Below are 72089 nucleotides of genomic sequence, written 5' to 3'. Positions count from 1 at the left end.
AACCACGTAAATCTTGTGTCTTATTTTCTATTTTCATTATTTTTATCTTTATTTTCATATCAAATAAGTTTAGATCTAGAAATTATAGTCATGATAATACAAGGGGTGTGTTGTGGGATTTCCTGCAACGACAGTGTGATTCTGCAGTTTTTGACCTCCTCGTATTGGCCCTCAAAGGTTAAACTTATAAGGGTTTGTCTCGATTCTCTTCCCTTTCCTATCAAGTTCACGTTCTTTGATTTTATTTTATTTTTGTGCTTCTTTTCTCTGGATCCAATTCAGTCTCTTGAGTATCCAACATCTAGAAAAGTTAGGAAATAAAATATACACTTTTCCAAAAAAAATAAAAAATAAAATCCTAAATCAGTAAGCTTTGCCAAATCAAGTAAACCCTACTTATAGGTATTTATTTTCAATTCATTACTACTTAAAGCATATTATGACGTCTTAAATATCACCTTTTTTACTTTGAAATTAACCCATGTTAAGTATTACCTACTTTATTCCCCGAAGAGATTTAGTTAAAGTGGTAAGCCTCCAATTTAAACCTTACTTAGCATGTGCCAACTACTATTTATAGTCTTTGGGTTACTGTTTCTTTTTTTTTTTTTTTTTAAAGCTTCTTAATACACTATTGTTCTTATCTAACTCTTCCTTGGAGAAATCGTCTGACATAACCTGGACACTATGGAAATGGGGAGCACATTAACTTAAGCTAAATTATTAGTGGGAACGACTAGCCCATTGCACAACTATCTAGTTTACAACAACTGCATGGAAGCATTTAACGATTAAGGTCGCGATATTAAGACAAAACTCTAAAAAAAATTACAAAATTGTACTTTTATAATTCTTATTCATAATGAGTTTTTATAATTCTGGTAATTATGCTTATTGTTTATTCTGCAAAGTGGCAGAACGATCAAATAACAAAAGAAGATTACTTGATTTTGAACAAACATCAGCATACAAAATTAAGATATATCTCTGTTTAAACAACAAATAAATTAATGGATTCTTATATGCTTAAATATGTAAAATCATATTTAAATAACAACCGAGACAAAATTTGTAACATGCTGCCTTATAATATTTGTGTTACATTGCGGATGAATGTGCGTCACAAAAGCTAGATACGAAACTTTTTTAAATGTAGAAAGGAAGACACACCAAAACAAAAGGTTACAAAAAAGTATTATTCCATATGGATTTAATTGCTATCATTCTTCACTTTAAATTAAACACAGAGATTGGTCACCAAATTTTTCCAAGCAAGTTCTAAAGCAGCTTAAACACCGAAATTACAAATTTTATTTCTTCGAACAATATAGACATCTTGGAATAACATGGTAGATAACTCCAGTGTTGAAAGCTTAATTGCAGAGTTTTCTGCCAACGTCTGGCGTCAGTTATGCTGAACAAGGCCTCGATGCTAGGAAAGGACGAACCATTACTTATATTCTATCCGTCCAACCACTACCGAATATCTAGGTATTATAGAAATTACCATTAATGTATGTTATAAAAATACGCGTTTGAAGGATATACAAAGGATGAAGAAAAAGCATTCCGACAATATGTATCTAATTACAATAAGACACTTAAGAAATTGGATACAAATTCAGAGATAGAGAAGATTTGTCAAACAAATAGAATGTACCAATTTGTTAAGGAAGATAATCAGTGTGACAAACACTGCTGAAATCAACCATACGAAAGGCCATTTAACTTGGATAAAATACGTCATCCAGTACATCTCCCATTAGAAATTCCCAGGAACTACACAACTTTACGAATCTTGTACATTCGAGTAATCCATGACCCTGGAAAGAATAACTTCAACGTAAGACAGAAAGATCCACGCCACAAATATCAAATAAGATGGGACTGGAATGTCCATCTGATTGGTGAAAGGAAAGCTAGCAGGAGACGTCAGAGGAACTTCAACATAAGACAGAAAGATCCACACTTCAAATATTCAAATAAGATGGGACTGGAATTCCAATAAATGAGAATTCAAAGAGAATAGATACTAAAGAATCGATTATCACCTTTACATCTTCGTGATGTATAGTATTTCAAAGAGAATCATCCAGCAAGGCACGGTCCATGCCAATCATTTGACTCCATCGTTGTGCACTGGTATCCATGACCTACTCTCTAAGAAGATTAGGATTGATACGAAGGTAAGCATAAAAAAAAATCTGGCGCACAAACATTCCATTAGTAAGCTCGGAGACTCACCATTCGGCTGGCATGAGAAACCAAAAAACGATGTAATACTGGAAACTCTAATGCATCAACAATCACGCGCATGAAATATGCACAACTAAAATCTGTGCAGGAAATATTCACAATTGTTTCAGGGTCATGAGAATAGTTTGCATAATTATTTATATGACCCTAGGGCCAAGAGAGTAAAACCCATGTTTTCTAGGGTCATAAGAATAATAACCCTATATAAAATATCATGTGTATGTGTCTTGCATAAAATAGGGTAGCCACAATAGTATTGTATCACAAAAAATTCAGTAGACAAATTCCTATCAAGAACATGAAAGAGTGGCTTAAAGCCGAACATGGTAATTGTTAGAACGATTATATTTTCTGTTTTTTTTTTCTTCTTCTTCATAAATTGCATTCTAATCAGCATATTCATCTTTTCTCTTGAACTTCCCATTCACTTTATCATTATTACTCGCTCCCTGTTTTTAGAGTTTAGTTGTAAACGATAGTGTATAGCATAAAAAAAGTTATATAATAACTTTCTAGCATCACCACTAAAGTTGTACCAACTGCAGAAAACCTCCACCCTCCTCATTGCTATCTCTAACCATGCTATTAAAATTTGCTACCGTTGGAAAAGAAACCATCAAGGTAGTTGATCCCGTCTACCGAGAAAGGCTAAGATTAACATAATTTCACACAGAGAACTAAAGAATACGTAAAGATACTATAAGATGGGACGAAACAACTAATATGCCTGAACAGTCTAATTTCCCATCTTTTAGAAGTACAGAAAATGCCAAACACTATAAAACTTTCCAACTTTTCGAAACAACATAATTGTTAGTTGTGATAACAATTCAAGACTTGCCAAAAATTGGGACAAAGTAGTTTAATACCTAGTAGAGCTAATTTAGTAATTTTAAAAGAGTTGACTGATGAGAAAATGTACTGTTTCCTCTTCCAGTTACATTTAAGCTTTATTGTATATTTGGAGAATATTAATTATAACTCAATATAACCAAATTGTTCAAATCTGTCCCAACTCCAGACTCCAACATCTAATTTCAGTTAAAGCCCAACAGTGAACCTGACGTGATTCGAACACCAACTCAGTTAAAGCCAGACAGTGAACCTGACGTGATTCGAACACGCAACGTTCTGACATAGAGTCAGACGCGCTACCATTGCGCCACAGATTCATACTCGTGCACATTGGAGTTTCCAAAATCACATGGTTTCATAGTCCCATACCAAAAATCAACTTGAACAAAACTCCCCATCGTATAAAGTCTCAACAATCCAAAGTCAGGAAAAAGATTTCAAGTTCAAGTGATCGTCTAAAACAAATTCCTTTAGTATTGTGAACATCCATCGGACACATGAATGCACATCTAACTCTGTCAACAACATCTTCAACAGAATCATAGAGATTATCAATCATGTAAGCATTAAACCCAGTATTCAATAGTTGAATAATAGACAACCATTTCAACCGATTAAATCCAGAAAAAAAAAAGAAAAAAAAATCGAATCAATGCAATACAACTCCTCGGATTAAACCTTAAGAAAATCATGAAAAGATGGAGCTACAATCTCAAATTAAACCCTAAACGAATTATAACTAACCTAACTAATGAGTGGGGGTACCATTAACATTTTCTGGGGGTATATAAAGGAACACCCATAAAATTTATACTTGGTTAATAATTCTTGTTTGTATATTTATTAACAAATTAATAAAACAATGAGTCAAGATCACAAAATACATGATGAGAAAGAAAGTACCGGAAATGTTTTGGCAGTTACGAATAGTAAGTGATCGTCATAAAATACCGGAAAGACTATTATTGTCCATACAAGTCTTGAATTTGATTTGATATTATGCACAATTCAAATTTGATTTGAAGCATTAATGATGGAGAATATTATGCACAATTCCAAAAAAAAAAAAAGAACTTCAGTTTCAACTTCAAACTACACACCTTAATGCTTCGACCAACTTAGTCTAAAGTTGGTTATGTAAATGAAATCTGAGAGTTGATCATGGTAATGCTATACCATCTGTGTTCTTTTTGGTCTTCTATTTCTCTCAGGTGATTTGAGTTGTTCTGCATCTGGTGCAACAATCGGTTTCTTGATCGCACGCATTCCTACCAAGATGAGATTAATCATGTCTCAACTCTCGATTAAGCAAATCCAACTGCTCCCCATAATATAGTTATGATTGCCCAGAATGTGAAGTACCCAAAACCTGCATTGGGTGAGTTCGTAGAATGTAATTCAAGGCGTTGAAAATCAAAAAGTCATTCTGGAAATTTAACACTCGATATATATAATCACCAAGAAAGTGAGTGACTAAAAAGTGGATTAATGGCGGGTTAATTTACCTTCGTTGTTTTTCACGTGAACTGTTCGTTGATGCAATAAACAACTCATGACTCATGAGAATAAATAGGAAAATTGAAAAAACAGAAGGAAAGAGGCAAAAGGATTAGGGGTTAGGTTTTCTTCGCAACTTATCCACTAATACACCGTCTAAATAAATCATCATGCTTCAACTTCTTCTTCCTCCGGTAATTAAACCTAAACCCAAAAATACACACAATCAATATAAAATCAAATTTACAAATAGTGGACATGAATGTTGTAACCAATTAATATAGTTCTCACCGAATCTACTAACCTGATTCAAATATCAATTAACAATAGAGATGCAAAATCTAGGTTTTTACGTGGACTATTGAAAGATTTGTACTCTTTAAGGTTCGAAACTAACTTTTGTAGTTCTTCTTTAGGTTTAGGATCGATAACTCAAAAAATCTGGTCGTGAGGAAAAAGGGAAGAGAGAGATAGTTTAGCCACCCCTATATTCGTTCCCCGCGAAATTTTGTTTATTTGCAATAAAACAACTAACCTCTTATTTCAATCGAAGATACCATACCTATTTCAATCTCTTACAGATTGCTTATCTTTTAGTACACAGGAACAACAAAATCCTAATCGAAACCCCTAAACCCTTGTAAAAAATCTAATAATTTATGCAAACATGAGTAATAAAGATTATACCTTACTCAATTCTGATTTCGCATCAATACGGTGAGTAATGATAGTCTTCCACTGATAAAGGGAAGAGGTAGATTGTTTAAAATTAGTTTTTTTCTCCAAACTGGGGAGATTATATTGTAAAATTAATGAAACTAAGTTAATTGACATTGTGTAGCAAATTTTTGTGGCAGAAAAAAAAAATCATACAAAAGACGTAATTATTAAAACCTTAGAATTTGTTAAAAGTATAAAACCCCCAAAACACTAAGACTTCCATAGAAATACTGACCTGGTTTAATTGATCTGGTTTAATAAGTGAGGCGAAAACAATCAACAATCCTATCATTAGGTTGACACAGTATAAAATATCCATACAACCTAAACATTGTAGCATGATGCTTCTTTGAAGCGGAATCAAGAGCCCTATTTATGTTGATTTCTGGGTAACTCATTTGATTGTTGTTACTAAAAACATCAACCTAAACCATCAATCAACATAAAAGAAAAAAGAAAAAAAAACAACTGAATTTTTTTTTTGGGTTTACGTATATTTACCTTGTTCTTCAATTCATCTCAATCGTCTTTCTGATTCAACAACAACATATAAATATCATTGTTATGAAAGAACGAAGAATAGCAAAATTAAAACAGAGAAACAAAACTCCTAAGTTTCCGCGTGAGAGAAGGAAAGGGATCACAGTGGAAGAAACATAAAACTAGATGATTGCTGCAGCAGTGGAGACCGACGAAAAACGAACAAAAATACCCCAAATTTTGTTATTCCACACCCAGATTTCTTTTTCTCTGAATAATTGAAGAATTTTACCTTTTCCAATGCAAAACATATTATCTCGTATTTTGTTATTTTTATCTCTCATTTTTAATGCTAATAATTAACTTTTATCTGCAAAGCAAAAAAGACACGACGGTATTGGTCACATAATGTTGTAATATAATTGCTTGAACGGTGTGAAGCCGTCTGTGCCAGGGTGAAAAGCAGATCGACAAACATTGCCTTAAACACATTTTTTCTAGAGTTAAAAATTGATCCATGGAGTATAAGAAAAAAAAAAAAAAAAACTCAAGTTCTTCCTTGGAGCATTTATTGTGGATGGCATGAATGTTTTTTTTCACATAGAGATCGAATTGGACACCAATGTCATATGTACATGTACTAGTACTTCTCTATCCAGTTCACGTATGTTTGATCAAATTTGAAGACCCTACTAATTCCCTATTCGCTACTCCCACCTGTTGCTGCATGTAGGACAAGTGACAACCAAGCGTTATCTTCTAAAGGATAAGGGTATTATAGTAATCCAGTTCCTTATAAACCTAAAAAAAAAAAAAAAGTAAGATAGAAAACTTTTTTTTCATTCCATTTTCTCTGCCCCTCTCTCTTTGTTTCTGCTTTCTTCTCTCTCAAAAACATATAATTTCTGGTTATGATTTGAAACAATAAGTAATTTATGTTTTCGTGTTTTTGTTTGTAGATATTAAACATATATTCGTTTTCTAGCTAAAATCAAAGACATGGAGCGATGGATGAATTTCAAGTTTTGAAAGAGAGGAAGTAGGAGTACTCTGCGTCTGTTTCTTTTGCTAACAATGAACTTGGAGGTTCAGAGGTACTTTTAGCCTAATAATCTTCTGTGGATTGATCAAATGGGTGTTGTTTCTTTTCCATTTTATTTAATAATCATTTTTTTTACTTTCAAATAATAATTTGTAATCTTATGTTATCAGTTGAAATTCGTTATTCTTCATTTCACTCTTTGTAACAAAAACTGAAATTCGTTGAATGGGTTGTTAATATAGATTTTCCTTTTCAATTTCACCAAATTTCCAATTTTCTGCGCATGCGGTTTTGGGTTTTTAAATATGGGCTATTGGGTCGGATCCAGTGAAGTCCGTATTCGAACAGTTCATCTTCTTTACCCGTTTCACTGCTACTGCAATCCGTTTACAAACCGCATCATCTGATCGATTTAGTGGATCATTAGGTGAATTTTCAACCTTCAACTTCTGGAACACAGCCAACTCCAGTAATGACATAAAAGGAAGCTCCAGCTAAGGTAAAATCTCAGCAAGTAAACAACAAATATAATCTTAGAAAGAATCTAAGGAAAAGGGGTACTAGGGACCTCCAACCTTTACAATGAGAGTTTTCTTTTGGAATCTCAGGGGCTGAGAAGACCTAGGGCTCAAGAGAAATTAAGGTCTTTAATAAATCAATTTCAACCTTCAGCATGTTTATAGCAGAGCCTAAAATAAGTTGCAATGCAACATTTTGAATAAGTTGAATTTACCTGGGATGCAAAACATGGTAATTCATAATTCACTGTTAAATAAGAAAGGGAACATTTGGTTATTTTGGAATAACAATCTTCCTACGCCAACCGTGGTTTCAATGTCATCTCAAATGATCACAGTCAATATTGGAGGTAATTTAATATCTGGAGTACATGCTCATGTTGGTGCAGTGCAAAGAAGAAATTTATGGTCTGAGATGGAGGTAATAAGTGATTTAAAACTTCTTTGGTTGGCTATTGGTGATTTTAATACATTCCTAACATCAGAAGAAAAATCTGGTGGAAGAGCTCTTAATACAAGAAATATGCTTGAGTTCAATAATTGTCTTGACAAATGTGAAATTCAGCAAGCTTCGAAATCTGGTTGCGAGTATAGTTGGTCTAACTGTCAACATGGTGCTAAAAGAATCTTATGCAATCTTGACAGGGAAGTAATAAACAATTTGTGGGTTCAAAAGTATACAAGTTGGAGTTATAAAGTTGGTTTGAGGATAGCTTCTGATCACTCCCCTCTTTTAGGTGGTTGTGTAAGCTGTCCGAAACCAAAAAATGTCCCACAAAAGTTCCAAAAAATTTGGATTGAGCATCCAAACTTTATGGAAGTTGTTAGTAAGTGTTGGTCTGAAAAGGTAGAAGGGGATCCAGCTTTTGTGTTCTAGAGTAAGCTAAAAAAGTTTAAAAAAGGTGTTAGTAGAATGGAACTGGAAAGTGTTTGGAAATGTAAATGAACAAATTAAGGAAGCTACAAAAGAAGTTCAAGACGCAATGAAGTTATCTGATGACAATCCATTTAATGAGGAGTTATTGGAAAACTTAGTAACAGCTGGAAATAAGTTAAATTCAAAAGAAGTGCAGTTGAGTACAATGCTCAAGTTTAAAGCTAGAACCAAATGGGTTAAAGAAGGATCAGCTAACACTAATTTCTTTCATACCAAGCTCAAGGTAAGACAAGCAAGAAACTCAATCTGTGAATTGGAAAATAGTAACAATGAAATTATTACAGACCAAGGTAAAATTGCAGAAGTGCTTATTAATTTTTTTTGAAGAAAAATTCAAATTCAAGGAAGTGAATATTTCAGAAGCATTGCTTGATGTAATTCCAAGTTTAATAACAGCTGAAGATCAAGAAATGTTGGATGCAATTCCATCCATGGAAAAAATTAAACAAATTGTATTTAAAATGGATCCAGACAGCTCTCCAGGTCCAGATGGCTTTTCAGGCAGCTTTTACAGGGCTTGTTGGATGATAATTCAAGATGATGTGGTCAATGCTGTCCAATTTTGTTGGAAAAGAAAATTTATTCCAAAGGGTTTAAACTTTAATTTCCTGGTGTTGCTTCCAAAAGTTGAAGGTGCAAGATCTCCTCAGCAATATAGGTCAATTGGTCTAAGCAATGTCAGCTTCAAAAATTTTACTAAAATTATTGCATCAAGAATGTCAGGTCTCATGCATAAGCTAGTTTCTCCTCAGCAAGCTCCATATATCAAAGGAAGAAATATACAAGATCAAATTATCTTAGCCTCTGAAATGGTTAATGAAATGAAAAAGAAAAGAAGAAATGGAAATATTGGTCTCAAACTGGACATATCTCAAGCTTATGATTCTGTGAGCTGGAGATTTCTTTTTCAAGTTCTAAAGAAATATGGATTCTCAGATACTTGGTGTAAATGGCTTGGCATTCTTTTTCAGTCTGCAAGAATCTCTGTCATGATAAATTGAGGGCCAAATGGTTTCTTTCCGGTGGGTAGAGGGTTAAGGCAACGAGACCTCTATCTCCATTACTTTTTGTTTTGATGGAGGATGTACTTAGTAGGAATATCACAAAGTTGGTAATGGAGGGTAAGATTAATCCAATGGTGATAAGAAATGGAATACATTCTTCTCATATGTTTTTTTGCAGATGATGTTTTTATTTTCTGCAATGGAGCTAAAAAGAGTATTCAAAATTTGATGAAGCTATTAGAAGATTATCAAGACAGTTCAAGTCAAGTGATAAACAAAAACAAAAGTAAAGTGTTTGTGGATGGAACAATAGCAGCAAGAGTAATACAAATTAAGGAAATGATGCAAATGGAAGTAAGTAAGTTACCTGACAAATACTTGGGAGTCATCTTACATGCTGGCAGAGTTAAAATTGCTACAGTCTGGCCTATGGTGGAGATGATGCAAAATAAGTTAGCTAGATGGAAAGGCAAATTGCTTTATTTTAATGATAGACTGGTCCTGATTAAATCAGTTCTTTGCAGTGTTCCAATTTATAGCATGTCAATTTATCAATGGCCAAAATCTGTTATAAAAATTTGTGAAAAAATTATCAGAAATTTTCTTTAGTCTGGAGATGGTGATATCAGAAAATTTAAGACCCTCTCATGGAAGAAGGTGTGTTCTCCTTATAGTGAAGGTGGCCTTGGTCTACAAAGATTGAAAATTCTCAATAAAGCTCTGCTCATGAAGATTTTATGGAGAATCATTAATTCAGAAGCTGAATGGGCATTATTTATTAAGGCTAAATTTCAAGACAAAAAGCAACAATGGAAGTGCAATTGGAAACTGTCATCTATTTGTCCAGGACTGAAAGGGGCTTGGAATCATCTGAAAGAAAACATAAAATGGTGCCTTGGAAATGGACAGAAAATGTCTTTCTGGTATGATTCATGGCTTGGTAATACTCCTATAATTGAAGAGGTTGGACTTACAGAATATGTCAAGAACCATATCAACTTAAAGGTATCAGATTTAATTCTAGAAGGAAAATGGAATGTACCTGAGGAGCTAAAACCAATAATTGCACATTACACTCTGCCTGAAATTGGTGTTGGTGAGGATATCTTGGTATGGAAAGAAGACATCAAAGGTAATTTCACTACTTCTTCTGCAATCAATTCAATAAGAAACAAAGAACAGCCTTTGCAATGCTATAAAAAGATTTGGAATTCATTTTTGCATCCTTCAATAGCAAGCAACATATGGAAAATCTTACAAGGGGTGTATGTGGATGATTCTGTAATGATTGAGAGGGGTTTTGAATTAGCTTCCAGGTGTTGTATTTGTGAAGAAGAGCAAGACAATATGCAACATTTTTTATTGGAATGTAAATTCAGTAAGCAGATTTGGCATTGGATATGTCCCGTGTTCAATTTTCAAATTCCAAAATCCTTGGAGGAAGTGTGGAGAAGTTCAAAAAGTAAAAGTCCTTTCATCAAAGAGTGTTGGATTATTGCAGCTTGTGCAATTTTAAAAGAGATTTGGTTCCAGAAGAATAAGATGTGGTTTGAGCAGATAAAACCAAATTTGCAAAGTTTCAAGGCAAGAATCAAAAAAAACAATCTATCAAGGAAGCCTCAGAATGAAAAGCAACAAGTGGAACTCTGACATTGATAATCAGGTAATCCTTTTCTTCAAACTTGAGCCAAGAAAAATCAAATTTCAATGCATAAAAAGTTGCTACTGGAATCCTCCTTGTCCAGACTTTATTATGTTTTGCTGTGATGGTGCATCAATTGGAAACCCAGGATTTGCTGGTTTTGGTGTTGTAATTAGAGATCATATGAGTCAAGTGTTGGGAGTTATAGCTGGAGGAATTGGCATTGCTACAAATTACATAGCAGAAGTGTATGCAGTTATAAGTGCAGTGGAACTGGCTGTTAAATGGGGGATGCAGAAGGTAATTCTGGTTTCAGATTCCAAAACAGTCATAACTGAATTTGAAAATAATAAGATGCCCTGGTTTGTGAGAATGAGATGGCAGAAGGCAATAAAATAGATTCAGAATATCCAATACTTACACAACTACAGAGAAACAAACTTTGCCGCAGACACTGCAGCAAAAAAAGGGGCCAAATTGGCTCCAGGGCAAAGGCAAGTATATGTTGGAAGACCTAGATTTCTGGCTAGAGTAGAACAACCAAATGTGGAGTATTATAGAATATGTTAATCTTGTTTAACAAAAAGCCTATGTAGTTGGCTGTTTTGAGTTTTCTTTTTGATTGTAATTTTTCAATAACTCTTTTTACAAATAATATAATGTGATTCAGAGAGAAAAAAAAATAAAAAAAAAATAATTAGGTGAATTTTGAACTGATAATATGTTGATTTGATTGTAGTTGGAAGAATTTCGTGATAGTTTGATTGATTATTTGAAGATGAATCCCAATTTCATGAAATTAAAATCAATTTTATTTTCTCTGCACAAACTTTGTGACGGACAGATGCATATTTCTCATCCTATAGAAGGCCTCCCTTTGGTCGGCCGATAAGGCTTTTGTATGACGCGGATAAACACACCAACCAAATATTCGTTCACCCGCGTAGACCCCGAAGCTTCCTGGCCGTCAACTGAAAATCTCAATCTGGAAATTCCCCACCGCCGGATGATGGCTCCCGATCAACGTTGTCCGTCTGATAGCCCTATCTATCATGGAGACAAACCTCATACCTTTTTATAACAATGATTTCTTTGTGTTCAACTGTAATTTTATGCCTCATCGGCATCTTGTTATCGATATTAACTCCCTTAAAAAAATCAGTCCCAATTGATTTCTAATTTTAGGCGTTCCCGTTGATGTTGGTGCTTGCAGCATGAGGATTTACTGAATTTATTTGCTTCTTTTCAGATGTTCAATCAGATTGATGGTTTTCCGCAGGCAGGTTTAATGATATCCACAGATATATATAGTATCTCCACATGGGGCTCAGTTAAGAAACATGTTCTTCGTGGACAAGAATAGCAGTGTAATGGATGTGCCAGTGGTTAAATCCTATTAAGAATATTGTTCCACAGTTGCATAGTTCTTCGTAAGTTAATATCAATGTAGGGAAAATGAGAAAAAAAAATGAACCATGACTTACTATTGCACGCTAATCAACGTCCAGTGGATTGTAAAGAAACGAAATCTCTGGCAGTTTCAGTCTAACAGTTTAATTTTAAATACTCGTAGAAGCGTGTGCATTCTGGTTTTGAGGTCATCCGGTATCGAAGTAAGTGGTATGGCTCCGTAATTCCTTCCCCCTAAATCACGATTCTAATTCATAGCTTGCCCACCCAATTCTCAAAACTTGGCTCCGCCCCTGCGGACGAGTTTAGGCTATTATTTAGTTCTTCTGTCAGTTCCACAACCACAAGCCGACAATCTCAGAACGACCAGTTCACTTACTTCTCCGATGAGCTCCTTAAAACCGATCATTTTATCCCCTTCGCCCATTTATTAAGAGATGCCAAGGAGAGTAGTAGCTAGAGAGAAACTATCGAGTCCCATGGACATTGTTTCACCTGAGAAGCTACAAGTGGTTCCATCACACAGATCCGTTGCGAGCTACTTTCGAGATCAGAAACTAAAGCAAAAACAAACAAATCGTGCGCTATACAAGACTAGAAATTAGAACGTCTCAGCAGCTGAGAGTAACAAAAAGATTTTGTAGTCTGTCAGACAACTGCACGGTCATCACAGCAGGCCAAAGCCAAGCTGAGAACGATCATCTACAGCCACAAGGCCTACAATCATAGGCCTGTGACCATTAATCACGCTCTGACCGCGCAGTCATGTTTCATCAACCAGACTGTGGTTCCTGTCTCCTTAGAACTCAAGGATACAGAGGTACGAGCCTATAGAACAGATCCTGTTCAAGTAAGGTCGTGTCCAGTTTCCCGATTCCACTCACTATAAACCATACTCCATTTCTCAGTGTTATCGGTGTGGGACTAACAAATGAAATGAGTGTCATACTTCTGAATCCCCTTGGGAGAAAGAACCATATATACAAGTTTAGAAGGTCGCAGATTCGAGACTCGCATCAGCAAGTTTAGAAGTTGGCAGAGAAAACCATATACACGCCTGTGAAATCTGAATGAACAATACACATATTGGATAATTCACAGAACATCAAATCGAACCTGATGGAGAATTGGAAGCAACTGTAGTTTATTGGGGCTGTAATCGTTCCTCCGTTTGCAGCAAACAAGCAACTTGTAGGGTAAGCCAGCTTCATGAAAATGTTTAATGATAACTTCATGTAATTTTAGCACAAGATTTCAATTTTCCACAGATATAGCAAGACATCCTAAAACATGTAGTATGGGGCAGTTCCGACATCAGAAACTAAGAACTAAGAGGTACATAAGCGCATTATAGAAGACCCGACTACATCCCGCAGACGAATAATACTCTTTGTGTAGGCTACGGCGTCTAAATTATTATCGGCTACTCTACTGAATACCGGGGCCATCAATTCTCGACTCTGTGTATCGTAACAAGCCAATCCTTTCCTGTATTTCAAATAAATCTTCTTACTTCTTATGCACAAGGATTTGATATCAATATCTTCAAGATTAATACATTTCGTATCAAAACTATAGGTTTTGATCCACGTAGCTTTTTTGTCGTCCTTTTGCATCTTCCATATGCCTACCACTCCACAAGAGATATCGTGCGTCATAAGACAAAGACTCCTGTCTAGTTCTACCAAGAACGCTGTGTAAGCGCCTCCACGTTGTGTCTTTTTACTATCAGGTGCATGAATCAATTTGAACATCTCTGATGCAACATCGAAACACAAGATGTTTTGATTTTTGATAGCGTGCCAATATATTGATCCTTCGACAAACACTGGTTCCGGACGCATCTCGGGATCCCCTAAATCTGGGTGAGGAAAGCTGGGTTGGTGTTGGATTTTTCTCCATGACATGGTGGTACCTAACTCTAAGACCTCGCACTCCAATGAAGAAGAGTTAGAAAAACATCGTTTCAGTTGAACCACTTTGTATACATCCTTTTTTGCGTCAAAGCCAAATCCACATGCGCTTGCCTCCTCTTTTTCTTCTTCAATCCGAGGTTTTGGAATCTCTAGCATTTCCTTGGTAATTGGGTTCAACATCAGCAGAGGGAACTCCGTATGGAAACATAGCAAACCACTGCAGGAAGTGATTTTCAATATCCGATCAGTGGACACCGATATCCCGAACTTGTCAGTTTTTGTGACCTTATTACATGGGACATCTTCGTATTCCCACAATGAGTTTAAAATCGTTAGATAGTATCGTTCAATATGATCCGAGTCATGGATGAAAACAATACCAATGGATTGATTATTTGCTTTGTGATGATCGTGATGTTGTTTCACGAAACTAGGATCTTTGATTAACGAACACCAATCCCTGCATACACCCTTGAATCTTAATAAAGACTCTGCAGGACTTCTTAAAAGTATTTCATGGATGAGGTGCGGAGGAAGATCTTTCGCAATACTATCTCTGAAGAAATCCCTGGTTATAGGTTGATTATGACTATTGTTTTTTTTTAATTTTTTAATGGGATGAGAATTCATCTCTGGTGAATAGTTACAAAAAGAGTTTGACAGCCAACTAGCGAGGGGATATATCTCTCGTTCTGGACGGCGTATATATAGGCTGAAATTCTATAATTCAAGTTCCGAAAGGAACACAATTTTCTCTAGGGTTGTTCATGGTCGGTTTTGGTTCGGTTTCCAGCCAAACCAAAACCGAAACCAATATTATTGGTTTCGAAAAATCTAAACCAAACCAATCCATTAACCATTGATTCGGTTTCTAAATGGTTTTAGCCGGTTTCGGTTTGTTCCATTGGGTTAATGGAAAACCGACTGTATTTCACTTTTCTGAAACTGACAGTTCAAATCTTTAAAAAGAAATAACAGTGGAATCTTTTTAACCTACCTGCAGAATGTAATTAACACACAAGCGTAGTTCATAACTCAAGTTTATAAGCATAGTTCCAAACATAAAGATTTCAGATTAAAAATACATAAACTCCAAGTTATGCATGCTCCAAATTCATACCTCAGCTGAAGATTCTGGCGAATCCCGACTGGAGACGAAGAAAAGAAGAATGAGAAAAAATGAACTCGTCTGGGGTAAGGGTAGAACTTAGGTTTACAAAGAATGAGATTGACGGGGTATATTAAATCTATCTGATTTTAATCAACGGCCTATACTTATCGGTTTTTCATTGGTTTTTTGTTCGGTTTTCAGGTGAAACCAAAACCGAACCAGTAATGCCGGTTTCCAATTTTTTTTTTACCATAACCAGTCCATTAGTAAATTGTTTGGTTCGGTTTCTTCCTAATCGGTTTGGTTCGGTCTGGTTCCGGCGGAAAACCGAAACCATGTTCAGCCTAATTTTCTCAAAGTCCCGTTTCCTTCTAGGAGTACAGGACTATCCTTATATAAGCCCAACTTTAGAAGGAACGTCACACTCAAAAGTTTCTTTTTAGAAGCCCACATCTTGAACTTCCGAATGAACTTTATTCAATAATATTTTGAAGAGAATTGAAGAATTCCATGAGGGCACCAGCAATCCCCGGGAATCCCAAAAATCGAAAATGGAGAAACCTAACATTTTGATTCAACTACATCAAAATAGATGTGCGAGAGTCTCGCAAAATTAGGAGAATGGTTACCAATCATCATCCCAAAGCTTCTGATAGGGAGAAAGTGAGTAATTTAGCATATTTATCCCTTTCTCATCGGTTGATGTCTCAATTGTAGATCTAGTTTGTTTAATTATAGGTCGAACAATTTTGTAGCCTATGGTGAGTATGTAATGGTGAACGAAGGTTCATGCACGCGAGGGAATATAGCGATTTGAAAAAGCATGCTCGGAGGTCCATCAACGATGTACTAATGTGCGAGATTCAAGAATACACACACTGAACTATGTAATGCGCTAATTCCCTAAACTATGTAATGCGCTAATCAAACCCTACGAATGAAATTTTTATTTATGAAAGTGTTGCATAATCGGTGAATGTGAACATCTATAATAATCTACTATTATGTAAGTAAGAAAATTTTAGGTTTCATGTTGGTTTTTTTTGTCTAAAATCGGTCTACGTTGACATTTATATCGACCGATTCTAAGCAGCCAATTTTTTCAAAATTTTCTCAAGGCATAATTGGTCATTATGGACATTAACAAGGGCCAACTGTTCCTGATCAATTTATCTATCTTTCTATTTTTACTTTTGAAAAAACTAGTTATTAGGTCATCCTCTATATAAGAAGGACATCTTTTCCATACTCAATTTGCCACAAACTTGCATCTTTTATTCACTCCTAGTTCATCCGATACTCAAACAATACATACCTAGTTTCATGTACTTTACAAATTTTATTTCATCATATACTCTGTTCTAGTTCACTTCATATCTCTACAAGCATGGCAACATTTGGCTGGGGTGAAGATTTGGCCATAATCAAAAGATGGTGTAATGAAACCCAACGTGAAGGTGTCCAAGCTGAAAGGGTTGCACCCGAAGCTTTTTGGAGAAGGGTGTATATCCAATACATTCAAGATTATGGAAATACAAAGTGAAGATTTATGCGAAAAATTCATGATAGGATATCCAAAAAAGAGATAGTTGATTATGTATCCATACAACAACGGAGTTTTTGTCGTAGCCATTTAGGCTTGTCGATCCAATAATTTATAAGTATTTTCGAGTTTAAAGTAAGTTTGGTTGTTTATGTGTGTGTGTGTTTTCTTTTTCTTTTCTTTTTTTATATGAGGGGATCGCAAAAATACACTACTTTGAGAAGAAGAAAAAAGTTGGAATTCATATTTGATGAAAGTTATGAATTTAAAGTCCAAAATTCCAAAGTATGCTCCGGACTATATGTCGTTCAATGATTTAGACAACGATAGAGAATTGTAATAGTTTTTGAGTAGACTTTTTGGATTGATCTCTATGTAAACCCTCACGAGACGTAAACCGTCTACTGGTGTCGCCTAAGGATTAAAAGACTTGTTGCATGTGTCATGTGTAACAGTGGTGCCTACAGAGGTGAGTTAGATTTATTTGAAATGATTAAAATTCCCTACGAGTATGAATGAAGTTTTTCTCTACGAAAGTGTATCACTATCGGTTTATATGAGATCCCACATCCACTGATTATCTTGTTCTAATATGCCTTTATGTCTATGGATACCGCCGATGAATTTCTTTTTTAGGAAAGTGTATCATAATCGGTTTACATGAGATCCCACATCGACTGATTATTCTTTTCATAATTGGCCTTTATTTCAACCTATATTCGTCGATTATTAGTGTTCTTGATGCATGAAGAACACCAACCCATAATCGGCATATGTATGCCATCTTATCCACCAATTCAAGGTCGATTTTCTTGAAAATAATTAAATTTTAAATTTTTCATATTTTGATTATTTATTAACACCAGTTAATTTCACATCTAACACAGTTTGAAAAGACGACGGTACCCAAATATACCTCAATCTAAAACTTTTCCACCTATAAGTCCTTTATCCGAAAGTGATTGTCTATGGACTGAGTCGAGACAATACAACTAATCGGTTCACACTTCGTGTGATCGTATATGGATACGAGATCGAGACAATACGACAACAAGATAACTTGTGTGATTGACTAAGGATACAAGATCGAGACTATACAACAACGAAATATGATTACTTGATAATAGGTTCGGACTTAACCAAACAAAATACGCTTGCTATCAAGTAAATAGGAATTAACGTTTGTGTATTTTACTTCTAATTATAATAAACAATTATAATTGCGGAAATAGAAAAATAAAAGACACAACAAGATTTTTTTAACGAGGAAACCGCAAATGCAGAAGAACCCCGGGACATTGTCCATAATTGAATACTCTCAGAATTAAGCCGTTATACAAAATCTAAACCAACTTCGTAGAGTTGAGACCAAGCAACTAAACCTATAGTTCACCTAGTTCCCACAATATCCTTGCGCCACCAACTTGTAGTAAGTCACGCACTTGGAACAATTCCTTTGGTTCGTATTCCAAACAATAAAGGAACAACAAATCTGTTCGGTAACAACTCTTTTCAAACAACGTGATATGATTTTGACAAAAGGCTCTTCCGTTTATCCAATAAACTCCTTTGTCAGGTTCTTAGATCTATCTATTTAACAACTACCAAAGTAATTGTATAGACTATGCAATCAATACTTTGAATCACAAAGAATTGTATTGATGCCGATCTACTCAACTAATCAATCAAGGTTATCACAAAGATAAACCGATTATAGTTGGATCCCCAGCCGTTCAAGTTTTGTGCACACCAAAGATCATGAACTCAAATAAGAAATCTTCTTTGTCTTCAAATCTTCTTAGATCTTCAATAAACACCTGCACACACAAACAACTTGAATCTCTTGTGATCAATCACACACAGAACGGAGTTTGTTAACGATGGATTATCACAAGACGTCTTTAGAACTACAAACAGTTCTAAAGATCCTTGTCGATATTTCGATCTAGTTTAAGTGAATCTTATATCAGAAGAGAAGATTCTCAAGCATAAACAAACTAGGTTCAATCAAAATTCAACAACCGTTAGTCAATCAAATCAATCGAAAACTAATAATAAACTTCAATTATCTAGTTTTCCACCAACAGTACTCCTAGAGCTTCTCAATCCCAAAGAAGTCTTTAAAACGAGCGGTCGTAAGAGATTTCGCCTAATTAGGGTACTTTCCTCTCCAAATAGAGGGATCCACCAGTAAAAACACAACTAGGTAGTTTTGATGGCTCTGAAAATTATTTTGCTTGAAATTCAAACTTCAATATTTATAGACCAAGGAAATTTGGACACCAAGGAATTTCCAAAACCGAATATTCTCAAAAATATGCAATAAAGCCAAAATCGGTTTTCATAATTCCTGGAAATGCTTTGTCCAAATATTGACCGAAATCTCAGTAGAAAATCTTCAATTAGTGAGTGTACATTACTAATTTTTATTTTCTAAAGATATGCATTTAATTGCTGGAAATTAAAAGCATATAAAACTAAAAACCTTAATTAAAAGATTCTCAATTTATTTCGATCCGGGATTCTCCTTTAGTTATTAAGGAATATATTTGAACAATAAAAGATAAGAATTATTGCACATGTTCAAAGTATGTCGACATCTTTACTTTGTAAATCCTTTTTCATATTTACAATCTTGGAACCGATTTGCCACACTTCCAAACGAGTTTAGAATTGGTTCATCTGACTTCCAAGAACTATGTGATTGATTATCCTATCAAATCACCAATAATGGGTTCCACGGTTCTACCAAAACACAAAGCTTCTGTTCTACCTCCATGTGGGTACTAGGATCGGTCACACTATCTTTCTAAAAATTGGTTGACTAGGTACTAGGATCGGTTACCACATAATTATGGTATTTTACTTGTGATCGGTTGCACAAGTCATAGGATCGGTTACCAATTACTAAGACTTGTTGCACCTCTTACAAGGATCGATTCCACATACTTGTGATAGGTTGCACCTCTTACTAGGATCGGTTCCCCAATGTCTAGAGTTGTTCACACGAATTACAAACTATCGATCATACCATCTCAGGTGATTACTTAAGATCGGTTTCACTAATAAAAGTCATACCAATAAAAAAGTTAGGCATTGTGAATAGTTTTACCAAGATACATAAACAAGTTATGAGTGGTTATACTAAACACACATACCCATACATAATAGTAATCCAAATATTTGCAATGAATAACAATACCAATAAGCCTAGCAATTTCCCTTTCGATTCATAAAACAAGTTTATGAATTGTACTTCCTTTAAAAAAATGTAAAACATTGTTTCCTAGGACGAAATCTTCACCCATACCCATACATAATCACAATTGCATTCATACGATTACGTCGATGTCTTATATACAAAGTTCAAAAGATAGATGTTATACTTCGTATTGTAATTCCTTAATACTATGTCTAACTAGAGTATAATCATTAACAGCTTCGCAGTTATGTTTTCAATATGCACGACTTGAAAGATACGTTAAGAATGAAACAGTTCAAGTCAAATATTACTAACTTCAAGAGGAAGGATGATGCCGTCGATGTAACTCTTTACTTCTTCACATTCTTCAAGCCTTCACGTAATACTTGTAAGTCTCATATCCTAGTAACTTTCTAGCTAACCTATACGAAGTTGACTCTAATAAATAATCAAGCGACTCTTTAAATGAGTTTTGATCCACCAAAATATGACAACCAAACTTGACATACCAATGCTTGGTGGGTTCAACCGAGCTATGCTCTAACACGATTATAACAACTAAAACGATTAATCAATACTAATTAATGAGAAGCACATTAGTCATTAACAAAAATTGGTAGATTAGAAGTTTTAGGCTTTCAAATAGTCCTACTTTAACTTTTAGTGGTTAGCCAGGATTTCATTCCTTTAGGGATAATGTACCTGATTAGTTAAAAACAAATACTAATATGGAAGAAAAGCTATACATAGTAATTTATAGAAAAATTAGTAAATACTGGCAGATGAAATTGACACTTAAAATTTACCTTCCTAATATGAGGCCTAGGCATTTTATTTGAGGCCACTACGAGACAAAAACAGACATTTACAAGTATAATGGAATCCTTTTATCCAACTATTTTACTTAATGGCTAATTTAATCTGATTAATTAGTGTTAATTTGGGTGATTAATTAATGTTTAATCATGTTAACCTACAAACCAATTAATCTTAAATCATCATCAAAACATGAATAAAAATTTGATTTTTTCTTAAAAAATCTCATCCGAGAATCGGTATACGTTCGTGCACTTGTAAACTGATTCTAGTAATCGGTTTGTAAGATTTAGAACATAGACCGATTGCAAGATTCAAGAGTTTTTCTGTGATTTTTTTCCCGATATAATCAGTTTACATAAATTCCCACGTAAACCGATTACAAATCTGGGTGTTTCTTCGACTATTTTGCTCATAACTTCATCGTCCGATGTCAGAATGACCTCATTTTTTTTGCGTTGAATTCATATTTTCATGCTCTATAATATAAAGAAAAAAATTTCAGGGTTTGGACAAAAATTAAAAAATGGTTAATGAATCGGTTGATATATGTATTAACATATACTAATTGTGGTTGATGTTCATCACGTCAACCCAGAATCGGTTTATGCAGGTGTACCATATCTACCGATTTTGGGGAACATCAACAACAATCGGTTTATGTTGATGTCAATATCAACCGATTCTGGTTGAGTTTAAGAAAATTCTGATGAGGAATTTCAAAGATTCTGGTCGATGTCTAAATCATTGTTACGCATTTATAAGAACCCACAATTTGGGATACTCTCACAAATTGAGGAATATTAACAGTTATATGGGATTGGATTCTGGCCATGGGAATATTTTTTTTTAGTATCCCCTTCTCTTGTTATTTTTTTCTTCCCATTATCATAATGAAAAAAAAAAATCCTTAAAACCTAAATTGATATCATCCCCCTTCTTTTCTTCTTCCTTTTTTCGTTTCGTTATAATTGATCGACGATTCCAAAAATTTCTTCGTTAATTAATACTTTCTATAAAAATAAAACTGAAATCGAAATCGAAATAATGATTTAGCCATTGCCTTGATCCTGGAGTCGGAATCGCAGATCAACAAAGAGCAAAACAAAAATCTCAAAAGTAAATTGCATTCAATTGATAAAGAACGCGCAATTGGGGAATAATTTTATTAATTGGGGGATATAGGAAAAAAACAAAAACGAGATTTAAATAGTAAATCAAGGTCACCCCCTATCCGGATAATTTATAAAATTCCTAATCTACTCCTTACTAATCATGTTTAGTGGTTAAATATAATTAGTTAAGTTAATAGATTAGTTTGATAATCATTAGAATAAATCATTATTATTGAATTTGTTGATGCAACGACATCAAATCAAGATATTCATGATCACGAAGGTTTAGGTGAAGAACCAATCCAGGAAAGTAAACAAGTTGAACATATAAGTGCTCCAATTACTCATATATAGGTATTAATGTATTGAAATTTGATTTTTTTCATTGAATTCGCCATTGTTGCGCCTGAAAAACTCAGTGTCGGCATGGTAAAAGTATGAATACCATGCCGGCAGTGACCAAATCGGCATGGTAAACTTTCACCATGCCGGTACACAATATCCCCCAATTTTGAAATTGTAAGTACACTGCTGGCAAAGAAAGTTCATTATCGAGCATGCCGGTAGTAGTGCCGGCATGGTCGATTCCCAAGTATATCGTGCCGGTTTGAGGACAAAAACATACAGAAAATTTGTCTGAAATAGCAAGTATCGGCATGGTATTCATCCTAAAAACCATGTTGGCACTAGTATCGTCATGGTATTCTTCTTGCTCAACAACAATTCAATTTAACCTATCTTTAATAATATGTTAGGGTTTGATTTTGATTTTTAGTTTTAAATTTTAATTTTGATGGAAGGGTATTTTAGTATTCCCCCCCCCCCCCCACCCCAAAAAAAAGAAACACCCCTTAGCAGACATTATTAGATGGGATTAGTGATTCATATCCCCCAATTAAAAAAAGTATCCCCCAATTGCGCGTTCTTGATAAATTGAAAAATTCAGATTTAATTTCCAGTTACATATATAGTAACTTTCAGCATTGATCAATGGATGAATGCAATGCCGATTGCAGTAGTCGGTGTTATTTTTAGGATGAGCGCAGTGCCGACAGTTATAGTCGGTATTGTTTTGTGGTTGAATGCAATGCCGACTCCAATGTAAAGTTTTCTGGATTTTTTTACATGTTTGGAGTCAGTATTATATGTATTAATTACATCTACGCCGACAGAGGTACAATCTCTCTGTCGGCATGCTTGAAAAAGATTTTTTCAATGCGATTGTTTATAATTCAATGCGGACTGCAGGGATGCAACGCCGCCTGCTAAGATGTTTTAATACCGATTTTAGTGAGGATTCCCCGATGTGAAATTCTTCACTAGAATCTCTTATATCACTCAAATCTCCCAAAATCCTTCTTATTCTTCTATAACTAAAACTTAAATAGATAAAATCAAAATGTAAGTTTAATCTTCATACATGTAGGGGATACTCGAGAGTAATTTAGTTATTACCAAGATTATTTGCATAAGGGATACTTCAACTACTTTATAGTAAATTTTTTTTCCTTTTTTTGAGTATCCCCCAATTTGTGAGAGTATCTCAACTATAGATCATGTGTGTACAATTTCATCTATTTGTAATATCCTTGACCATTATACGTAAAACCTTGGTCAATATACGTATAATGGTCAAGGATAGTACAAATGGATACAAATCCGCTTCTGGTATTCTGTTTCTCCAGAAGTTGAAGTCAGAAGTAAAAATATTTTGCTTCACAAAGAGTTAACTTTTCTGTTTCTGGAAATCATTCTGAAATTGATTACCCAAATCAATTTCTGACTTTTTTACTTTTAATAGTAAAAAAACAACTTCGGGATGTGTACCAAACGCGCTATAACTCTCCGTCACGGGAGAGCAATGGAATGGCTATATTATTAGGACGCGACACGCTAAAGAAAGGCGCTTTTTTGTGCCACCACTTGTGACAGCCACATGCCGGGTCTTTTCACTTCTCACCAAAGTTTTCATCCACCTAAAATTTGTTTTTTTTTCATTTTTCCTTCTTCTTACTTTAGATCGACGAGATTGAAAGAGTTGGGGCTTAATTAGGGATCTAGATGGCCTGTGAATTCCCTTGATTAGCTTGATTCAAAATATCTTTAATCTCCAATCATCACTGGCAACACCTTAGGTTTTTCTTTTTTTAATCTTCTTCCACTTTCATTAAAATTGGGGCATGATTTGATGATGAAGATGAGGAAGGTCTTCTGCCAACGGCAATGCTTAAAGGAAGGTAGCAGATTTGGCTAATTATAAATTTGTGGTGCTGCAGGAAGGTGATTTGTTGATTTTCCTTACTAAAATGCATTCATTTTCTCAATTGGTACTAAAATTGCTGTTGTTGTTGCAGAAATCATGCTGCTCATCCTAAATAAATACCATATTTTGGTTTGCTATACATGTTCCTAAGGTTTGTTTCTTCATCCATGATCTGATTCTAATGACTAATTTGGGTTGTTTGATATACATGTTCCTAAAGCTACTGAATGAAAAGTTTGAGTTTAAGCTATCCACAATATGACCAACCATTCCATCTTAAATGTGGTAAGTACTGGAGATTTGATATTCATATTGTTAGATTATAACATGTAGGTGGGACTAATTTGTGTGATTAACACCATATGCAGATTCAAATTGTGTACTACAAAGTCTCAATCAAATATTATGTCAGAACGCAGAAATAGACAACAATGACATATCATTATCTACTATTTATCAAGCTATTAAACTACACTGAACAGTTAAATAAACAACTAATAACCAAAATTATCTGGTTAACATCTCCTACGCAGAAGTTGAATATAGAAAAGCTCGGATATTCAGATTGAATAATAATGCTGAACTATATTTTTGTTCAGGGCAGAGGGATAAGAGATAATGCTGCTATTCTTCCTACTTATTTGGAAATTTGGAAAGTGCAGATACAAGGATCCGTTCTCCCATCCTAGAGGCTCAATTTAGTATTGGGTTCTGGACTTCCAATTAGCATTTGTTCTCTAGCTTCGACATTCCCACGAACTTCCACTTCAGTAATGCAGTTATCCCCAGACTTGGACATCGATTTTTGTTGCTGTTGCTATCCTGGATGACTAGGAACTGCCTGGGTAGCACTAACAGACATCGTGGCACTGCTGGTACTGGCTGTTGTGGTAACACTGGAGGACGTTGAGGCAGTAGTTCCCAGTGTTAGATCGGTGTTGATACTACCATCAGTGTCGTTGTCCCCACTATTGGACGCTGATACTAGTTGCTGTTGATGTCCTTGATGAGGAACTGCTGGGTTGATGATACTAAAGAACATCGTGGCAGTGCTTGTACCAGCTGTTGTGGTGACATTGGAGGACGTTGAGGCAGTGGTTCCTAATATCAGTTTGGTGTTAGCATTATGAGCAGTATCATTACGAAACAGAGGTTGTGGTCTACTGTCACTCTGATTACCAAGATATCTAAGACTTTTTTCTCCTTCAACAGTTGATTGTGTATTGAGGCCTTCAGTAATGACTTCTTCTCTTAACAGAACGTCATCTCCTCCAACACTTGCAGCTGCGTCTTTGTAAAATTTGCTGTCATAGAGATGACAGAGAACCCAGTCGTCGTCTTTATTCATCATACTGGTCTCATCATTACCTTGATTTAGCACGAATTCTTTCATGAGCCATTCGGTTTTATCTCCGGTCTTCTTACTCTTACCGTTGTAGAATGTAAAACTGTTCTTGTAGGCGATTACCGTACCGGGGAGTCCCTCTATGGGCTTAGTTCCAGAGTTCTGCCACACTCCGCTGTTTCCTCCAACAGTACGTTTTGTTCGAGTGCCTTTTTCACTCACTTTCTGGGTTGGGGTAAAATAAAAAGCGTGTCTCTCTGGGTTCCTTTCTGCAGGAAATATTCATCCACATGCATTTAGTGATTCAGGCAGGTACCATATCTCAGAATAAGGTCCAGAATAAACAAAGACTGGGAAAAAAAAAAAAAAGGTAGACAGGATGTGGTTACCTAAGAGTTCTTGAGGGTGAAATGCATAAATGTCAGCCTCGGTGATTTCAGGAGCCCTAAAGTGTGGGTTAGCAACCTTTGGTATTAAGTACTTCAGCACCAATTCTAGTCCGTTGGCTGAAACCTGTAGCCGTATGGAAGTCCAGTACGGTGATTTATCTGAGGCCTACGGTGACATAGGATTGAATTTCAAGAAACAGAAAATAGAAGCAAGAACAACATCAGAAAGATTTGAACGAAGGAGAGAAAGAAAATGATACTAACTACTAAGACAGAGACATAAGACATTGTACCTAATCATTGAAGTTTGTTGTTCAGTTCTTGGCGATGGATCAATGGAAGGAGTGATTCTTGATGGGTATCTGATAAGGAGAAAACCCTTTCGTCAGACATGAATGTACAGAGAGAGAAATAAATAGAGAAGGAGAAAATAAGAAACAAGTAATGAACAATGAAGTTATGATCAGCAACTTACAGTGTTGTTTCAGGTTGAGAATTCTCCTCATCTGATATCTTTCGTTTTCCCGTAATTCTCCGTAAATCTGAATCCTCGTTGTTGTCTTTCATATTTTAGACTTTGAGGTGATCTTGCTAAACAGTAATAGCAGTCTTTGTTTTGTTTTAATTTCTCTGGTTTGAATCTTCTAGTTCCTGGAACAGTAATGGTGGTGCTTCTTTTTTAGTTTTTTGATCTCTTCCAATTGTTTTGCGGTATTTTATATACGGGTCTGATGTTATTGCTTTTGATTGTTTGACTAAGTCGTCTCACTTTGACCATTCCGTTATTGTTTAGCCAAAACTGAGACGGAGCTGCATGTAAGGTATGAGTCGTACCGTATGAACTTCGTATGATCAGCAATACCAAAAATGATGAGAATTAACTTTTAATCTAACAAGGTTCTACAGGTTAAATCAGTTCAACACAAAATTGGTTTCGCATTCTATTCAAATTTTCGCCTGTTGCTTACATTAATACACCAAAATTTTACAAAATGTTGATGGAATAAAATATTTGGTGGTTACAAACATCAGAAGAGTGTAACTATGATTCAATTCATTCTATATGTTGAACAATGTCAAGACCTGGCTTGGGTAAAGATCGACAATCATGTCTCAAAAGCTGCACGCACACTATGCTCAACAGAAAATTGAATCTGGTTCTCTGGAAAATCTTCTGGTGCTAGGTGAAATCTGTCACAGTGTGACAATTAGAGTCTTACTGCTCTGACAGCTAAGTAGTTACTGTAGGTCTGTTGTTAGTAATTCTGTTGTGTGCTTAAATACTTGTTAAGGGAAGGTATCGGATGTCGACACGTGTGTTGCATCCATTGAGTATTGGTTAGGGTCACTGATTAGTATTTAGCCGTCCTGTAAGAATACCTTCCTGATCATCTGAATTTTAATGAAGTTTACTTCTTTGGCTGCGCCGTTTGAGCACAAAATTGGCCTGAGTTTCGATTCAGGAGGTGATTTCATCACCGATCTATCCTAATTTCAGAATCTGTTTGACAAATTGTTGTATCAATACAACATTTGGCATCAGAGCCGTTCCATTTCACTCAAATCACCCACAAATTTTTTTCATCATGACCTTGAAGGATGTTGAATCAGAGGTTCGGAAACTCAAAGGATCTTATGATAAACTTACTACAGACGTGACTGATATTCGTGGTGCAGTTGATAAGCTGTCAAAACAATTCGAAACCCTTCTCAAGTTCTTGGATAAGCCACCACTCACTCCTGAGAAAGAATCTGGATCTCATTCAGCGGCTAATGAGACTCACTCCTTTCCTCCTCCGTTTTACACTACTCCTCAATATCGAGTTCCTAAACTAGATTTTCCACAATTCGATGGTGATAATCCGAGGGGTTGGATACAAAAAAGCGAAACATACTTCAAACTTAATGGAATTGAAGATCACATGAAGGTAAATATTGCTGCAATTTACTTAGAGGGTAAAGCTGAAAAATGGTTTTTAAATTTTCAGGTCAATCGACCTCGTATTACATGGCCAGATTTAGCTACTCATTTAATTGCTAGATTTGAAAATCCAATTGAAGAAAATTTTATGGGTAGTTTCAATAAATTAGTTCAACTCTCTATTGTGGATGATTATTATGAAGCATTTGAGTCCTTAAAAGCATTAATGTTGAACATGAATCCTACTCTTATTGAGGATTACTTCGTTATGAGTTTTTTGAGTGGTCTCAAGGAGGAGATTGGAAAGTCTGTATCCATGTTTCAACCTGCAACACTTACCGAGGCTTTCTCACTAGCTAGACTTCAGGAACAGAAAGTCAATCTAGCTGCTTCAACCAACAAAAAAATTACTAGATCTTTTAACACCTCATATTCTTCTAACAGACAATACCCTTCACCCTCCTTTCCACCTAAACCCATTTTAACTTCACCTAAATCTATACCCCCAACACCAAAATCTTTTTTCACACCTCAGTACAAGCCTTCCACTACAAGACCCACAATTAAAAGACTCACTCCAGAGGAGATGCAAAAGAGAAGGGATCAAGGACTGTGTTATAATTGTGATGCTGTTTACAAACAAGGCCACCTCTGCAAAGGGAAACAAAAGATATTCATGTTACAGATGGAACCCTCTGACTCACAAGAAACTGAGTAAGAGGATGAGGTTTTTGAGGAAGCTGTAGAATCACTAGTGCAATCTGACATGGAGATATCATTACATGCTCTTACAGGCACTGTCACAGGAGACACCATCAGAATCCCTGGCATTCTTCATAAGCACAAGGTGTCCATATTAATTGATTCAGGTAGTACCACTATCTTTATAGATAGTACTTTAGCTTCTAAAATCCATTGCCCTGTCACTCAAACTGCTCCTATGATGGTGATTGTAGCCAATGGTGACAAAACTGTGAGTACTGGTCTATGTCCTAAACTGCAATGGAGTATGCAGGGCCATCATTTTACTGAAGATTTGAAAATTTTACCTTTAGGGGGCTCTGATATTGTGCTTGGAGCTGACTGGCTCAGAAAATTAGGTGAGGTGATATTTAACTTTTCTAAGTTAAGTATTTCTTTCAAGCATCATAACAAGAAAATTACTTTACAAGGTTCTCCTCCATCTACTTCCTTACTCATGGTTAGTGGCTTAGCTGTCAAAAGGTTTATTTCAAAAACTACTCATGGAGTTATTGGTCATTTATTCTCTATATCTACCACTCCTCCTCCTTCACCTCCTACAGCTATCTCCCCATTGTTACAAGAGTTCAATGACATATTTCAGGAACCTACTCAACTTCCACCTAAAAGAAGTTTGGATCACAAAATTCCATTGCAACCATTTTCAATACCAGTAAACCAAAGAGCTTATAAATGCCCATATATCCAAAAATCTACAGTTGAACAACTTGTGAAAGACATGCTTAACTCTGGTGTAATTCAACCTAGCCACAGTCCATTTGCTTCTCCAATTTTGTTGGTCAAAAAGAAAGATAACTTTTGGAGATTCTGTGTTGATTACAAGAAACTCAACAACATCACCATTAAAGATAAATTCCCCATTCCAATTGTGGATGAATTATTAGATGAGTTGAAGGGTGTCATTATTTTAACCAAGATTGACCTTAGAGCTGGTTATCATCAGATTAGAGTTCATGATTTGGACATCTTCAAAACAACTTTTAGGACTCATCAAGGGAATTATGAGTTAAAAGGTCATGCCATTTGGCCTGACAAATGCACCAGCTACATTCCAGGCTTTAATGAATGAGATTTTTCATCCTTACTTGAGGAAATTTGTTCTTGTTTTCTTTGATGACATCCTTGTTTACAGCCCCAGTATGGAGGACCATTTAGAACATTTGAAGATTGTTTTTTCTCTCCTTAGACAGCACCAACTCTTTGCTAAGATGTTTAAATGTTTCTTTGGCCAACCTTCTTTGGAGTACCTTGGCCACATAATTACAGCTAATGGTGTTTGTGATGATCCATCTAAGATTGCCTGTATGCAAAACTGGCCACTGCCCAAGACCATCAAGGAGTTAAGAGGTTTTTTGGGGCTTACTGGTTACTACGGGAAATTTGTCCAGGGGTATGGCTTGATCAGTAAAACTTTAACATCTCTTCTCAAGAATAATTCCTTCATATGGAGCCTAGCTGCAAACACTGCATTTAAACAGCTCAAGAAAGCAATGACAACTACTCCAATTTTGGCTTTACCTGACTTCACTAAACCTTTTATTGTGGAAAGTGATGCAAGTGACACATGTTTAGGTGTAGTACTCATCCAAGAAGGCAGACCCATTGCTTTTTCAGCAAGCCCTTGGGTCCAAGATCTCAAGCACTTTCTACTTATGAGAAAGAATTTCTTGCCATTGTCATGGCTGTGCAAAGATGGAGACAATACTTACAGGGCTCCAAGTTCATCATCAGAACAGATCATCAAAGTCTGAAATATTTTCTTGAGCAAAAGATCACTACTCCATTGCAGCAAAGATGGCTAATCAAACTCTTAGGTTTTGATTACAGTATTGAATACAAAAAAGGGTCTGACAATGTGGTAGCTGATGCTCTTTCCAGAAGGCCCATGGACTATGCTACTTGCCATTCAGTAATTCTCTCTACACCAACTTGGGTTCAAGAAGTAACCACCAGCTATACTACTGATGATAAGGCACAACACCTTATTTCTCAACTTCTTCTCAACCCTAATAGTGTTCCACACTTCACTTACAAGGATGGTGTTTTGAGGTACAAGAATAATATCTACATTGGAGAAGGAAGCAATATCAGACACAACCTTCTTACTTCACTACATGCATCTGCCATTGGTGGTCATTCAGGTAACCAAGCAACTTCTGTTAGAGCTAGAAGTCATTTTTATTAGAGGGGCATGCATAGAGACATTGTGCTCTTTGTTTCTCAATGTGAGGTTTGTCAAAGGAACAAAAGTGACATGACAAATTCTGCTGGATTGCTTCAACCTCTTCCTATTCCTGAGCAGACATGGCAGCATATCACTATGGACTTCATAGAGGGCCTCCCTATCAGCAACAAGAAAAGTGTCATCCTGGTGATTGTTGATAGGTTGACTAAATATGCACATTTTGTTGCTCTTGAACATCCATACACAGCTGACACTGTAGCCAAGGCTTTTCTAACTCGGGTTTTTAAGTTGCATGGGATGCCTTCATCCATTGTGTCTGACAGGGATAAGGTCTTCACTAGCCATTTTTGGAAAGACTTATTCAAGGCACTAGGGAAAAGCCTTAACCTTAGCACAGCTTATCACCCTCAGATAGATGGCCAAACTGAGAGGGTGAATGCTTGCTTAGAAAATTACTTAAGATGCCTCACAGGGAACAAGCCTAGCAAATTGAGTGAGGGGCTAGCTCTAGCTGAATGGTGGTACAATACCAGCTTTCATACCAGCTTGAAGATTTCTCCATTCCAAGCACTTTATGGGTATGTACCTCCTCACTTAGCTTTTCCTTCTCAAATCACTACTTCAGTAGAAGCAGTTAAAGTTTACCTTAAAGAGAGAGCAGCTTGTCTTGATGTTCTCAAAGAATCCCTCCATAAGGCTCAAGAGAGAATGAAACTGTATGCTGACCAGTCCAGAAAAGATAGATCCTTTGCAGTGGGGGATATGGTGTATTTGAAACTCCAGCCTTACATACAAGCCTCCCTAGCCTTGCGCAAGAACTTTAAACTCTCCTCCAAGTTTTATGGACCATTTCAGGTGTTGCAAAGAATTGGACCAGTGGCTTACAAATTGGAGCTTCCTTCTCATGCGCGCATTCACCCTGTCTTCCATGTATCTCAGCTTAAGCAACATATTGGCCTCAAGCATACCCCATCCTCCACTCTGCCAATTGTGGATCATGAAGGAGCAATTATAATGGTTCCTCAGCAAGTCTTGCGCAGCCGCACAATGTTACGGGGCAAACAATTGATTCGACAAGTTTTGATTCAATGGACTAATTCATCACCTGAAGATGCTACATGGGAGGATGTTTCTAATGTCAGATCCCACTACCCAAAGTTTATCCTTGAGGACAAGGATCATTTTCAGGGGAAGGCAATGTCACAGTGTGACAGTTAGAGTCTTACTGCTCTGACAGTTAAGTAGTTACTGTAGGTTTGCTGTTAGTAATTCTGTTGTGTGCTTAAATACTTGTTAAGGGAAGGTATCGGATGTTGACACGTGTGTTGCATCCATTGAGTATTGGTTAGGGTCACTGATTAGTATTTAGCCGTCCTGTAAGAATACCTTCCTGATCATCTGAACTTTCATGAAGTTTACTTCTTTGGATGCGCCGTTTGAGCACAGATTTGGCATGAGTTTCGATTCAGGAGGTGATTTCATCACCGATCTATCCTAATTTCAGAATCTGTTTGACAAATTGTTGTATCAATACAACAAAATCTTGTTTATCGGTGAAACAAAAAAGCAGATCAGCACTGGCAGTTCTGCATCCAACAAACTAAATATGGTTAGCAAACGCTGAAATCTAATTCAAAAATAGTTAAGAAGTGAAACTACTATGAGAAGAGTACATCTAGTTTTACTTCCTTATCTAAATTGCTGAGCAGGAAAACACTGAAATCGAATTCAAAAATAAATCCGCCCTATAACCTTTCACCTTCTGGAAATTTCAGCCTATTATTGTTCTTACCCTATTAAATCCACTTCAAAGGGAATCATGGTATCGCCCATCTTCCTTGGCCTTAGCCTTGACCTTGGCCATGCTGTGCCTCCAAAACATTTGATAAAAGAATACCAATTTCGAGCTCCAACGCTGGTCAGAAAAAACCACAGCATATGATTCTAGGCAAGACTTTGAAGTGTTAACTACCATAATATTACTACATTGCAGAGTCATATCCAGTGTACTATTTGTTATATTAACCAGTTTTCCATTTCATATGTGTACAAAATTAAGGAAGGTTAAAAGGGATGCAAGATTGCAATGCCTAGTCAAAAAAGTGAAGGCCACTTACACAACAATCTATCACTTAGCTGTTTGATCTCCATGGCTGGAAGGAAAAAGGATCTTTTCAGTTTTTGTAGATACCGAATAAATAGACCACGTATCTTTAAGTCAGCTTCTTGCAGTCGTCAGCCGATCTAGGGTCTAATGTCTCCAACTCTTTCACAGACTTTAGGTCACCTTTGCAGTCCTCATCCATTAGAAACTTGGCCAAAGTAGTACACCTGTTAAGATAAAATATCAATCTTTGCCAAACTGGACGAAAACCGAAAACCAAGAAAATATACTACTGTTGAATGTTCTCATTTGAGTCATTTCCATTTTGTACTTGGAAATAACTATGAACAGTTTGCTGGCTAGCTTTCCTGCCCAGTGCACGTGCAGCCGCAAGCAAGAAAGTAACTTGCTCCCAGTTCACATGACAACTACAGATATGAAATCTGGGGAAGGCAGCATATTTTTTATCTGACAATCATGGGAAATTCAACCACTAAACTTTCCTGTGCCACCCAACTCTGTTGATATTTATATACAATGTCCACAGTCAATGAAGTCACTGAAAATTCATATTTATGAGTGAGGTAGTGTCGACGAAAATTGAAGCTATTTACAGGATCATCCAATTATATCTCCACTAACTGTAATGAGAATTCACAACCACAAGTTTGCAGTAGAGATAAAATGTGCTATATTATGACTGGGATATGAGAAATGTATGATATGGTCGACAACTTTTGATTCCTAAGAATAAAGATAAGTCTTCACATGTTGTGATATACAAGTAATTATGCTCAAGTACCACCAAAGTGAGGGCATACTTCTCCATGGTAAAGCCAAATAATGAAGGAATTTCGCAGCAGATTATGAAAAGAGTCCATGCAGTGCAGGGGCGGAAGCACAGGTTGACTAAACCTGGCTGTAGCCACCCCTAAATTTTAGGAAACTTCAACTTAAACATATAATTACCCACTAATTCCGTATAAATTGTAATCTAGTCCACCAAGTCGATGCATTTAGTCCACCAAGTCCAATGCATTTAGTCCACCCAGTTAGCCCACAGCGGAGGAAATTTACTACAAATGTTTTTGAGTTTCGAAATTGCTCTCAAAAACAAACATTTGTAGTAGAGTTTCGAAATTGTTCTCAAAAGCATTTGCAGTAGAGTTGAAACCAACTGAGATCTTGGATTACCGAGCCACTAAGTATACATTTCAAACAATGGAATTCTTTTGACCCCATACATATTGGTGTTATCATTTTCAAACATTGTTATTAAAGCAAAGGCCATGGACTCAAGGTAATGTTTCTAAGTTATACTTACGATGTCTACTAGGTTTACTTGCATGCCATGCTAAGTGATAGAATCGTCCGGACACAAAGCATTATTTATTATTACTTGGCGAACAATTTCGTTTTCGCTAGCAACACCATACAGGTTCAGTACCATATGGGAGTCCACTTTGGAAAAAATTTTTACCCCCCCCCCCCTTATTCGAAATCCTGATTCCGCCACTGAAGTTAAGTAAAAAATTGAAAGTTCTGGTAGATGGCCAACAATGGTAATCTGGCATACTGAAGAGAGTTCTAACAGCTTCCTCAACATACCCACCAACATTTCCATAAATATTAATAACAAAGAAAAAGAAATCATCTGAGAGCTTTAACCGACTTTTTTTCTTCAGTTTTGATTCTCTTCATAATATCATATCATTACTTGCATCAAAATTGTTCGATTGAGAAAACTCGGTAAATACCGGAGTGAAAAGTGTTTTGTAATCTTTACGATATGAGACTCTTTCCAAGGCTAACCATCGTTATGATTGCAACTAGTTCTATTAACAAAATTAGGAGACATTATGATACATAAAAAAAAGGGGTAATCAAGCTTTAAATTCAGTAGTAAGATTTTAAGCATAACAAAATCAGTTCCATGAGCTAAACATGTTGGAGTATGTGGCTCGATAAACACCACATATGTATAGTTAGGTTAGTCCCACATGGAATAAGAGGAGTACATGTGGCGCTTAATAAGCTTGGACATCTCCTTACATAGCACCGAGGCCTTTTAGATTAAAACCCACACCTTCTGCAACAGGTGGTCAAGTGGGGACAGTATCGGTGCTATGTGTTCGGACCCATAAGTAGGGTCCAGCGGTCCGTGAAGATCCTAACAACTGGTATCAGAGCTCGGGTTAGAGATTTAGGGTTTATCGTAGTACGATTGGAGTGGGAGTTATCGATGCTATGTGGTCGGACCCAGAAGTAAGGTCCGGCGGTCCGTGAAGATCTTAACAACTGGTATCAGAGCTCGGGTTAGAGCTTTAGGGTATATCGTAGTACGATTGGAGTGGGAGTTATGGCTGATAATAACGAAAGTACGATAGCTAGGGTTAAAGTTTTTAATGGGAAGAACTTTGCATTTTGGAAGTCTCATATGGAAGACTACCTATATGAGGAAGACCTTGCTGATCCATTGGGTGGAGTTGCGAAAAAGGGAACACGCAAAGACGATGAATGGACAACTCTTGATCGCAAGTGTGTAGCCGTGATCTGTAGATGTCTAACGGAGGAAGTCTACAATAACGTAAAAGAGGAAACTAGTACGAAGAATCTTATGGATAAACTTGAAAAGTTGTATCAAAAGCCATCAGCATCGGGGAAGATTATGTTGTGTGAACAATTATGTAATCTGAAGATGCAAGAAGGCAAAGCGATTTCAGCACATCTTGGGAAGTTTAAATCGATTATTTCTCAGCTTTCAAAAGTTAGTATTACTTTTGATGATGAAGTTCAAGCTTTACGGTTGTTGTCGTCATTACCAAAGAGTTGGGAGACTGCAAGGAAAACCATTAGCAATTCTGCAGGAAGCGAGAAATTGAAGCTTGATGATGTGCAACAAAGGTTAATTGCTGAAGAGGAGAGAAGAATAGAACAAGGTTATGTTTCTAGTTCTTCAAGCTCGGCCTTAAGTATGCATGAAGAAGATAGAGGCAGGAGTTCAAATAGGAACAACAACAAGACTAGATGGAACTCTAGAGGAAAGTCTAGGGGGAGATCTCAATCTCGACCTAGAGGTTTTGTTGAGTGTTGGGCGTATAAGAAAGTAGGACACTACAAGCGCGATTGTCCGGAAAACAAAGGTGCTAATAATGGTGGAAACAAAGGTAATCAAGAAGAGGTCAACGTAGTTGCAGCTGCGGAACCGGTGAAGGTCCTTGTTGATAACAAGAAGGTGATTACGGAAGGTTTTCTAATACTCTCTGAGGACAAGCAAGATGAGTCTTGGATTATAGACTCGGGAGCTTCTTTCCATACGACAGGTGATAAGAGTATTATGATCTCTTATAAATAAGGATATTATGGCCAAGTATTCTTAGGTGACGGTGAAGCATGCGACATCATCGGTTTGGGTGATGTGATCTTGCAATTCAATGGTTCTACATGGAAATTGAAGGATGTACGACACGTTCCAAATTTGAAGAAGAACTTGGTGTTTGTGGGCCAAGTTTGTGATGATGACTGTGAAGTTGTGTTAACGAAACACAATTGGAAAGTAAAGAAAGGGGCTATGGTGTTAGCTCGTGGAGTTAGAGTCGCTACTTTATACCGGACTTCAGATGAAACTACTTTAGCAGTGGCTAGTAGTGGTGAAGACACTAATTTATGGCATAGAAGATTAGGGCACATGAGTGAGAAGAACATGAAAATTCTATGTTCGGGAGGATATCTACCTAAGGTGAAGTCTGTTGATATGAGTTTTTGTGAAGTCTGTGTTCTTGGAAAGCAAAAACGAGTTAGTTTCAGCAGAGGAGGAAGAGACTTGAGAAGTGCAAAACTTGATTTGGCTCACACGGATGTATGGGGACCAATTGATGTTGCATCTCACAGCGGGTTCCAGTATTATGTTACCTTTATTGATAATCACTCAAGGAAGGTGTGGCTTTACTTCATGAAGAATAAGTTCGAGGTGTATGAAGTGTTTAAGAAGTGGAAAGCTTTGGTTGAAACAGAAACTGGTCTGAAGTTGAAGTGTCTAAGGTCAGACAACGGTGGTGAGTATGACAAGACAAAATTCTTACATTTATGTGCTACGAATGGAATTCGTTTGGAAAGGATAGTTCCAAGGACACCACAGGAGGATGGAGTAGCAGAACGTATAAATTGGACGTTGAATGCACGTGCAAGGTGCATGAGGTTGCAGTCTGGTTTTCCCGAGACCTTCTGGGCACATGCAACAGAGACGCTGCTTATCTAATTAACATGACACCTAATAGTCCACTATATATGAAGATACCAGAGGAGGTTTGGACTGTCAAAAAGGTAAATCTTTCTTATTTGAAAGTTTTTGGTTGTACTGGTTATGTTCATCTTAGTCCCGGTGAGAGGTCTAAGATAGGTGCTCAAGCAAAGAAGTGTATATTCCTTGGTTATGGAATTGACGCTTTTGGGTATAAACTTTGGGGCTATGAGGGTCACAAAGTTATTAGAAGTAGAGATGTCACTTTTAATGAGAATGAGTTGTACAAGGACAGGAATACAACACAAGTTGAAGATGTCAGGTCAAGCAACGTCGATAAGGAGTTGTATATCGATATTGATGATGTTTCTGGAAGAAGTGTGGAACAAGAAGAGCATGATGTTGCTGATGGCAGAGAAGTACAAGTTGAAGAGACTTCTACTGCAGTGGGAGTTATTCCTACAGTTTCACAAGAAGTACGAAGATTGTCAAGAACTCCTAAACCAAACCCAAGGTATGCTTTGAATTATCTATTACTTACAGATGGAGGAGATCCTGAAAATATTAAGGAAGCACTAGCGGCTGATGATTCAGGCAAGTGGAAGCTTGCTATGGAGGATGAGATAAATTCACTTGATGAGAATGACACTTGGGTGTTAGTAAAATTACCAAGAGGTAAGAAGGCGTTGCATAACAAGTGGGTTTATCGGATGAAATCTGAAGCAAATGGAGAAATTCACTACAAAGCGAGGTTGGTTGTGAAAGGTTTCCAGCAAAAACCTGGTGTTGATTACAACGAGATATTTTCTCCAGTTGTGAAGATGACTATTATTCGAGTAGTGTTAAGTCTAGTGGCTTCGGAAGATCTCTACCTTGAACAGTTGGATGTAAAAACAGCTTTTCTTCATGATGACCTATATGAAGAAATTTACATGAAGCAGCCAGAAGGATTCATAGTAAAAGGCAAGGAAGAGATGGTGTGCAAGATAAAGAAGAGTTTGTATGGTTTAAAACAAGCCCCGAGACAGTGGTACAAGAAGTTTGATAACTTCATGCATAGAAGTGGTTACTCACGGTGTAATGCAGATCATTGTTGTTACTTCAAAAGAAATGGTTCTGACTACATCATATTACTACTGTATGTGGATGATATGTTGGTTTCCGGAAACATCTCTACAAGAAGTTGAGAATTTGAAGAAAAAATTAGCAAGTGAGTTTGCTATGAAAGATCTTGGTGAAGCAAAGCAGATTCTTGTTATGAGGATCATAAGAGACAGAGCTAAGGGTGTACTTATGCTTAGTCAGGCTGAATATATTGAACGAGTGTTGAAAAGGTTCAATATGAAGAATGCTAAACCAGTTAGTTCTCCACTTGGAAGTCAAATTCGTCTTTCAAGTATAAAGTGTGCGAAGACAGATGAAGAAAAGGAGTACATGTCTAACGTACCATATTCTTCGGCTATTGGGAGTCTAATGTATGCTATGGTGTGCACGAGACCGGATATTGCACATGCAGTGGGAGTAGTGAGTAGATATGCAAGCAACCCAGGAAAACAACATTGGGAAGCTGTGAAGTGGATTCTCAGGTATTTGAGAGGTAACACAAATGTACCATTGTGCTATGGAAAAGGTGGTTCTATCTTGAGGGGTTATGTGGATGCAGACTTCGCAGGCGATGTAGATAAAAGGCGAAGTACGACCGGTTATGTTTCTACTATGGGGTCAGTTGCAGTGAGTTGGAACTCAAGGTTACAGAAGTTGGTGACATTGTCTACTACAGAAGCAGAGTACGTAGCGGTGACGGAAGCGAGCAAGGAGATGATTTGGTTACAAGGATTATTAACTGAGTTGGGAAAGGAACAAGGAGATGATGTTTTGTTTAGCGACAGTCAAAGTGATATACATTTAGCCAAGAACCCAGCCTATCATGCTAGGACGAAGCATATAGATATCCGTTATCATTTCATGCGGGATCTCTTAGAAGAAGGAGAGTTGAAGCTCGAGAAGATTCTTGGTTCGAAGAATCCGGCGGATATGTTTACCAAGGGAGTTACATCAGACAAGCTAAAGCTCTGCAAGGCTTTAGTTGGTCTCTCAAAATGAGGATCTGGGAGGGGAGCCGCAATAACAAGGAAGATGTTTTAGCACCGTCAATCCAAAGTTGAAGATGGAAGACAATCAATAAGTCTTCAAAGTGGGAAATTGTTAGTTATTGAAGACTAATTAATTATTTCCTAAAGTTAGGCGTGGTTATTTAGGGAAGGGGTTTCCTAAACCGGTTAGAATTCTTGGTGGCCAAGTTTGTAACCTATATAAATAGGTAGTTAGGCCTTGTGTGTAGAAAACGATTAAGAGATCGGTGAGAGATTTCTTGTATAGCTTTTTGGTCTAAAGCTAGGGTTTCTTTGTGAGAGCATATTGGCGAGGAACAAGAGACAAGGCTATCGTCTCGGGTAATTGTTGCGGTGTAACCAAGGGTTTGCTGGGATTCACACGACGTTCTAATCGTTTTTCTTCATAGTGGATTTGAGTTGGCGCGGCTCAAAGTGGACGTAGACAATATATACAAGTTGTATGTATTGGTCGAATCACTATAAATCTTGTGTTTTGTGAGTTGATTTACCTTTCTCGTATTTTCATAGTTGCTTGTGCTTGGTTTACTTATTATTCATCATAATATCTCAAAATCCGTTATTCTGCAGTTGTCAGTGATTATTCCCTGTATGTACACCTTACATCATCCACCACGTGTACAGAAAGAGACACGTGGAAGGCATGCAAAACAAGATATCAAAACATGATAACAAGCATCTCATCAGAAGATGCCACCAGTCAGCAGATCTGACGGTCAGGGACATAGGATCACAGAGGTATGATGGCTTAGAGGATCACCAGATAATACCCCTTGGGTGTTAATACACACAATCCCGGGGAAGATCCCAGATCAACGGCTGAGGGGAAGTTTGACTGACACAGATGTGACCAGACAAAGAGACACTTGTCTGACACGAGCAGACATCCATCTACCCGCATTAAATACCAAAGAGATATACACGTGTCAATCAGCTCGTGGAAGAGGAGAGGATAACCCTTCGTATTCAAGCTCAGGCCGCAGCATATGCCGAAGACCTCTGCGTAATGGGCACAAAGCACAAGAAGATAAGATTACAACGGCACCTCAGAAGTAGGACCCACGTTCCAACCCTATAAATACCCCTCTCCACTAAGAGAGAAGGGGGTCGACCAATCCAGAGCAATTATAGGAGAATATAGGAGAGAGAAATAGGAAGAGTAAGTAATCCCCCTACTTCTGCAGACCTAAGTATACTCTAAAGTTATTCGACTATCTTTGTAATCATTCAATACATAGTGAAACACCAGCCCCGTGGATGTAGGCCTTAGTGCCGAACCACGTAAATCTTTGTATTATTTACATTTCAGCACCTTACATTCAGTGTTGAACTTCATGTGCTTTACATTTATATTTGATTCTCTGTTTATTCCTTTATACGAACATTATTTATGATAATATTCGACTAGACAATGACAAGCTCGAAGGCTTCGAGTCGATGAATCGATATAATCATTCCCTTTACACATACAACGTACAATTCTAGAATTAGAATGTATGCGAATGTTGTTTGTAAACACGTGGATGGATTCGTGATTTATGTGTTCACCATCTGGCGCTAGAAACAGGGACTTTGTCCCGGTAAAAGATTTATCTTATCTTGTGATTTCACCTTAAACGCGCATTATAGTTGTGCCCTATTCTGGGTTCAGCGTGCTTTCAAAACCTTTTTTATTCTTGGTTCAACGTGCTTTCAAAACCTTTTTTATTCTGGGTTCATGGTCTTCATTTTCACAAACACCATTTCAAAGCAGACAAATCCACGACTATCTATCACAGATTTGCACGTGAGGCGTTTTTCTTTTAAAACTAAGACTTAATAATCCAGATTCATGAGTTCTCGCGACGGATCTGCCTTTTCAAGAGTTTTCCTTTTCAAAAGTAGTCTGAAAACAAGGTCCATGATTGTTTATTAGAGGATTTGTATTGCGAAAACTAGACCGATGAAGTCTTTATGTTTCTCTTTTATTAAGGCCCTTGGGCAGCTCATTTCCTTCTATTCCAATAATTTTGCGGATACGAATGACACTAACCCGATCCTCATGGATATATTTGGTTCTCTTTATTTATTCCCCTATGCAGAAAAAGACTAAAAATGGAAAAGATACTAGAGGCAGGAAAAACCAAAGCCTCATCAAAGGAGACACCGAGGATTACCCCGGTCATGACCCGAAGCAAGCAGAAAGGAGACAAAGCTAAAACAGCTACTCAGAGGCAGAATGCTGCGGAAATCACCTCATCTATGAACACTAAATCCATTGCAGCCGCGGCTCTCAAAGCAGCAACCACAAAGAACAACGCAATTGTTGCGGCCCTCCAGGCTACAGAAGCTAACAAGACTTTGGTTTCAAACCAAATCCATCAACAAAGAGAAGGGGTGGCAGAATCTATGACACATCGTCCCGCACATCCACCAGTCTTCAGAATGTCGTCAACCAACGGTCAGAATCAAACCATACCAGTGGTTTTAGTACCGCGGGTGGAAGCTCAACCGAGGGGACCAAACTTGGAGATACCAACAATTGAAGCTGATCCTCTGCCACCCTTAATACACACAGTAGACGAAGGGGGAACTATGGTCGTAGGGGTACAAGCTGGAACTCCCAATCAGGGATCAAACCAGTCCCACCGACTGATGGTAGAGCTCGAAGAATTGAAAAAGAGCCAGCAGGTCTACGCAGATGCCGTAGCTCTTCTGGCCAGGGAGAACCAAGACTTGAAAGATAGGATTACCAAAAGCACGAAGACTAGCCAACAACTGGATTAAGCAAATTCTAAAGCACCAGAGCCTAATCGAGACCGAAGAATCATCCTAGCAAACACCTCTAGGGGAAGCAGTGCTTCCGATCCGGAATATGCCGCCGAAGACTTAGACTATTATGACAGTGAAGTTCGAAGAAAGAAACGCTCAACTGAGCATGAGAACGTGGGATATTACCGCGCAATGGAGGAGATGCGTGATGAGATGATGGCTGAGATCAGGCAGTTAAAATCCAGACAAGGCGGAGGAAGGCTTGAAGAGGTGATGAAAGAAGCTAACTCCACGCCCCTAACTCATCGCATGGCAAATACCCCCATTCCGTTAAAGTGCCCTACTTAGACTATTATGACAGTGAAGTTCGAAGAAAGAAGCTAACTCCACGCCTCTGACAATCATGGGAAACTGAACCATTAAACTTTCCTGCGCAACCCAACTCTGTTGATATCGATATACAAAGTCCACAGTTAATGCAGTTACTGAAAATTTATATAACTCAGTTGATATTGATATACAAAGTCCACAGTCAATGAAGTTACTGAAAATTCATAAATGTGCTATATTATGACTGGGATATGAGAAAATGTACGATACAGTCGACAAATTTTGATTCCTAAGAATAAAGCTAAGTCTTCAGATGTTGTGATATACAAGTAATAATGCTCAAGTACCACCAAAGCGAGGGCATACTTCTCCATGGTAAAGCCAAATAATAAAGAAATGTCGCAGCAGATTATGAAAAGAGTCCATGCAGTAGATTGTTACAATTGAACATAGACAGTATATAAATGTAAACCAGCAAGCTTAGAGATTCTTGCACCATTGAACAAGTGAATGTATTGTAACTGCGAAAACACTAATAATAATTTCATGCAGTTTAACTTCAATTCAGCATAATGGAAAATGAACGAAATGTATACAGAATTCTTAATATACCTGAGCCTGTACCGTTAATGACCAACACATTGGGTGATATTTTGTCTTCAGATATATGCTGTCGATTTCACAGAAGTCATCTTAAACCCAGTTGATCTTGAGATGATGATCCATGTTGAGATGGTCTCTCTTCCGAAAAGCCCCAACAGTTACCTTCCTCAATGTTTTCTCCCCCACTTGATAAATGTAGACTTCCAGACAAAATGTTCATAGTAAAGTATTTGGAAAATTCAGACTCTGATTCATGATGTTTATTGACATCAACATCATATGCCTTCGGTTTTAAACTTGAACACATAAGAATCCTTCCTCCCTCCACTGCTGGTTTCAGCATTAGGTGTGCTCCGGTCGTGTTTATCTCTTTGCTTTTCACCACCTTGAGTAACGTCATTCTGTAAGCCCTGCGCTTCGAACTCTATCTTTTCAGAATCACGCGATCTAACACATCTCAGTATTGAACTTTCCTTTCGACTCCTCAAAACTAGGCTCTCCAAATTTGAAACGCGAGATTCTACACATCCCATTGTTAAACTTTCAATTTCCATTCTCAGGTTTACTCTCTCCAAATTCAAAATCTGAGACTCTAAACATCCCATTTTTGACTTTTCATTTTCCATCCTCAGGAGTCGACTCTCAAAATTGGACATCATCTTCCTACAACACTCAGTTGCATTTGCGGTTTCCCATTCAGTCTCATCTGTAGCAGCAGTTTCTGCCTCCGTTAATTTAACCTGGAGTGTAGTGCATTCCACTTTCTTCTTCTCAAACTCTACTCTCATCTTCTCATGCTCTACTTTCATCTTGTCAAGCTCCACAGACAATTGAAAACACTTACTCTTATAATGCTCCAGACTTTCCTATTCGACCATAGGTTCCGTAATTCTTGTCAATGATTCAAGTTCTCCAGGCCCTTATGCTCTTTCGACATTTTCCCCCTTCCTCTCAATATTGGCAGAACCACCTTCTAGAATTCTATCAGCTGGGTAAAAAATTCTCAATTAGTTAAAGAATGCAATGATTCTTACTTAACAGACAAAACTATGAAATTTCTCAATTAGTTATCATAATTTAAACATGTATGCAAACAAAAACCAACAACGACAACATAAAAAATTACTTACATGAAATCACATTGAAATTTCTCAATTACGATAAACTAATTGAAAACAACATCATCAAAAATCACACTGAACAGAGAGAAACGTATGTAAGAATTACTCACGGGAATCATCACTACTAGTAGCTGATTGAATTCCTCCTGTTTCATCAATGGACCTGTCATCTTCCTCAGTAACCTTCTTCCTCCGTTTGGAAGCCCTAGTTTGTATAGGACCACCAGTAGCACTACAACCTGCAACTGCACCTTCACGATCTCCACTTGTCTTCTTCTTCTCAAGAAGCTTCTTCTTATAATACTTTGCGTAGTCATAGTAATGTTTTTCACAAAATTTGATCAGCAGCAGCACCAGAAGTACCATGACCCATTTTAAATTTCCTGTCTATTACTAGTTTGACAACAACGCTTTTCATCCGGAGGAAGCTCCTTCTCTTCCATCTTCTTCTTGGTTGTAAAATCTTTGAATGTTTTTCACAATACTGTAACTCATTTTCAACACTAACACTCTTGCATTTCCAATTCCCCCTTTTCATTCTGCAAATCTGTTCACCACCACCAGCCTCATGAGTCTCCATCTCTGTTATTACAACAACAAGAAAATCAATGTTGCCCTAGAAATGAAATCAGATCACTATTCTATTCCAAAAATGAATCGACAAAATCTATGAAGCCTCTCTCAAATAGATACTGGTTGGTTGTTTTGTTGGACTTTCTTTTATCAAAAAGACAAAAAAGGTCGCCCAAACCTAAAATTAAGTCATCTTATCTGTGATTTTTCGAAATGACAATTATGCCGTTTATAATTGGTAGATAAAACTATAATCGGTAGTTTCCCTCCATAATCGGTAGATGTTAGGATAATCGGAGGGTAATATGTACATATGTAGTTTTAAAGTTTTGTTATTTTGAAATAACCTACAATCGGAGGGTATTTATTTATCGTGTCTCCCGATTATGAAGTTGTCCCAAAATTGAAATTTGAAAAAATCTCAAATTTTTCGAATTTGGGAGCTACCATAATCGGTAGACAATACTACAATCGATAGTGTATATCGATGTATGTTGGTTTGTGTTACGAAAATTATAACCGGTAGTTAAAATAGTAATTTTGTGATGTTAATTTTCTACAGATTATGGTAGTTGCCCCAAATTCAGATTTTTCAAAAACCAATGGAATTTTGAATTTATCTATTTGCACAATCGGTAGTTTCGTGATGTTTATTATTTACCGATTGTACCATCGGTAGTCTCGTGATGTTCATTATCTACCGATTGTGGTAGTAGTCCCAAATTCAAAATTTTCAAAAACCAATGGAATTTTGAGTTTTTCTATTTTCACAATCGGTAGACTCATGATATTTTTTATCTACCGATTGTGCAATCAGTAGTCTCTTGATGTTCATTATCTACCGATTGTTCTAGTAGCCCCAAATTCAAAATTTTCAAAAACCAATGGAATTTTGAATTTCTCTATTTGTACAATCGGTTGTTTCGTGATGTTTATTATCTATCGTGATGTTATTTATCTACCGATTATGGTAGTATCCCCAAACTCAAATTTTTCAAAATCAATGAAATTTTGGATTTCTCAAATAAGAGAAGAACATAGCCACAATTGGTAGATAAAAAAAAACTAAACTACCAATTATGAAGGGACATTTAAGTATTTTCAACCTATTTTGTCTTATTATGTCGCCCCTAATTCTTTCAGGATAGCCCCTAATGACGCCAGGTTTGGGAAAAATACGGTTCAGTCCAAAATTCCATCTAAATATACTAGTTAGTCCTGACCCATTCAACTAGGTACAAATTAATCTTTTTTTATGGAATGTACACAAATAACCTTCCAAATTTACAATTTAGTCCAAATATTTACAGTTTAGTCCAAAGTGACTCATGATGATGTCATCAGTTTTATATAATATAAAAAAAATTAAAATCAATTTATCTTGCGAATCGTTTGTCCAAAATTCACAAGCTTTATATATTCGGAAAGCTCTTTCCAAGAGCTACAAAAAGAGTACCCATATGACTATATAATTTTCATTTTTAAATTTTTTTTAATATACACTAGTATAGATCTATATACACATCTGCAAAAAAATCAGAAAATCCAATATCAATGATAGCCAGACTGCCCACTCTAGTCTATATAGACCGACAAAAATATCAACCACGCCAAGCTCTAGTTAGATAATAGCCGTATTTCCAGAAATTGGTTTAGCAGTCAACCTGTATAGAAGATAAAACGATAAAACATAAGAAATCACGGGTTGAAAAAGAAGGGATTAACCTTTCACCAACAACCATATAAAAAACAAAGAAAGAAAACAATCAAAGTAAAAAAGTTAATCAGTTACTGACTTAAAAGAGACACAATCTATTTGGGTCTACAGAAAAGGCCACACATAGAGAATACCAGCGTACAAGTATGTACAATCTACAAAAAACAACAATGTAGCGTATTATTCAAGCAAAACAATCCCTGCATTCACCACAGAGAATTTCAGTGAAGAAAATATGCACACGTCTACCAAAATATGACTGAACGCTCACCATGGTTCAGAATAGCATACACAACCTTCTCCATCATGGTTGATACCCTACATATTACAAACACATAAATAAAAAATATATACGTTGTGCATTAAAGTTTACATGTTATATAAACAAAAACATATACTATTGTACATACATGTACACCTCTACAGAAATCTTAGCAAATCCAACGTCCATACAACTAAACATGACATACATCCATGAGAATGAACAATGGTGTACAGCTATGTACAAATCTATAAAACTCCAGAAAAGGATACTACACTTAAAGGTAAAAATCTATGCAGCTGCAACATAAGCTTATCAAGTCAACCTTTTTCTCATGTGCACAAATTTGCACACCCAAGTTACTTATGCAGGAATAAGCTTATGAAGTCATTTTTTTACATGTGCACTAGATTGTACACCCTGGTTATAGTTTATGTGAACTTGTTCGCTCTCTTTCTACATTGTTATTCAAGCATTCCAATCTTCCTAGAAAGAATGTACACACTATAACAATCTATAGTAGTTGAAAGAAATGAATGATATACCTCTTTGGTACTGAACTGAATGAAGGTAAAACCTCGTGGATCTCCTCGCTTTGGACCACGAGTGTGCCATAAAAAATTCTCTGACTCGATCCTTCCATAAGGAGAAAACATCTTGATCAAGACCGACCTATAGTTAGGAATAAAAATCACGTGCACCAGATTGTACACATCTATGTAAACATGTGTACATTTATGTGTACATTAAAAATCATGTGTACAATTATGTACACATTGACAATAAACAAGTGTACAACTATGTACACATTGACAAACAAGTGTACAACTATGTACATGTTAACAATCAATTGGTGTACACTAATAACTTTGGCTCACATATTGCCTTACATAAAATATACTTCTTACGACAGAACAGGTAGCAGCTCCTTATCTTAAGGAAGTAAACCTAAGCACGTGATTGACAGAGGACACATGGGTGCTATGTTAAATAAATGGGATAAAGGGAGCACTGTTCTACTCTCTTAATGAGTAGTTAGCTAGCATTTCATTAAAAAAATAAGGTAAATGATAAAATCTTTAAGTGTCCAGGCGAGTTTACCTCCGAAGAAGCCTCCTTATAACAGCTTCGTCAAGGTCAAATGGCCTATTGGTAGCAGCAAGAAGAAGTGCACGTTCTTTGTCCTCCGTATTCAGACCGTTCCAGTTTACTAAAATTCATTTTTCATTTTCCGCATAGCCTCATGCTGCCCTGGATTTTCACGTCTACTCAAAATGTTGTCAACCTATATGAGAAGAATCCAATCGAGACCAACTTAAAGCAATTCTTGAGAAAATAAACTGTGGGATCACTGTTTCTTAAAAAAGTTAGCTAAAATAAAAAAATGCATTTCAGAGACAATACTCCTAACAGTCGAGCAACGAAAATTTTAAAACCCTGATGACAATCTTCTCCACAAAAACACGGAGGAAAGGAAGATGAGCAGGGATATATATATACACGAGGATACGTGAAACGCTTACTGCCCATAGAGACAGAACCCACTCAATAAAATTGATCAAGATGCTTCAGCAAATCGAATCCTCATGTTTCCGTAGTCGAACACTGTGTGGTAGTTGCCCATGAAAATATCTCCCAAAATCCTGCAAAGAATAAGAATCCCACCCAAAGAATGATAAATAACAGTTCTTAACCTCCACCCATCTAAAATGCCAACTGAACAAATATTTCTAGGATAATTAAGATCAAGTAGAGTTAACAAGGAGTGGGCCACGTGGAGCAGGTATATCGAAAGCTGTAAATCCACTAATGCACTGAGCTGCTGCTCCCTCTCCGACCTTGAGAACATACTGTTTTAATCACCAAAAGCAAGAAACATAAGTCACTATGAACCATTGTTGTCATTGGATTTAACAGTGAAAATTCCTAGCGTGGGACTCGAACTCGGAATTTCAATTGTTGGCAAAGGCCAACATGAAACTCGAACTAGTGACCAACCAGTATCAGGGAGTCCCCCTGGTCAATTGGGCTGTTCCCCGTGGGTTAAACGATTACTTTGCTTTGAGTTATAAGTTAAAACCAACGGTGAACAACTAAGTTTTGATTAATACATGGAATGAATAACAAGCCTCATATGAGCTAATCTCAAATTGTTTGCCAGCTCTAACGAGAAAATTCAAAAACTAATCAACATACCTCATCAACAAAGATAACACTTGGAGCTATTTTACTAGCTAGTGAGAGCACTGCTTTTTCCCTCCTTCGCTGGACCATTATGAAATAATGAAACAGATGTACCAAACGATTAAGCATGAACATTAGATAGTGTGAATGGGTACCCAAAATAAGATCCCGACAACTCATTCTCTCAAGTGTTGGAGACTAATATAAAAACTTCCAGCATTGTGATCAATATATTTAACTTGATAGTCACTAAATCATTCATATAAATTAAGAAATATAATGTATTGTAATTCAATACTTTGATTATCTAGCTGAATTCAAATATTAAAAGGTGATAGGAAACTTTATGTACCTCTGTTGAAAGGAAGTCTAAACAAGACAAGGGAGTTCCACTGTTTTTCTGAGACACCTTTGGTGTCTGCAAATTTTTTTGCCAGTCTCCCTTTTCTCGTGACCTTAAGAGGCAACTTAAAGACCAAATTCAGTTAAATAATTTACGCATAAAATTATTCTTCTAGTTCCACCTGGAAAAAAAACCAATTGGATCTAAAAATCAACAAAACATGCTACTGAAGAAAAAAAAGGATCTCAATCACATATAAGAATTCCAATCCCTATTAATTGAATTAAGCTTTAAAAAGTGAAAAAAAGTTTTATCAAAATCGAAAAACCTAAAATCAAAAATCAAATCAGAAAAAAAAAATCAAAAAACAATTGAATCATCAAGTTACAAAAACAACCAACGTTTTGTTCAATTAAATTGAAAATAGTGATAGAAGGTTGAAAAGTAAGCATCCGAAATCGATAAAAAATCGATTAGAAAATGAAATCGAATTAAGATTAACGGATAAAGATTAATCAAAGTAGTTAAAATACTAACCTCAAAACTAATTGATCAAATGAACATTAATTCTCACATGAAGAAGATATGAATCTCTTCATTTCTGATTTGTACATGAACCTCACTGATCGATTTCAATAGTTTCAGAGAAAAACTACACAGATAAGAACAAGAGATGGAAAAAGAAATCCTTAATTTGAAAGGAGTAATAAAATTTCATATCGCTGCAGAGCTCTGCTGATTGATGACAACGAAGCGATGAACTAGTTTGTGAAAAAATGAATACAGTATACGATTTTTTTTCGGGGGCTATTTTTGGCATGAAAAAAAGAGAGTTTTGGACCGAATCGTTAATAAAAGGACAAACTCGTTCCTCATTATGTAAATTTGGACCTCTTGGTACTAGGTTTAAGAGAACAGGACTAAAATGTCTAAAGCCCAACTAATATGGGATTAAACGTGAATTTCTACGCCAGGTTTCTAAATGGTGGTAATAGTGTTGGTTTATGTTTATATTTCTTTCTCGTATACTGTTTTATGTAATCTCTTATTATATGATATGGACTCAACAGTTTGATCATTAATCAGTTTATTACGCGGTCTTATTTGACAGATCCTTTTCATGGCTTATTGATAATAGTGGGGCTCATGTCTATGAGGCCACATATATGTCCTCAGCATTATTCCTTTGCGATGGATACTATATGGTCGCTGCACAAATTTATATTTTTGAGTGCAATTTAAATCCGTTGATTAATTTTAGAGGACATGGTCCATATTTATGGGGCATGGGATCAACTTTACCGAATAAATTTCTCTTCTAATCCATTTTGATGAGAGAAATCCTTCAAAAGAAACAAAAGAAATCCATCGAAAAATGATTTACAGTTTCTATTCTTTTTAGTGAAACTTGTAATTACCGAAATTGGTGTTATCGCAAACTATACCTTTATGGTAAATAATCATGTGCATGGTTGAAAAAGAACCATTAATTGGAGATAAAAAAAGGAATTGGGGGATATAAGAAAAGGACAAAAACTGGTTCCAGATATCAATTCGGGGTCACCCCTTATCTAAGTATTTTATGTATTACCTAATCTACCCCTCACTAATCGGGATTAGTGATTAATAATAATTAGTAAAATCTTAAGATTTTTGATAAATGATTAGTGTGTGTTTTATTTGAATTTGGATGAGTGAGGTGAGAGTAGAAGGGGGGAAAAATATTTTTGAGTGGAATTTTTTTTGTGAAAATGGAAGATGATTGTGAGGAGAGAATTGCAGCTGCTGAATCTTTAGCTCTACTACAACAAGGAGCTAACGACAACAACTCTCAATTGCAACTCTTTGTTAAGCCAACACCCTTGAATGATGATTTTGACGAGTATGGAGATTTTTTCGAAGAAGCTACACAAGAAAGTAAACTTGCATAACATGCAAGCATCCCCAATACACAGGTAAAGCTGCTAGGAGGTTGAAAAATCGATTTTTTTCTTTAAACCCGCCATTTTTCAACTGTAAAACCTCGGTGCCGGCATGGTCGTAGTATGAATACCATGACGGTAGACGCGTTAGTAAAGCGATATCCCCCAATTTAAATATTGATCCGGAATAGTATTCTACCAAAACACTATGCCGGTACGCAGTTAACTTTTTTACCTACCAAGGAATATACTACGGAATATTAAACCGGCATGGGTTCATTGATAGGTTACCATGCCGGAACTGCATGAAAAACATACAGGAAACATTTCCATGTAAACCCAAAAACCGGCATGGAAAATTAATAACCATCAACGCCGGAACCAGTTACCGACGTGGTACCATCAATTTCGAGAATGCCGGCAGTGGAACCGGCGTTGTTGAGTTTCAAATTTACAATGTCGGTACCTACAAAAAAACATACAGGAATAAATGTTTTCCAGAGCTAACATTTAGATATGTTGTTCATTATTTTACCCCCACCGTAGAAGTAACATTTACCCCAAAGTGGCAAAAATGCGAAGGATCCCTTAAGAAGAGAAGAGTTGTTTTGGCGTTCGTAAACGGTAATCATTTCGTAATTCCAAAACTCAAGGAAAATTGTCCTTTGCCACCTGTTTGTGGGATGGTAAAAAACAAGGATCTAGATCACAATATCTGGAAGGGATGGATAAAATTGTATGACGATAATCACCAATTCTGGCATGCGTTGGCCTTATCAAAGAAACCTCTTCAAGAGGAGGAGATTAAAGTTAATGCGTGTGGAAGCGATGATGAGTAATTTCGGTATATGTGGTTCACTAATACGCAACCTTTTGTTTTTTTGGGAAGTTTGAATTGTAAACATTAAATCATATTCTGACGCCTATACCGGCATAGTTGTGTTTTATAATTATTACGCCGGAACTTTTGTGTCGGTGTAGATTGTTGTTTTGGAACCATGCCGGAAATACAGAAAAAACATCCAGAGAAATCAGTAAATTCGCCGGCATAGAAGTTAACATCATAACGGTGCCGGTTTTCTGTCAAAAACATATTTTCCAAGGAGATTGCAGACCACCGGCATAGTGTGCAAACACATTTAAATGCCGGAACTCTTTCATTTAGGAATCCGGCATTGATTTTACTCTTTTCGAGCATACTGGTACTGCAGATAACTTAGAAATTTATGTGATCTTGCCACATTCAAACTCTGTAAAAGAGGTAATTTGACACAAGTTTATCAACATAATAAATATAATAACAATATTAGATTCTATACCAGAACAAACTCCAAAGTTATGTTGTTCCAAACCGAAAACAAATCAAACATAAACCAAGTCAAGCAAAGAGTTTAGCAAACACACAAACAAACACATTGTTCAAGACTCGCAAACAAACATAAACCAACACTAGATTATTCAAACCAAACTAATACTACAGAAGAAACATACGATCACTCGGTTCTTGGCTTCTTGTGTGCCCTCTTCTTCCTTTCACCCCACAAGTCTTTTGCCACCGGATCTTCAATTTTGTCAATCTTTTGCTCGACGTTCTCCATTTCTTTCTTGGTCAACACCTCTCCTTCCTTGTTATTTTTCTTAAAGAACTTTGACAAATTTCCAATCCGCTTACGTTGTTAAGGAATTATTAAACATGTACTTAGTATGTACAATTGTATAACTTCATAAATATAGATTAAAAGATTACTAATGAACAAGACGTATATACCAGCAACGTAACGAGCTGTAGAAGTGAGGGTACAGTTGTCGGAGTTGTGGAGGGACGTGCTGGTGTGGAGGAACTTCTACCACATCCGGGCGTACAATATAAGGATGCGAGTACTTATGATGGCCTCTTAGGAAGGTTGGTTCACTCTCATACCGTTTTCAGCCAATTCCCAATCATCCCTATCCAAAAAAACTCCTTGTTCTTCCCTCTCATTCCAATGCGCAAGAATAGCTTTTGGGTCGTAAACTACGAGAGTATTGTTCTCATTTGATTGGCATTGAGGAAAGTCATGAGAGAATTTCTGATAAGATGTATCTGTGAGATCTTTCTGCTTGTACCCAAGTTGGCGCATTACACGTCGAGGGTTGTGCATGTAGTTGCAGGAAATCCTACACTACACCCCTCATATGATTTCATTAACACTCAACTCATTTTAGATTAACAATCTTAATTTTATTGATGAATCTTTGAATAATCTTACAAGAAAAGATAAATGAATCAAGAATAACCACTGCTCTAGATTTTTCTCTCCTATTTACTTGTTTCTTACTCAAAAATATCTCTCTCTTTCCTTTACAATTGAACGACTATTTATAGGGAAGTACCTAGTGGATGACAGCTAATCTGTCCTTTATTTTCGGATATGTCTCGCGACATTCTCGCAACTTTACAAATGTTACTCTTGCAAACTCTCTTATTTTCGCAGAATCGTTACATTTTTCTCATGATTTTAGCTAACGTCTTTTATTATGTCACTTCTAAAATTGTTCAGCGACGCTGTTGTGTTGTCTTATTGATAATTTCGCTGAGGAATTATTGCTGCGAGATTCTGATCCTACATCTTGGCTCTTCTCATATCTTCTCTGCAAAGTAGAGAATGATGTGAGAAATGCCGCAGTTGTTCATCTCTTCATATTCTGCATTTATCACACATATTCTTTCTTCCATCTGTTTCTTGACACGTCTTCTGTAACCGCTGCTTTTCAAACGCTCATGTCTTTTCGTCTTAATGGTATTTATTTCTTCGAGTAAAAAATCTTCTTTATATATTCTTCTCACTCTTCTTTCCATTTTCTTTTTACTTTCTCTTCTCTTTTTATTCTCTCATCTCTGCAACTCTATTGTTCTTCCGTAAGTTTCGCTACTGTAATCCTTCCTTCTTCAATCTTCTTACTTTTTATTCATTCCCATACTCTATATTCAAATATGCCTCCAAGTGGCCATAAACATGAGAAAAACTTAAAAGACATCCAAAAAGATCTTGCAGAGAAAGGTTTCACACTTTCTATCATTCCTGGTGAAAGTGCCAAATCGATTCTTTCTATCAAACTTTTTTCTGATCAATATTGTGATGATCAATCAATCATAATTTCGCTAGGTCAGATTCTCGCAGGTCTCCCCATTCCTCTTTACGACCCAGATATTCCTCTGTTCTATGAAATTCTCGCTCATTCAGGATTTTCGCGAGCTATCTTCCAGTTGAGTGGGGATTGCATCCGCCTGATGCTAGAATTCGCTAACCGTGGTGCTGGTAAAGGATCTTTGTACTCCAAAGAACTTAGGGATCCTAAATTCGCAGACTTGGAGATAATCGCTGAGAAATACACAGTAGCAAGTTTCTTTGAAAATTATGAATTGATCTCTATGAAGAAAGAGAATACTCGTTGGGGTATTCGTTTGAAAAGGAAAGATAACATTGATGAAGCTAAGATACTCATGCAAGACATTGATTGGCATTCTGGTAAGAACACAACTCCTCTCCAATCCAAAGATGATAAATGGTGTGTTTTTCCCTTGATGCTGAAAGGACCTTACATTGCTGGGTCAAATGTTCTTTCTGAGAATCTCACTACTTATCAACCTTGGGTATTCTCTTGGTCCGAGAAGGATAAAGTGGTATGTTTCTTCCAGTTTCGCTCATGTCCATCTCTTTATTTATTTTTATTCTTTTATTCGCTAACTCTTGCGAAATTTTACAGATCCAAAAACTGAAAGATAGCTATAACATGACTGGGAAGACTAGTACCTTGTTAGCTCTTCCCTCATACACAGATGAGGTAAGAAATATCCTTTTATGATTTTAAACAGTATACTGTTGCCTCAATTTCTTACTTCTATTTGTGTGTGAAGATTATTGTTGAAATAGAAGAATCTGTCAATGTTGCGAAGACTGGTGATAAAGGCAAAGGTGCTCTTCGCAGGGAAAAATCAACTGCTCCTCCTTCAAAGAAGAGAAAAATCCGTTCTTCTTCTCCTTCAACTATTCCTTCTCATGAAAATTCCTAGAGTGACAAGGATGATGAGGATAATGATGACCTTGCCGCAATTGAAGATTCTCAACCTGAATCTTCTATGGCTAAGCTCTCTGGCCTCTTTTCTGATTCTTTGTAAGGAATGGGAGATAGCCAATTCGCTAACACCTGCAAAGCCCTCGCTACAATTTGCGATGTCCCTTTACTGGATGGTGATAGTTCTCTTCGTGGAGTTTCTAGATCAGTGACTCCTGATTTCCTGCATTCTCTTAATAGTCTAGTATACTTTCATCCTTTTACTTCTTCATTGTTGTAACTCAAAATATCTTTCTATATTTATACTTTTTATATTTTCTCGCAGGCTGAAAAAGCTTCTTTCGTTGTTGCCTCAGATCTAGAGAGGAGACGCGAAAATCTTGAAAAGAAGAATCTTCAATTTCGTACAAAGAATGAAGAACTGGAAGCTGAAGTCAAATGTCTTCGCGAGAAAAACAGGCAACTATAAATTGATTCTTCTTCGTATAAGAACAAAATCTCTAGCCTTCAGCAAGCTAATAATCAGCTCTACGGTATGTTACTTTTCTCCTTTCTCTTCATTCATTCATCCTGTTGTTTTATCTTATTTAAATGATCTTTTTTGCAGAAATTTATGGTCTTTCTGATGAATCTACCATTCTTCGTTCATTTCCTAATGCCTTGGATAATGATACCCTTCTCCAACGTCTTAATAAATCTTTAAATAGTTTCTCAAATGATAGAATTTGATCTCTTTCTCTGAATGAACTTAGATCCAAATTCCGCCTCTTAGAAATTGATCATAGATCTAGTTTAGGCTTGGCCAACCGATTTAAGCGTCTCCTTCTTAATTCTAAAGAGAAAATCAATGAGTTGAGAACCAAAATTAGCGGTCTCATAGATGATAAGGATCGCATCTCTGATCAAGGTGCTAAGGCTTTGGAAAAATTCCAAGAGACTCTTCTTGAAGTTCAACTTGAACGAGATGAAGCTAACCGCAAGAACATCGAGCCCTGCGAAAGAGAAAACCAAATTCGTTCTCGTCTTCTTATAAATAATGAGGATGAATTTGCTTGGGCTGCGAAAATTTTAGATGACGCCAGAAAATATTTAGGTGTAAATGTTAGTCTCCAAGTTGAGCATACAGCCTTGATTAGAGATATGATTTCTGACAGAGAAGGTTATTAACTGCTCTTCTTTACGAAATCTTCAGTTTCTTATGAATTTTCATCAAGTTAATAATTGATTGTCTTTTGCTCGCAGATTCTGAAAGTAGATATCGTGAAAATATTGAGGAACTTGAAGCTGAAAAAGAGGAACTCGCAAAGAATCTTTCTTCTCGCAACGACAAATATTCTAGATTAAAGAATCAAATCAAGATCACTGTTGCGAATTTTAAGAATGATGCTATGCATTTTCGCAATCAAACTATCCAAATGGTTTGTGATGACCATAGTATCCCTCATTCTGATTATCCTTATCTCTTGGAAGATATCCCAAAGAATATTCCCAGTCTGATCATTTCTGATAGCGAAGCTGATGATGAAGAATCTGATGGTGATGAAGATTCTGATGGAGGTGAAAGTTCTGACGCAAACGAAGAAGGGAACAAGTCTGATGAAGATGATGAAGGATCAACTAAGAAGTAGTCTTTGTTTCTCTTTTTGATCTTCTTTAATACTTGTACATTTATTCCTTCTTTCTGTATATTTGTGAATTCTTTTGGTTCCCCATATTCCTTAATATATGAATTTCTTTCATTTGGACCTGCATTCATTAAAACAATTCTTCTTTGCAATACAGTTAATCAATATAATCATTAATTTTTTGAATTTTTGTGTAAATCTATCATATGGAGATAAATAACATTTTCTAATTTCATTCATTCCCATACTTGCCTCTGTTATTTGGATCCAAATGAGAGATTTCGCAGATTTTTTTTATTTTATGCCTCAACTTCGCAGTTGTTTATGTATAATTTCGCAATCATATGCGAAGTGAATTTTGATTCTTTTCAAAATCTCATTCTTGTGTGGTCTTATTTTGCCTTCCTAATTAAAGGTCTTATTATGCCACCTCTTATCATTGCGACAAAATCGCAGGACGTTCTTGCACTTTCATGCGAAAACCCATTGATCTTGTCTTAACTTTTTCTTTTGTATTATGGCCTCTTCAGGAATGTTGCGACAATATGACAGGTCTAAATATTCTTGCGAAAATAAAGCCCCATGACATTGCCGTCGTGCGACGAAATCGCAGGACGTCTTCGCACTTTCATGCGAAAACCCATTGATCTCGTCTTATCTTTTTCTTTTGTATTATTGCCTCTTCAGGATTGTTGCACAAATATGACAAGCCTTAATACCCCTGCGAATAAAAAGCCTCATGACATTTGCGTCTTAAGACACTTATCAGCTCCCTAATGGAGGGTGCCGCCCTTATCTTCCCCCTGGTTCCCCTTCAAGGAGGCGTACTTCTACCATACAAGGTTAGCTCCTCCCATCCAGTCTTAACAACAACCAGTTGTTTTCGCAGCCTCTTATCCCTTTTACCTATAGGGTTTATGGTTACGAGACTGCACCCTAAGTGGGGTTTTCTTCGGGCCGAGTGCAGTATAAGCCAAGACTTGTCAAGAATGGCAAGGTACGCTTCAAACGCCCCTGGCACTCTTGACTCAACCGTGTACCTCGGCGCCTTGATCAGATCTGCACTCCTTGGGAGAGTCCTTATTACCTTAGTCGCCCAACCTAAGTCATATGCTTAAGCTGAGAATCCAAGGTGCCTCTCCCGGATGGGCTTTATTGACCCCAAATCTCCATGACTCAGGTTCCGGTGGGTGTAGCCTTTCCCTGAGCCATGCAACAGGTACCCCCTTATATGACGTACTTTAGGTCTTACATTTGCCTCTTGCGAAATTGTATTCGCGAACTAGGGTGTACGCCATAAAGGTTCGCCCCTTTCTCTTTTGTCATTGTTCTCTGATTGTCTTGTAAATTCATTATCTCTGCGAGATTCGCACATCATCATATGTATTTGCATTTCGCAATCTCAATTTTGTCATTCAATAAAATGTATTTTTGAGAATTTTACTTATTGCGAGAGTGTCGCAACAAATTAATCATTCATACATTTCTTTTATTACCTTTGCCATCCTCTGCTTCTTTATTTTTCTGCTACTGCTTCCTTGGTAGTGGTATGTTCATCATTTTTATTCTGAGCTAGCATTAGTTTCGCAACATCTCTTCTTCTTTTCTTTCGATTGCATCCACCATCAACCTCTCACTTCTTTGTGTCTCTTTGATTTTGTGTCGCCAATTTTCCTTCTTGTTTGCTCTTCCTTCGCAAGATTCTATCTCAGTTTCGTAACACCTCTTTCCTTCAACCCAATCTCCCTTTATGATTCCTACACCGCTGGGGTGAGGGAATTTGATGCACTGGTGGAAAGTTGAAGCTACACCTAGAATCCCATGTAGCCAAGGTCGACCAATTAATGCATTGTAGGGTGATTCTACATCAACGACACAGAATAGGATTTCAGAAGATATTCCCTTCAATGGAATTCGCATAGTAACCTCCCCTTTAGGCTTGTTGGCAGTACCATTAAAACCATATATCTTATATGTTGATGGTATAAGATCATCATCTCTTCCTCCCATAGTTTTATAAGTATGATAAAATAAGATGTTCACAGAGCTTCCAGTATCGATTAGAATCTATTAATTGCCCATGAATCTTCAGCTTCATCATCCTCATCTTCTTTCGGTTTTGGATTAATTTCTAATTTTACTACCAATGGATTATCATGTACCTCTTCACCTTCGGGGATTTCTTCTGCGGTAAAAGAAATAATGTTTCTGCCATTCCTCTAGTGGCGAGATTTTCGCAATATTCATAATTTCTCTTCCATCATTATCTCTTGCGAACACTCTACTAAAACATTGTCATGAAAATCTTCAATTGTCTTGTATGAATGTACGATAGAGTGACAGAATAGATTCTTTGCTTTTGCACCAACTTCTATGAAGAATGTTTCCTTCTTTTTCATCGTGTTTACTTTGTGATGCTCTGGTGGTGGTGGCAATGGTTGAGATTGTGGGTGCCCTACCAAAAAGTGGTTTAGTTTTCCTTGATCTATCATTCTCAGAATAATTCTTTTTACATTTCTGCAATCATTTGTTGTATGTCCATGAAAATGATGATAAGAACAAAACTCATGACTTCTGTGGTTTGGAGGTGGTTTCCGTTCCCATGTTCCATGGTGTTGGTATATTCTCCATCAAAATTATAGCTTCCCATATTTTCTCCACACTTGCATTTAGAGGTGGCATCTTGATTTCTTCCCATACTACCTTGTGACCTCCTTGTCCTCTATTATAGTTTTGTCTTTGACCTCCATAAGTTTCTTGTGGTTGATCGAGTCTTTGAATCTTGTTATTTCCACCACGATTGTAGAAATTTCTCCTTCATACTCCTCTTGATCTCGGCTTCCCATAGCCACCAGTTTCTGTTGATTGTTCCGTCACCTTTCTTGTTGTACTTGCGAAGTATTCGCCACTGTGTTTATTAGCTTGGGTAATAAGCTTGCATTCGCTGTTTGTGAACTGGTGTTCGCAACTGGGTATGATTCCATTTCATTTTGCCTTTCCTCTAGAGCAATATATTCTTGAAGTTCTCGCAATTCAGTCATTGTGATCGTATTCTTGACTCTGAAAATTTGGATACAATAGGTTGGTTGCAAACATAGCATTGATAAATGATAATATAAGATATCTCATCTACACGGCCAGCCATTTCGCTACACATAGTCCTCCATCTTTTAGTTAGGTGCTTCAAACTTTCGCCAATCCTTTGTTTTAATCCAAACACGTCTTCAATACCAGGTCGCGAAGAATTATTACTTATATATGCCCCAGGAATGTAGTCTGCAAATGATTGAAGGATGTTATTGTATTCTTTGGTAGACCTTCGAACCATTTTAACGCCTCCCCTGTTAATGGATGCGAAATACTTGCATAATACAACATCATGATTTTCCCATTGCAACATGCACCTCACGTAGGCTTTAATGTGTTGAATTGCACAAGTTGTTCCATCAAAAATGCTGGTTAATGCGGGCAAATTGCATTTCGGTGGTATTCCTCCTAGTTGTACTTCCCTTGTAAATGGAGTTTTCGCAGCTTCTTCTATAGCTTCATCCAATTGTCTTCTGCCTACTTCTCCTCTATTATTTAGCATTCCTCTCATTTCTTCTAACTCTTTCAAGATTTGTTTATTTACACCTGAATTTTGATCCATTGGTCTTTTTAATTTCGCCTCTCTTCTTCTGCGTTCATGTCTTTCTTCTCTCGCGAAATTTTGCATTTCTTCTTCATTATCCTCATCTCGTCTTCTTCTGCGAGTCTCTTCTTCATCTCTATCTTGAATTCGCATATGATATGTCTCTCATTTTCCCCTTCATGATTTTGTTCATTTCTATTAATTCCATTCGCTGTCTTTCAGCCATCCTCTGTATTCTATCATACTCTTCATTGATATTACCGTTATTCCGGTTTTGTGTACGCCTTCTTTCTCGATTGTCGTGATTGTTCTGGCGAATTGTCTCCTGAAGCTCTTGTTCTTCCATTTCCGCTCTCAATCTTTCACGTTCGCAAATTAAACGTGCTTGTTCAGCATAATGTCTTTCAATTTCTTCTTCAATCGTTGTTGATTTCTTTGAGTTTCTCTTCATGTAAAATTCTCCTTCCTTCCTCTCGATTCCTTCGCCATCTTGATCATTTCGTCCCTGACGTTGTCCATTCTCTTGATTTCTACCATTTTCCTATCATCAAAAGTTTCATTTTGTGGAACGTAACGATCATCAGTTCTTTCTCTATTTTCGCGATATTCTTCATTAGGATTTGATATTTCTTCTTGAATATTGTTTCCAGCATTAATTGTGGGTGAGTTTCGCCTTCTCTCTTCTAGTCGATCTTGAATATGATTTTGTAATACTTCTCGATCTTCTACTCTGTAGTCTCATATTTTCCATCCTCAATTCGTGATTTTGCCTTGTTAGATTTGCACGTTCTTCTGCCTCAGCTCTTCTTTCTTCATGTATTCTTCGTCTCAACGTTTCTAACGCTCCAATTTCCTCATCTCCATGAATTATTCCTTCATCTGCTTCTTGATTTCTCTCTACCTGTCTATGGTTTCTGGTTTGCTGCTCTTCTTCTACTTCTTCTGCTGAATTTGATTGCCAAGTGTGTATACTCACCCTATCATAATCTATTCCTTCCTTGTACTAGTGTTTGTTGAACTGGTGGTTGAATTTGATTTTCCATTATTTCTCATTCTAGTAGATTCTCCCATTTCACTTCTTTCTCTTCCAGCAATTCTCTTGCTTCTTCTAACAGTAGTTGGTTGTTCTGATGTATTTCTTCTTCTAGCCATTTCTTCAATGTTAACGAATTGCAAGAAATTATGTAAAATTCTTAATCAATCACTCCAAATCTTCACAAATCTCAATATTAATCTTCAATTTTTCTAGAATAATCTTCAATGTCCCTGTTTCTAGCGCCATTATGTAGTTGCAGGAAATCCTACACTACACCCCTCATAGATTTCATTAACATTCAACTCATTTTAGATTAACAATCTTAATTTTATTGATGAATCTTTGAACAATCTTACAAGAAAAGATAAAGGTATCAAGAATAACCACTGCTCTAGATTTTCTCTCTCATATTTACTTGTTTCTTACTCAAAAAGATCTATCTCTTTCCTTTACAATTGAACGACTATTTATAGGGAAGTACCTAGTGGATGACAACTAATTTGTCCTTTATTTTCGGATATGTCTCGCGACATTCTCGCAACTTTACAAATGTTACTCTCGCAAACTCTCTTATTTTCGCAGAATCATTACATTTTTCTCATGATTTTAGCTAACGTCTTTTATTATGTCACTTCTAAAATTGTTCGGCGACGCTGTTGTGTTGTCTTATTGATAATTTCACTGAGGCATTATTGTTGCGAGATTCTGATCCTACAGTGCATAACAAATCCTTTTGGATGAAATAACGGTGTTGTAAAATGAAACATTGTCACGCCTTTCGAAGTGAACTCCTCTGGCATTCATATATGGGTCAAACACAACATCTTGGACAGCCATCGAATCCAAAGCCAATCTCATTGCTAATAACCGTTTCTTGTTATTGGTCCTTGGGGTATTGTTGAAGAAGTATTTCTGACCTAGAGGCCTATTTTGTGGATAATCAGGGAAAATCTCCAATCCCTTATACCGTATGAACAATTTTGTGAAGTGTTCATAAGCCCACACCTACGCCAATGAAAGATCGTTACAATGAAATGTACAAGAAAATAAATAATTGGAAACCAACAAATTTAATGACAATAATCAAAAAATAAGTAGTTCACTATACCTGAATTACAGTGAAATTCCCATTAAATTGACGGGCGTAAGCCTTAGAAGCTCGACGCATTTCTGCCAAAAAATGTGCCAAGAAAGCAGTACCCCATGAATACTCACGAACCTTTTCCAACGGATCCAAGTATTGTAGGTTGTTCATATGCACCCTATTACCATTAGCGTCAGGGAATATAGCGGAGCCCAAGATGAACAACATATAAGCAGCGACAGTTTGCTGAACTTGTTCGGGATTCAATTTCTTGTTCTTCGTGTTCCCAAACAATTCAACGAGTTTGACGAATGTGATGGTATTTGTTTGGGAACGCTTTGTCTTGTACATATTTACCAAAGTGGTTTCCTTGTCCTATCCAAACAACTTAGAAGTCAGCTCATAGATCTTGTCCCATCCAAGGTCCTTAGAGTCATCTCCTACCTTAACGGCTTTCCCAAGAACCTATAGACCTATTATCCTTTGGACATCTTCAGGGATAATGGTCATCTCGCCAAAAGAAAAATGCATGGTATCAGTTTCACCAAAAAACCGCTCCAAAAAGCAGTTCGCCGTGACGGTATCAGTGGCCACATAATTTTTAATCGCGGGATGCAACGCAGATGTTTTGACTATTGCTTTAACAGCGGCACACTCATGCTTCAAAGGCCATAAGTCCGTCTGTTGATGGCGGCTAACACGGAAGGATTTTTTGTGGTCCTATAAAAACACACCAAACTTAATTCAATTCACTTGATCACAGATAAATAATACAATAACAAGATAAATAATATAATAAGAAGATGTAAACGTCTTACATAAGATTGATAGATCAAACGAGCCCAAGAGTCTTTATAAGCAAATAAGAGTTGCGGGTTTATCGGTTCACTTCAATGTTTGCCGTCATCGTGGTTTGGAATCATGTCATATTTATCAGGAAGGTGGGATGGGGGTGCCTTTTCATTATCCTCAGGGGCTTCAACTCTGACACCAGTATGTCCCAAGCCACCTGCTTGTGTGGATGAGCCACCTTCTCGTTCCGGTACAGGTAATTGTTGCCACTCATCATCATCATCACTGCTGGTTGAGTCGCTTATAGGTTGATCCTGAATTGTCACCTTAGCAGTAGCCGGATCAGGACGGCTACGTCGAGAAGACCTACGTTTTGGTTCTACAACAGCTTTGCCTTTTCCTTTGTTCTTTTTTTTTCTGCTGTTGACCTATGTTCCAATATGTAAACTGAGTTAAATAATCACAGCCGGCATATATGTTGAACATAACATCAATGCCGGTTCTTGATAGCGGCATGGTATATATTTACAAATCCATGCCGGTTGTCTTGAGTTTTAGACACGGAATGAACAATTTTTTGTAAAGAAAACCGACATAGAACTTTCACATATAGACACTTCCGGCACTGTTGCCGGCATTGTAAGATATGTACTGTGTATGCCGGAACATTGTAATTTCAGTATAGAGTTTTTAACAAAAGAGGCTAATGAAAATGGCATAGTATTGATCAAATATACAACGCCGGAAACGGAAACCAACATGGTATTCAATTAATTTTTCATGCCGGCAGGGTCATGCAATAAAATAGGGATTCAAGACATATAATCTGGCATCATTTTCAAATTGAATTCTACCGTGAATCAAACATGTAACTAAACTACAAATTTCAATTTCAAAATTTACTTATAGTGTAGTAGAAAGACTAAACATACAAGTTTCACTTTGGATAAACCCTAAAAATACTTCAATTCAACATATACATCACTTACCGGAGCAATTGTGTTATTTCAGCCTCACCAACAGACTCTTCAGGCTCCTCCATTTCTTGCGCTTTTGATTTCGATTTACCACCATCATCAGCAGATTCTTCAGGATTGGTTATGGGTTTTTCACGAGGTTTGCGATGACCCATTGTCTTTGGTATAGAAGATGAAGCAAAATGGGAGAGTGACTACAAAGGGAGATTGAATAATTTCCTTTCTATAACCGTCACTTAAATATAATGAAGGAGTTTCTAATCGACGTATAAAATGGTATTAAGGATTTTATAACCGTCAAATAAGTGGGATAAAATAGTTTGTAACCGTCAAATTAGTGAAATGAAGTAGTTTTTAACTGCCACATAACTTGTGTTTGTAACCGTCAAAATGCCGGCATGGAAAGATGGCGAAATTCAGTGCCGGTACTGGTGACAATAAGTTTCAATTGTAACCATAAAACCGGCACAGTATGTTGATCACATTTCAACTCCAGTAGTGATTCTTGATTCATTATTAACGCGTCTCCAAAAGGTTTAAGCAAGCAAACTTACCCAAATTGGGCTTCATAATACTAAGAAAATAAATTAAAAAATATTAAACACATAAACAACGTTACACATAAACATTAAACACATTAAATGAAAGATTTCAAGCTAATTGCAACTAACATCATTTCTTGGTACGAGATTCAACAAACAACGCAGCTTCGGAATGCCTAAAAGGCTCTTTTCTCCATTTGGTATATGCGGCTTGAGCTTGATACCTATTATCTCGGTATCTTGCGAGAAACTCATTGTATTTGCGACACAATTTTATGAGGGCAATTGTCCGATTCGCTACAAACTCATCCCCGTAATCCATTTTGCGTTTCTTGCACTTACCATCATATAACCTCGACATATAAGGACCATCCGCAACAAGACCCCAAAAAAGGTTTTAAGGGCGGTCATCTTCCGGCAAATCCGAAACTATGAAGTAATTCTTAATCCATTCGGTTTCTTCCTCAACATCCGCTTCTATCTTCGCTTGTTTTACATGTTCGATTATCTCTTTAGTTTCTTTGCGATATTTTTCTTGTATTGCTTCCTCTTCTTGTAATATTTTCCTTCTAAGTATCTCTTCTTCCATTGCGGCAAGTGACTTGGTGGTTGGCTCCTTCCTTTTAAGTTTTTCTAGTATCATGGGAATTGAGTTGGTGGTGGATGATGATTGATTCCCTATCGGAATGGATTTTTTCATATAAAAAATCTCTGAAATCGGTAGTTCGTGATTTCTTTGCCATGAGAGAGATGTGGTGGAGGTCACCTTTTTTTTTTTGAGGTATCAACTGCAATAAGTGTATCCATTCCTTTATATAGATGAGGACACAACGGCTCTTTTCCACTTTAACATTCTGGCATTGTCAGTATCTTAGATCCTACGCCGGAAATGGTCTTTACAGGTTTATGGTTCAAAAAATAGACGTTATGCATTGAATGCTCTATTATGGAAGTGAACGTTAGATTTTCGACAATGCCGGAAACGGTTTCCGGCACGCTAATGTATATAACTGAAAAGCCGGAACATTGTTTATTGCACTCAGAATTTTGACACTTAATTCCGGCATATAATAATATAAAAGATCCATGCCGGTACAAGGTACCGGCATGGAATTATGCAAACATAGAATGCCATAAATGTAATTTATTTGAAATTTAATCGTTGTCGACGGAACAACGAATACACTTAGCATGTGCATCAAGCCTTTGAACCCCTAGGCGACCCTAGTGGACGAGTTATAGTCTCGTGAGGGTTTACATAGAGATCTACCCACAAAACCTACACATAAAATTCTAAAGCCATCAATCTTCGTCCGAGGATGATACACCCTCCATCATCTCCGGGGCATACTCCGGGATTTTGGATTCCATGAATTAGTAGCTTGAATCGAATGCGAATGCTTCCCCCTTTTCCTCCAAGTAGCGCGCTTTGGCGACTTCATGCTACAAAAACATAACACAAACTTACTTGGTTAGTGGTGTTTAGTATGAAGATCAAACAACATGGATCACGTAAAATAAACCACAACAATACTTACAAATTGGTCAATGGACAAGTTAAAGTGGGGATCATTGAAAATTGGTTTTTGGATTTCTAAATAAGCAAGTATCGCACTTTCGATGACTTGGTGCCTATCATGAATCTGTTGAACACTTCTTCTATTCGGATTCCCAAACTCTTGCATATATTTGTTGTATACCTTACCCCAAAAGGTCACGGAATCCACCCTTACGGAGGACTGGCTCCTAGCTCGAGTTTCCGCATACCAAGCTTTGGTGATCGCCAAATCTTCATTTGAATCAAAGGATGCCATTGCTTTGTATGTTGAGGTATTGGTAGAGTTAGAAATATTATATAATGATATCATCTTTTTAGAGTATATGGAACCAGGTGTGTGTTGTTTTGTGGGTAGAAAAAGTGTATTTATAGGATGGTGCCAAAATATGGCCGCAATTGTACTCAATTAATGAAGTTGTACTTGCAAAAATTTGAATTTTGAATTTGCCGGCATAGTAATAAGGATAAACGACGCGCCGGAATTTGGAGCCGGCGTTGTTTCGTATATAACATCAATGCTGGTACTTGGTTTATTATACACAGAAACAATATAGTGCTTGACACTTTATACCGGAATGTAATAAATATATAAAATCCATGCCGGTTCTTGGTACCGGCATGGAATTATGTAAACATAGAATGCCGGAAATGTAATTTATTTCAAATGTAATCCTTGTCGACGGAACAACGAATGCACTTAGCACGTGCATCAAGCCTTTAAGCCTCTAGGCGACCCTAGTGGACGAGTTATAGTCTCGTGAGGGTTTACATAGAGATCTACCCACAAAACCTTACGAAATACCTAACCAAATGCCCTAAAACCTAAGCAAACACCACTAAGCTATTAATCTTATTAAGAGGAATCCATCTCCGATTCACCCTGCTGGTGGTACTCCGTGACTTTGGTTACAATATGGTTGACGTTGGCTTCAAACATGAATTCTTCCCCCTTTTCTTGTAAGTAACGCGTTTTCACGGCTTGATGCTACAAAAACAACACACAAACTTTGTTTATTTCATAAAATTTGCAAACGAGTAGATTATGTCGAATTAATCATAAAGATACTTACGAGTGGTTGAGGGTACAATGTATTGCGGGTAGCGTGATTGATCCGGTGTTTCATTTTTAGATACTCAACCACCGCATTTAGGATGATGTCGTGTCGTTCCTCGATTTGTTTGGCAGTTCTTCCTTTCGGGTTACCGTAATCGTGAATAAATTTGTTAAAAATCTTCAACCACATGGAATCCCGCGTGTGTTATCTATAGTTGAAGGACGAGTTTCGGCGTACCATGCTTGGGTGATTGCTAAATCTTCCTCCGAGTCGAACGATGCCATTTGTTGTATATGATTAGGTACTATACTAAGCTATTTATAGATAATTATTCTAGGGTTTAGGGTTTCTAAGTTAAGAGGCTCAAGGAAATATAAGAACACACGAGTTTTGGACTTTTGGGCCCAAGTATTAGCTCACTTTATATAGAGAAAAACCTCAACGACTATTTTTTTTGAAAATCACCAAACCCGGCATTGAGGTAATTGTGACATAAGCTGCCGGCACCAAGTACCGGTACAGTTTTCCATAAGCTAACCATGCCGGTACAAGGGAATTTCTTCACAGAGATTGGGCCAAATATGCAACCATTACCGGCATGTTTTACAACACATTCAATGCCGTTACAAAGAACCGGCATTGGATCTATAATAGCGACTATGCCGGTGTTTGTGAAATTCAAAAAAAAAACGGCTAGTTTTTTGAAAAATAAGACCGTTGGTGATTCATTTGTATAATACCCCCCCATTCCTTGGAAAAATCTACACAAACCACCCACCAAATAACAAAAATCCTTCTCTCAAGAAAGCAAGCACGGTTAAAGCTTCACAAGGGATGGGAGATTCATCATCTAGCTCTATTTGCAAAGTAAGTAGAATAAACATTACTAACAATATAATCTTCACTACTATGACGCATAACTAATATAATCTTCTCTTACAGAGTCATCATTGCAAGTGTCAAATTTGCAAGTCACCTTCTCATCTAGCCATGGACTGTCCTTTTTTTATTCAAAGTGTAGAAGCTGTGATGGGACACGCCGGTTTTGGATTGCAAAAACTGATGATGCTGAAAATGGAAGAATGTTTCTAAGGTGTTTGAATCACCCAAAGTGCGATGAGTTTCAATGGTTTGACAAAGCTGTTGAACTAGCAGAGTCAAGAGAAAACCACAAGGGCCAATGCAAGCCTATCGATGGTGTGATGGGTGTTATATGAAGGGAAAGGAATATGTTGAAAGAGAAGAAGAACCAATGAAGATGATCCTTGACACCCCCATCCCGGATGATCTTCGAACAGATTCGGGAAACGCTCAAAGGTTCCGCAATTGTTGAAAAGGGATGGAAATAGTTAATCTTTACCCAAATGTAATCCATTCTATGTTTTAGCATGTTTTAATTTAAAGTATCAAATCCAATGTAATAGACTTCTTAGGAATGAAATAAAAGAACATTCGAAATGGATTTATACTCAAAACTACAGAAGTGCCGGCATAGAAGCAACCAATATTACAGTGCCGGTTTTCTGTCGACTATGAAAATTTGGGAAAAAATCATAAAACCGGCATAGATTGTAGAAAAACGACTATGCCGGTACCTTCCAATTTCTATACAGGAACATGAAATTTTTAATCTTCTAGTTCCGGTATGGTTTTATGAAACATTTCCTTGCCGGTACCAGAACCGGCAATGAACTGTAATTTTCTCGCATGCCGGAACCTGTACCGGCGTTGAACCAAAGCTTTTCCATGCCGGAAGCAGTAGTAAATAAATCTTGCAAAAATAACATTTCACTAGAAATCTAAACATGTTCAACATAAAGCAATCACTCGAAACCTAAACATGTTCAACACAAACCAAACAACTGGATTCTGCTTAAATGTTCTTAATCCAGGTAACATAAACTAAAAGCAAACCAAACAACTAAAGAGTTAACCATGAGGTACAAACGAAAACAAGTTCGTAATTGTTCAAGACGTAACAACCACCATCCAGAAAAAGAAACACAACTAAGTTAATCAATTGGTCTTTTGCTTCTTTTGTGCCGGTTTCTTCTAATTTCACCGAACAAATCCCTTGCACTAGGGTCGGTTTCTTCAATTTTATCAAGCTTCTCCACGACTTCCTTCACTTCTTCATTGGATAGCCCCTCCTTCATCGTACTTGCAACATAACTGCTTCCTCAACTTGCCAAGCCGACGCCGCTAGTTTCATACATACAACACATAATTAGTATATATGTAATATAAGATTATGTGTACATTAAACGACTAAGTAATTAACAATACTTACTAGCAATCCAACGGTCTTATTAAGTTGGGCGATCGTAGGTGGTGCGTGCGGGAGTTGGAACGGGAGGGTGTTTCTGGGGTGGAACTTGGACGTCATCCGGGCGGACGACAAAAGGATGTGACCATTGCAGGTAATCTTCCATGTAGTCGGCATCAACCTCATCACCGTTTTCCGCAAGCTCCCACTTATCCCACTGACTAATATCTACCAAACGACGTGGTTCCCTATCCCTCCAATCTGTTGGATCCGGTTTTGGATCATACTCTACATGCAACCGATTAGGAGTTGAAAAGCACCGAGAAAGGTCAAGAACAAAACATTGAAAAGAGTCCGTCTTGATAGTGATAATTGCTTGAATCCAAGTTGGCGCATCACATGTAGGATTGGCCATAACGTATCCTTTTGGGTGGAACAACGGCCCATGGTAGAATGCAACGTTAGCATACCTCAAAACTTGGCGGTTTCCTCTAACCTCCTTGTAAGGGTCGAGACAACATCTTGGTACTCATCGCGTCCAAAGCCAACCTCATATCGATCAGTCGACCTATGTTACCGGGCTTCGGAGTGTTGTTGAACTCGTATCTCCTAGCTATAGGCGTATCGGGTTCGGGAAGGTCTTTGATCTTCAAGGAGGTCCAGTCCTTGAACAAGGTGGGGAAGTGTACATAAGCCCACACCTATTCCAAGGTGAAGCAATAAGTTTTGTTTCTAAGTTCACGATAAGGGTACATGTGAACAATATACATAATAACATAAGTTTAAAAACAAAATTACCTGCAGTAGAGTGAAATTCCCGACAAATTGGTTGGTTTTAGCCTTAGAGGCCCTTCTCATCTCCATCATCAAATGTGCCATTACCGCGGTGCCCCAAGAATACCATAGACATCTTCCAATGGATCCAAGTACTGAAGGTAGTTCGCACTAACCCTGTTGCCATTAGTGTCAGGGAATACCCTAGTGCCCAAGATGTATAACAGGTATGCGGCGTATAACGAATTTCTTCAGGGTCCCATCCATCCTCCAAACTTCTTTCTTTGTGTTTTCAAACTTCTTCTTAAGCAGCGTCAACTTGATTGTCTTTGTCCTACCAGACTTGGATTCATAAAAGCTCTCCACAGAAGTTTGTAGTCCCAACCCAACACTTCTTAGTCAGAGCGTGCAACTTCGACCATTCTAGGTCCAGAGACTCAACTCCTTCTGCAATTGATTTGCCGGTAACATTCAAGCCTAGAATGTTCTGAGCATCATCAGGGATGAAGGTCATCTCCCCAAAAGGGAAGTGCATGGTATCGGTTTCACCATGATACCTTTCGACGAAGCAATTGACAGTCACGGAATCAGGCTTCACATAATTTTCAACCAAAGCATATAGACCAGATTCCATTACTATTTGTTGGACCTCTTCACATTCATCGGACAATTTCCAACAATCCGCGCTTGGTTTCGGCAAACACGCACAGCCTTCGTATGATCCTACAATTAGGAGACAATACATTAAGATATTTTACATAAATACACAACAATACATATGCACAAGATAAAAAATACTTACATAGGTTTGATAGATAGTATGAGCCCACGAGTGCTTGTATCCAAATAGTGTTTTCGGTTCCGGAGCTTCACCCCAAATTCTACCACGTTCAAGGTCAGGTATCATGTCATTAATATGAGGAAGGTGGGAACCTTTAACTTTCACTTTGCCATTGCCGTTCTTGCCATTGCCTTGTGTTGGTTGTTGACTTGGCCCACCAACTTCTCTTTGGCTTGCTAATTGACTTGGAGGAACCACATTATCTTCATCCTCACTTTCCTCTTCATCTTGCTCATCTTGATCATCGTGGTCACGGATTACAGCTCGACTACGGTCACCACCACTCTCCCAAATTATCCCTCTTGTCTCAGCCCCCAAACGCTTTTTACGACCTTCATCTTTCCTTCGAGGAGGGAGAGATTGAGGAGTATCAAGACCGTCCTTCCTTCTTCTCTTAGTGACAACATCTTTAGTTTTTCTTTTGTTAGCCTCCTTGGATTTTGACCTATATCATAAAATCACACGAAATGAATGTGAGACAACTCACTTTCAGTTTTTCCACCGGCATTGACTTACTGAAAAAAAACACGTCGGTTGTCTGTTCCGGTATTAAACAATGACTGTCGACAATGCCGGTAATCATATGTAATTCTCCTGTATGTTTTTAGTCCACTACCGGCATTCTCGAAATAAATCAATTC

General features: G+C 37.1%; 1 protein-coding gene, 2 long non-coding RNA genes and 1 other non-coding gene across 7 annotated transcripts; 2 read left to right on the top strand and 2 right to left on the bottom strand.

The window, feature by feature from the left end:
- The first annotated feature begins 7597 nt into the window (after positions 1-7597).
- On the top strand, positions 7598-10959 carry LOC113294395. Its single transcript, XM_026542792.1, has 6 exons — positions 7598-8113; positions 8271-8528; positions 8650-9192; positions 9336-9426; positions 9488-9807; positions 9919-10959. Exons 1-6 carry the CDS (start codon positions 7598-7600, stop codon positions 10957-10959), a joined length of 2769 nt encoding a protein of 922 aa, XP_026398577.1.
- A 2044-nt stretch (positions 10960-13003) lies between these two features.
- LOC113300917 lies at positions 13004-13221 on the bottom strand. The gene has a single exon (XR_003336015.1). It is a non-coding gene; the product is annotated as a small nucleolar RNA U3 (small nucleolar RNA).
- A 10764-nt stretch (positions 13222-23985) lies between these two features.
- LOC113296746 lies at positions 23986-26808 on the top strand. Of its 4 annotated transcripts, none has more exons than XR_003333116.1 (3): positions 23986-24344; positions 24419-24478; positions 24932-26808. It is a non-coding gene; the product is annotated as an uncharacterized LOC113296746 (long non-coding RNA). The 4 variants fall into 4 exon arrangements; XR_003333113.1 differs by having other exon boundaries at positions 24927-26808; XR_003333115.1 differs by having other exon boundaries at positions 24419-24612.
- A 6402-nt stretch (positions 26809-33210) lies between these two features.
- On the bottom strand, positions 33211-44664 carry LOC113292691. Its single transcript, XR_003331823.1, has 3 exons — positions 44321-44664; positions 43099-44077; positions 33211-33260 (listed from the first exon to the last, which is right to left on the bottom strand). It is a non-coding gene; the product is annotated as an uncharacterized LOC113292691 (long non-coding RNA).
- Between the last annotated feature and the right edge of the window lie 27425 nt (positions 44665-72089).

The sequence above is a fragment of the Papaver somniferum genome, chromosome 7 (assembly GCF_003573695.1).
Source record: "Papaver somniferum cultivar HN1 chromosome 7, ASM357369v1, whole genome shotgun sequence".
Lineage (NCBI taxonomy): Eukaryota > Viridiplantae > Streptophyta > Magnoliopsida > Ranunculales > Papaveraceae > Papaver > Papaver somniferum.
Note: the sequence above shows the minus strand (reverse complement) of the source record. Positions and strands in the feature narration are given on the sequence as shown.

Excerpts from the sequence above, each read along its gene's own strand:
- LOC113294395 (XM_026542792.1), top strand. The coding sequence starts at position 7,598 with ATGGTAATTCATAATTCACTGTTAAATAAGAAAGGGAACATTTGGTTA. Across the intron at positions 8,529-8,649 it reads TCTTTCATACCAAGCTCAAG|GAAGTGAATATTTCAGAAGC; the intron begins GTAAGACAAGCA and ends TTCAAATTCAAG. Across the intron at positions 9,427-9,487 it reads CACAAAGTTGGTAATGGAGG|ATGATGTTTTTATTTTCTGC; the intron begins GTAAGATTAATC and ends GTTTTTTTGCAG.